Consider the following 71,058-nt stretch of genomic DNA (forward strand, 5'->3'; position numbering starts at 1 on the left):
GAGCAACTGTGGTCTCCGATTTTTAAAAAAATCGAAATTAAGTTAACGTACCTTCTTTATAAACTGTGCAGCAGCAATTTGTGATTCCTGCAAGGTGATAGCATGTATCAGTTTTAACATATCCGGCTGGTCATGAGATTTTCATAATCCTCTAGTACAGGTTAAGTACATCGCTCCAATCCATATTTTTTTTTTGGAAGTGAGAATTTTAAACACAAATCAGATAGTTACAGGAAATCTAGAAGCAACTCAAAATTTTCTGCCTTTATTTTAAGTATGACTTTAACTGATTTCAAGGTAAATACATTCTTGTCACTGAAATTCAAATGAGACACTCATGCTCTTGAGAACAATGCAGTGCTTGAACTGAAGGGAATATAAGGAACAGCATTCACCAGGATTCAAAGTAATATTGATTTTTCTTGCCTTGTTGAAATGAGGTTGGTTCCCCATCATTAAGATTTCCACTGATTTTTTTTTTAAATCCAGTCTGGGTTGCTGCTACTAAACTCAGCTCCTGCTGTACTTATTTTTCAGAAGGTAGCTCATTGTGGGACCAATCTTGCACCACTGAAGTCAATGCAAGTTTTGCCATTGACTTTAGCAGCAGCAAGCTCAAGCCCGGTGTCGATGAAGGCTCTGATTCTTCAATCTGATCTGCAAGGACAACCCCTTGTACAGCCCCACTGGCTTTGACTGGACCTTAAATGGAAAAGACCCTTTTAATAGCATCAGCAGAGATCAGTGACAGCAGCAGCTGCACCAGTGATTGGATTTAATAATCAGGCACAAGATTTAAAGATGAGTAAGTAAAATGGAAGATGAGAGCAAGAGTGTAAAAATAAAGGAGGAGAGGGGCCGGAAAATGGGGAACAGACAGTGAGAGGAAGAAAGGGGAAGAAGAGGTTGAAAAGGGAAGGAATTTAAATTTAAAAAAGGAAAAAATAGAGAAGGAAATAGGAGAGCTAGGGACAGGATATAAAGCAAGGGGATTTTCCTTTGTTAGGTGTTCAAGGTTCGAACATTAAGACAATGATTTATAAAACAACTGAAATTAACATTTAGTGCCATAAAATACTATGGAAGAAAAAAGTGCATACGGGATCAAGGAATCTTTTCATTCTTCTCTCAGAGAGCTTTGAAGCAAGGCGCATTAAAGGATGCACAGGGGAAGACTACAACAAAGAGAGATTGTGAACACTAGTTTTATATTAAGATGATCAATGAGACACAAAACATTCAAACATAGTCACTGACTAAAAGTTTTTGATAGCCTGCAGCTTCAAAAATCAGACTTATTTATAATACAAGTTAATTAATTTTTAGTGCAGAATCACTGCAAAACATGAGCTTCTTGACAGAGCTTTGTAATAATCATATGTTGAATTTTTCAAAGGAATCTAGTCGAGAGAGGGACCTAAATTCAATGAGATGTGCGTGCTCCCTTGGGCTCATTTGAAAACCCCAGCTGTAAAGTTTACACAAAAATTGGAGGGAGAAACTAAACTCTCTACCCAGCTCTTTCAGGTGACTTTAAGAAACGCTACATGTTTTGGGTGAAATTTTGGGCATTTTGCCGTTGACTTCAGTGGGCAAAGAAGTCTTGTGTTAAGATATAATCTTAATGCCTTAATCAAACTCTAATCCACATGATACCCCACAAATTCATAGGACCATGTAAAAGGAGGATCTATTCAATAAGAAATGGCATTTTATGTTAAGGCTGAATTTAGCCCATAGTTCCCAGAGTGTTGGGGAAAGTTCAGGTGGGCCAGAGACAGGGAGATTCATATCATAACAGATCTGTGAAGCTGGACAAAAGTTTAGAGTTTGCAAGAATCTCTCCTTCACACCTCAGAGCTGGACCTAATCCTGGTGCTGAGCCATTCTTATAGATTCTGATAAGGCCCCAAATAGACCACATTTTGGAAACCTGGCCACAAACTGCTATGTGGCAAAGGTCAGTTACATCGCTTGGAAAGCTGCAATATGGGTCATCTTCCAGGCCTCAAGAATGATCAGATAGGGTGAAATCTTGGATCCACTGAAGTCAACTGCAAAACTACCATTGACTTCAATGGGATCAGGATTCCACCCATAATTTCTAGCTGACTTTGGAAAACCCCTAATCAGCATTTTGGGGGGTTGTGGTTTAGCTAACATTGTATTAAAAGTATTTACTACACAGTCAAGGTCTAAAAGGTGTTTGTTTGGATTTTATTTTGTTTTGCTTTTGTTTGGGGGGAGGGCTCTACAATTAGAATACAATGTAAATATTGTACTGCTTTTTTATTCAAATGTTTCAAACAAATGTGCTCAGAATTAGAAGCTAAAGAAACTGACAAGTATAGAAAAGATAGAGAAGCACCTTTTTAAAACACTTCCTGTAATTATTTTAAAGTCATTGCACGTGATCTGAGTAAACTGATTGTCTGAAACTCAAGAATCATGGTGCATTTTATCCTTTTCTGACTAACACAATTCAGATATAAACAGAGTTCAAAGAGCTCTGTAATTTTTGTGAGTAAAGCTCTTGAATAGCTAGCATTAACCAAAAAAGTGCACTAGGAAAAAATGGCTTTGGAGCTGATCCTTACGTTGGCTGTAATCAACATGAGTTGAGGGCCTCAGTATCTCACAGGCCTGAACTTTTATAGATAATTGAGTAAGGTACTTAAGCATGTGAGACACCTCCACTGAAATGAATGAGTCTACTCACATGCTTAAAGTTAGGCATCTGCGTAAGTACATTGCTGAATCATAGACTTAGTAAGCATCTTGTTCACATATTTACGCTATGCAAAAGTGATGATTATGTTAAAATACTGACCCCAGTTTTAAGTGGATATGTTGGTTCTTGAACTCTGGAGTAGTGAAATAAAAACTGCATAAAAAGAGCAATTTTAGTATATAGTCTTATCAAATCTAAGAGTTGAAGTTATGCATATATTACTAAGATGGAGAAATACTTACTCTTTTATATATGTCCTCGTTGTTTTCCTAGTAAAGATAATGATGATAGTCAAACTCTATTTGGTTAGACAAAATGTTGGGAAAGTTTTCTTCAAGGAAAGAAAATCTTTAGACCTTACCTCATCTATCTGCATGCTATTAAAAATAGCGTTACAAAGATCCATTGCTTTACTGGAGATCTAAAAGAAAAATAGTTTTTTAAACATACATTCATTTATGGTATGTTTTGTACATGACTTTTGAGGTAAGAAGCCTGATTTTCATCTCACAACAGCTTAAATCAGGAGTAATTCTACTGAAGCCAATGGCATTATTCCCGAGTAAATCTTACTGCAGCTACCAGATATAAAAAATTACATTATATTTTCTATCAGGAAAAAGTTGATAGTATATTAATTATGTCAGCATAATCCTGTGCTGCATACAAAACAAATACTTAGTATCATTTAGTGAAATTCGATTGCATGAGAAAATAGAACATAAGCCAGCAGAACCACCTACCTCATTACAGCTGAGTATTCAACTCCTTGGAGGAGACGGAAGAGACATTTCTATTTCTCTTTTCAGATCATTTTAATTTGAACTAAGTTTAATTGTTATGGACTAGCCAATGTACCTGGAAGAGTAGAGTCACTTCAATAAATTGTTAAATCAGTTTACCTGGGGTTGATTAGACAGTTCTGTCCACTGACTGAAACACAGTGCCAGCTTAAAAATAAAGATTAGACATTAAGGTCAGTTATACACTTCAACCCGTGTTTTAGCCTGAGAAACTTTAGCTTTAGTAATATTCTATCAAGGCCTTTCCCGGCTCAGATATCTTACTCTTAATGTGTATATTTTGTTAAAATGGGCTGCGAAAGGTTGCTTTAGGGACATACACTAACCGGGAGGTGACCAAGTGGACTTTCCTGCATTTCATGTTACTGTTAATTCATTGGTTTATCAATTCAACCTCAACTGTAACCTAGACTTGATCATTGCATTGTCTTATATTTTCAATTAGTTTAGGGAAATTGTAAGTAAATTACTCAGCAGTATATTTGTTTAGTGTCCTATTTGCTCCTTTATTCTCTTAGTAAAACCCATGTAAGTGCTACCAAACTTGTTTCTCTCTGAGAATTGCAGCATAGCCAATGACATACAAAGGGCACAGGTGAGCCCCTAGACCCACTCCTGAATTGACCCCCATTACTCTTCCACTCTGCATGTTTACCTGTGTGTTTTGTTAGAATGGGAGCAGAGGGTTTTTAATAATGCATCCTTAGCCACTGACTAACCGGAAAAGGATGGAGCGCCTTCGGGGTTTCTCAGCCCCTGATGGTAATTCAGCCGCGTTTCAGTGCGCCCCGCACTGTTATGAACACGCTCCCAGTTTATGACTGCCATGTGAGGAAAGCGTTTCCTACCTCGCTTTTAGGAACCTCGGGCGCATCCAGAGAACGGGAGACAGGCTGAGGAACCCCTATTGAGATAAAGCATTCGCAGATATAATCCCCACTAGAAGGGGGTGACTGTGCCCTGCATTTGAAAGCTACCTCAGTACAAATTCAGGGAGCGGGTTCTCCAAGACCACGAGGCAGCTATAACGGGCCAACAGCTCGGGTACAAATGAAACCTGACCAGGGTTAAAACACTGGGCCAGAGGGTTTAGCAGAGATGCTTAGCTTCCTTCTCTTTACAAATATTTTTCAACAAAGCAAAAAAAAAAAAAAAAAAGTATCCTTCCAATGTGAAACCCTAGAGCACAAAAATAACCCAACCCCCCTCCCCCCCGCACCCGCCTGGCCTGGCCTCTGACATTGCCGATCTAGATGTCGGGATGGGCAGCCCCCACGCCTATCGGCAGTGTACACACACACTCGGGCGCCCCGACCTGCTCCCGGGATGCGCCGTGCTGCCGAGTCCCCCGGTCCTCTGGGCCGGGCACACCGCCGGGGTCCCGGAGGCGAGAGCAGGTCCCCCCCCTTCAGCACCCTGGACAGAGGCGCGGGCGGAAGAGGCAGTCCCCAGCCTTCTCTTCCCCAAACTTTCCCTGCTCGCTTTAGCCTCTTGCCCAGCCCTGGCACGGACAGCTGGTGTCAATGGGGGCAGCTCCGCTGAACTGGGGCGTACTCCAGCTGAGGCTCTGGTCCCAGAGCTATATTCGTTCCCTCTTTGCCCACCGTTCCCTCGGGGCTTAGTGAAAATGTCCATTTCTCATGTTCAAGTCGCTTTTATAAGAACCTATTGTGCACCTACTAACAGTGCCCCCCCCGTTCATCAAGCATCTCCTGTCTCTCCCTGGTAAGGGGCATGCCACCCAGCCCCCTCCTGTCCTGCCCACTTCAAACGAGAACTTAAAAACCCGCTCCGGTCTTTTGCTGCTGCTGGTTTTGGAGGAAGGAGGCCGATAGCCATGTCCTTTGTTTAAACTATCTGCCGCCTTCAGCCCTGCACGTTCTGCTCCTTACAAGCGCTTGATGTTAGAGACCAGGTTCAGGGCAGTCTGGAACAACTGCTCTCCCAGTCTGAAGCGAGCCTAGCTTCTCCCAACTGCAAAGCAGAGCCGGGAGGGGGAGGGAGGGAGAGAGGAATGAGTTACGCTTTCTGTATTAGTCCCTGATCGAGTGACTATTCTTTATCCACATCGATCAGGTACGTAGGAGGCAGTTATGGGGAGAGATCGGGTCTTACCTGGGGTGAACTGTAGAGCACAGAAGCAGTAGAGAGCGAAGATCCAAGGGAAGGGAGAAGGGTGCTGTTTCATTTTCAGCCACCTGTTCCTTCGAGCTGGGGACAGACTTTGGTTGTTTTCCCAGGACCTGAGCATTTCACATCGGACTTCAGATGGCAGGGAGGATGCTGAGCCTGTGGGCTACTGGCCCAAACTGGAGAGGTGTATTTGTAACAAGTTGTATCCCATTGCAAGGGGAGCCAATCAGCACTTTGCATGGGCCTTGTTTTCTCAGTCATACGTGTCACGCTGTGCTTTTATTTATGCAGCAATATCTCTCAAATCAAAGCTCTCTGCAACGCGACCTCAGCCAGTAGTCAAGGCTCCAAGAACACAGAATGGAGAAGTTTGGAATCCGCATTGCCCCCCTCTGTATAAAAGAGGCTTTATAGGAAAACTGCTCTCATGCAAACAGGCTGTACTGCATACATTACTGCTGCATCACAAACATCTTCTCATCATTACTTGCAAACTGGTCGGTCTACTGCAGAATCAGAGTTCAGTGAAAGTTTGCTAGGAAAAGTAAACTACAGTCATTTTGCAGTTCTTTGATTAATTTTTTAATAAGACTTTAAAAATTTCATAAAACCTAGGCATGAAATAGCTATGGATGCAAGTGATGGCCTCCTTAATAAAACTGACAAGACAATAATTGTCTTATATAAAATTTCCCATTCTTTTAAATGAAAAAGCAGACTTTATTTTCCAGGGTGTCACAAGTAGAAATATTTTCCAGGGATTATTAAATCAGAGTGTACAACAGTCTCTTCTATTTTAAGGGAGGGTAGTCCTTTACAAGTGGGTATAAAATGCTACCATTCTGATGTAGTAGTGGTTTACACCCATCCGGCACTCCATGTGCAAGGTAACTACATGAGGCACAAGGTGGTGGGGAACCAAGTCCATTGAGTCCTACAGGCATCTTGCAAGTGCTGACCGGTGATGTGATGTTAAATGTGACTGTCCCTGTTTAAACTGTGTGCTAGGTTATAACTGATGTTGTGTTAGTTAACAATGTTCATGTTCTAACACAATGGATTTTTCCATTGCAGACCAGCCCAATAGATCAGACAAGCCCCTCCTCTATTCAGGGACCTAAAAATGAAGGTTATTACCTCATTTTGTTTTTACATGGGCAGTGCTCCACACAGGAGGCAAAGCTAATGTGTGAATAGGATGGAATGGGAATGGAGAGACGGAGAACCTAGTGTGGGGGGCATGATGTAAGAGAGATACATAGCAATCCAAATTAATCCCTGGTGTAATTCCATTGACTTGACTACACCAGGAGTGAACCTGGCCCAGTCTGAGGGGGAGAAACACCATGAGGGGAGGTAGACAGATAAACGTAGCCAGAGAATAAGGGAGGAATTGAGCCCAACTATGTGTAGAGGACAGAAAGCAGGGCTGAACTAGGAAAATAGAGGAGAGGAAATAGGATTAATTGGGGGTCAGTGAGTGAGGACAATTCATGGAGGGAGGGACAGAGAGAAACAGAGTGAAGTTGTAATAATTGGGGCTACAAATTTGTCCTAATTGTGTGCTTGATTGCAAAAAGTGAGTGAAAGTTCATAGGTATGTCTACACTGCAAAAAAGGACCCGCAGCAGCAAGTCTCAGAGTCTGGGTCAACTAACTTGGGTTTGTGCTAATGGGGTAAAAATAGCAGTGTAGAAGTTCAGGATAGAGCATGGACTCTGACCTGTAACAATAAATGCTGATGGGAGAAGGTGCAAAAGGAGACAGAAAAGACTAAATTAATCCAAACAAAAAAGCCTGTTGATATTGTATCTCAAGATCGTGGGCTCCACTTAAGGGCAGACTGTTCAGTAAGAGTGAAGTTAATCCAGTGCCAGCTGTGGGTCAAGCTCCTTAGACATGGCAGCTAACCACATTGCTTATTAACCCCCTTGGCTTTTGCCAGCCTCAATATAGAGTTTCAACAGTCCCCTTGGGATCTCCACTCTCTCTTGACACCAAGTAAGTGGAGCCTGTGATATTAGGACCTTTTACCATGACATCCCAGAAAATCCAACTTCCTCTGTTCCAAAAGGACCGGATTCATACCACAGGTCAGTTCCTCCTTAGATCTCCCTCCTTTACCCACCCAGGCAGTGCTCAGTCTGATCCTATAATAAACTTTTGTAGGCTTTATTAATGAAATGATAATGAAGGAAGAGAGATTTGCTCAATGCTAAGAATACAGATAAAGACATAAACTTAGTTTATTATCTCATAAAACTTCAAAGCCACAAAATCTTATAGGTTCAGCTTCTGAGGCTTATCCCAGCTGTGACAGCTCTGGGTCCTTTACCTGGCAAAGTCCTCGCCTCTTAGGATCCAGTCTGGTAACAAGAACCTTATTTCCTTTCAGTAGGCAGCTTTTATCCGAAAACCTGGCCATGTGACTGTTCTGACCCTAGGGCTCATGGATGCAAATGTAAGGGGGAGGAGGGTCCATGATGTAATCCTTTGTAACTCATCCTTGGGTGGGAGTGGCCCCTTCTCCATTGTCCCGTAAACTGGTTCCTACCTGCTGTATTGAGAAACAAGGAGTTTCCTCTGGACATGTTGCTTTTTACTGGGTATTAGCTGATCACTCTCTCCCTTAAGGGGTGTAACCATCTCTATCAGCGAAACTCAGCAATGATTAATGGCTCTTGTTGTCATGGGGTCTGTCCCAGCCACATGAAAGTTATGTAGCAAAATGTACAGATATGAAAAACAATACAGTTTTTACTGCAATTTTTGCAACTTAATTGTAATAATGTTCAACCGGCATTAAGCCTGACAGACTCTTACTCGATATATAGGCCTAGAGTTTGCCTAAGCCCCCAGCATCATGAATAGAACTCAAGGACTGTTTTATATGATCATGTCAAGTGAACAAGAGACGTGTGGGATGAGAAATCAATGTACCAAAATTGGCGTGTCAGAAATTGGAGGACTAAATAACAAGAGGATGTGCTAGTAAACTGATCATTCCTTTTGTGGTGCCTTAAAAGAAAAGACTTTGGGGGTGTGGAGGGGGGGAGAATGGCACCAACCTGTCTGACAACAACTGCCAGCTGAAAACCGAGAGGACCGAACGTGCGAGTTTTACCATCATGTCTGCCACCAGGTCACCAGACAGAATAAATTATGCCACAAAGCACTTTTATGCCAGTATAACTGAGTTTACACCAGGGCTTTTGCCAGCATAACTATATCAATTTAGGGGTGTGATTTTTTTTTCACAGCTCTAACCAACATAACTATGCTGGTAACATTTTCTAATGTAGGCCAGGACTTAAGCATGGACTTAAATCCCTCCCTTGGAGAAAGGACCTAGGATGCTGTTAGGAAGGATATATGGGGAGTTCCTTCTAAAGGTGTGATCCTGATAGATCACCACATCCCTTCCATATCCATCCACACAGATTTATAACTATTACTAACATTCATTAAATTGAAACTACAATTTTTCAGATAAGCACCGGAGTACAGACTTATTTATGGAGAGACTGAATAGTCACTTTTCTATTTGTTTCAGTCTTTCCTATTCTAACTTATAGCTTTTTTTAAAGGGTTGGAAGTAGAGTCAGTCAAAATTTTGCTTAAGTTTTTTAGATGAAAAATGACATTTTGACTAAAGCAAAAAATTTTGCAGGAAAACTTGAATTTTGGTGAAACGTTCATGTTTTGACAAAATTCCTAAACAAAAATTATAAGGGGGGGTGGGAAAATTCCACTTTCTCTCACATATTATCTATCTATCTATCTATCTATCTATCTATTTGTGTGCATACACACACACACACACACACACACACACTCTTTCTACTGGGGAAAAAGTGTGTGTGTGTGTAAATAAAGAAAGTGAGTAGGTTTTCCCCCACCAAAACATATTTTTAAAAAAAACAGAAAAAGTGTCAAAAAATGAAAAATATCATGAAACATGTTGAAGAAACAAACAAAATGTTTCTTTCAACAATTTTCAAGAAACATGCTTCCCTGGTTTTGACCAGCTCTAATTGGTCACAATGTCAGTGTAGGAAGTGGTCCTTTTGAAAAGCTATATGTTTGGGGTTGCTTTTTACAGGACAATTATTAATATTTATTATTTGTATCACACTTGCACAATGGGGCTAGGCACTACTGTAATATGTATGAAATAACACAGTGTGTGCAAACATAAGATATACTCTGTCCAAAAGAGTTTGCAGTCTAAATAGAGAAGACAGATAAAGAGTGAGAGGATAAACAAGGGCAAAGTGACATACCTACAGTCATACACAAGATCTGTGGCTGAGCTGGGAATAGAGCCATGTCTCTTTTCACCCAGTCTAATAGCCTTACCACTTCACCATGCTGTCTTCTTGTCAAGGCACTCATTTAAAATATAGTCATATCTTGTGCCTTATTCTCATACATTCATAACTGTTCAGTGGTTTGAGCATTGGCCTGCTAAACCCAGGGTTGTAAGTTCAATCCTTGAGGGGGCCATTTAGGGATCTGGGGAAAAATTGGGGATTGGTCCTGCTTTGAGCAGGGGGTTGGACTAGATGACCTCCTGAGGTCCCTTCCAACCCTGATATTCTATGTAACAAATATTCTATGTTCATATGCTGAATGCATCTGAGCAATATATGATGAATACAAAACAACACTTCCTCCCAGGCTGTATCTTGTGTATGCCAAGTTTCAATCCCAAATGAACTTTTATAATCAAACTACACCCCCTGATGAGTATGTATAGAGATTAGATGTTTTACAAATAATTTTAAGAACTGAAAAAAAACCCCAAAAACCTGGGATAAAAGCAAGTCCCGCACTAGGAAGTTCTGCCTTAATTCACTCAGATGCCAATGTAAATAGGAATGTTTGTCTTACAAACGTTTACACAACATATCTGGTACCTATCCAGCGCCTAACAGATCAGTGCAACATACAATATATTAATACGGAGCATAAAAAATGCAGGAGTCCATCATATGAGTGTAAATAGCAAATAGTGCGAAGAGCACTTGTAGCCAGACAGGGAGTTTGGGTTTTCTGTGTGTGCCTTCCCTTGGGTAAAGACCTTTTTTTTCTCTTCTGTTCAACTAGAGGCAGAAAAATGATAATCCCAGTGGAATGCAGCCATTTACACCTCCTAGGTTAATTGCTGCATTCCAAGGAAATTAGCACAGTGGAAATAGATTACAATGGACTAAAAATTCTCTCTAATGGGAGTGAAAGTCTCCTGAAATCCACTGGAGCAATTTGCAACAGCAACTTCACTTAATTTTATGTGACATTTGCCCAGCGGTGTAGGGGCTGTGGAAGGCTCCCATTACAGTGGGACTGCGGTTCTGCTTGGGCTGCAGAAAGGGTAGCTCCAGAGCAGTCACCAAGAATGCCGCATCCCCTGAACATAGCACATCCCATCTCCAACTAGGCTAGGAGTTTGTGATCAAATGGGGATGGGGTGTGCTCTGTATTTGCATAGACCCAGTTCTTCACACCTCTGCATATGGTGCTCAGAGTTCAAGGGCCACTGCTTCAGCCCTGAGGCTGGCACAGCACTACTGGAGGGGCCCTGCAGCTGTTCTGCTCACTGCTGGAGGGGTAGCTCATGTTCATGGTGGTCATGAATTTCACCCTTCAGGCGGACAGAAGGTAAGACAAGGTGAGTGAGGTAAGATCTTTTATTGGATCAACTTCGGCTGGTGAAGGAGACATGCTTTGAGCTACACAAAGCGCTTTTTCAGGGCTGCAAAAAGTAACTAGAGTATCACAGCTAAATACAAGATGGAACAAATTGTTTAGCATACATAGTTAACATATATTCTAAGAGACCATTCAAGGTGAAATGGCCCATTAATACCCCTGCAGTCATAGGACAAAAAAGGGGGGTTAGTGGGTTCCAGATTGTTGTAATAAGCCATAAATCCAGGGTCTTTATTAAGGCCATTATTTTTTGTGTTTAGCAAAGTTATGAATTTAAGCTCCCAGGCTCATCTTTTGAAGGTGGTATGCAAGTTTCCTTTGAGAATGAGGACTGAGAGGTCAGATATAGCGGGATCACATTGCGAAAAATGTTCACCCACAAGTCGTATGGTGTTTTTATCTTTTATCATTTTTGTGTGTGAGTTCATCTGAGACCATAGTGATTGTCTGGTTTCACCCACATGGGAGTTACTGGAGCATTTAGTGCACTGGATGAGGTACACCACATGTTGTGATAGGCATATGTAAGACCCAGTGATCTTGTAAGGTATATCGGGGGGGTGGGTATTGATCATTGTAGCAGTGGGGATATGTCTGCAGGTTTTGCATCCTGTTATGACAGGGTCCAACGCTGCTTTGAGTTGGTGTGTTCTGGTCTGTGGGGAGCTTGCTTCTGATGAGCTTAGAGAGGTTGTGGGGATTGTTTGAAGGCCAGAAGAGGGGGGTTGGGATTTCTTTCAGGGCGTTATCCCCATCAAGTATGGGTTGTAATTGTTTAATGATACCCCATATGGATTCCAGTGTGGGTTGGGAGATTACAAGAAGGGGTATGCAGTAGGAGATTTTTTTTTTTCTGTATTGAAGCAAGTTCTCATGGGGTATTTGCGTGGCCCATTCCCTGATGCGCTCTACTTCTCTGGTGGAGTGTCCTTGTTTAGTGAAGGCAGTTTTAAGTGTGTTAAAATGTGTATTCCAGACTGTCTCCTCAAAGCATATTCTGTGGAATCTGAGTGCCTGGCTGTAGATAACAGATTTCTTGGTGTGTTTGGGATGCTTACTGAATCTGTAAAGGTAAGTGTGGTGGTATGTGGGTTTCTTATATACAGTTGTCTGTAGGGCTCCATTGCTGAAGCTGATCAGGGTGTCCAGGAAGTTGATGCTGGTGTAGGAATGTTCTAGAGAGAGTTTGATGGATGGGTAGTAATTGTTAAAGTTACAATGGAAATCTTTGAGGGAGATTAGGTCACACGTCTAGAGGATGAAAATATAATAGATGTATCTCAGGTATCTGATGGTTTCATGGTGCATCTGTCCTGAAATTCTTCTTCAAGGTGGCCCATGAAAAGGCTGGTATATTGGGGAGCCATCCTATTACCCATGGCAGTTCCCATGATTTGGACAATCCCGTGATGGTTGTTGAATGTAAAATTGTTATGGGTGAGGACGAAATGGATAAGTTTGGCAAAGTGTTTGGGGTAGATATCTGAGTGTTGTACATTGTCTTGTAGATAGCTGAGACAGGCAGCAATGCTGTCATTGTGAGGTATGTTGGTGTAAAGAGAGGTGACATTCATGGTGGCAAGGGTGGTGTTCTGAGGGAGATTATTAATGTTGGACAGTTTCTGGAGGAAGTTGGTTGTGTCCTGGAGGAAGCTGCCACTTTGTGTGGTGAGTGGTTTGATGATGGTCTCTATGAGTCCTGAAATTTCTCCAGTAAGAATGCCATGGACAGATATAATGGAGTCTACCTGGGTTCCCTTCTTTGTGTATCTTGGGAAACATATATAAGGTCCCTGAGGTGGGCTCATGGGAAGTGAGGTTGTAGAGTTTCTCCTGGAGTTATGTGGGGAAGGATTTGATGATTAAGGCCAAGTTTTTGTCATGGATATTTTTAGTAAAAGTCATTGACAGGTCACTGGAAATAAACAAAAATTCTCGGCAGCCTGTGACCTGTCCCCGACTTCCACTAAAAATATCCCTGACAAAAGGGATAGATGGGTTCAGTGCCCACTGCTGCTGGGGCTCCCAGGTCCCCCACCAATTGGGTGCTTGGGAGCTCCGGGGTCCCTCTGCCCCTGGGGCTGGGCTGCTGTGGGGTCCCCTTGCCCAGGCAGCTGGTAGCTGCAGATCCCCCAACCACTGGCCCTGGCTGCAGCTTCAGTTGGGGAGCTCTGGGGAGTCCCCGCTGCCCGCTGCTGCTGCTGGGCAGCTGTGCGGGATCCCCCAGCTGGCCACTGTGGCTGGGCAACTGCATGGGGTCTCCCCACCTGCCCTCCTGCTGCAGCTGAGCAGCTGTGTAGGGTCCGCTGGCCACCCGCCATGGCTGGGCAGATGCGCTAGGTCCCCCAGCTGCCCGCCACCGCTGGGCAGTTGCAGGGTCTGCCAGCTGCCTGCCAAGGCTGGGCAGTCCCCCCACCAGGTTGGGGGCTGGGAGCTGCGAGAGCAGGGCTGGCTGGGAACTCCAGTCCCAGGGCAGAAAATGTCACGGAGGTCAACAGAAGTCACTGATTCTGTGACTTCTGTGACCTCAGTGAGATAATTGTAGTCTTATTGATGATATCCTCAAATTCATGGGTGAATTGTGGTGTGGGATCGTCTTTGAGTTCTTTGTTGTAGGTGGTGCTGGAGAGTTGTTAGTTGGCTTCATTGATGTAGTCATCATGGTTGATGAACTACGATGGCACCCTCTGCTGACAAAGGGGTCAAACAATAAAAAGGAGGGTTTTAAAGTATATTAGGAACAAAAGAAATCCCAGCAATGGTATAAGCCCATTACTAGCTGGAGATGATAAAACTGTTGATAAGGATACAGAATTGGCAGAACTGTTCAATAGATATGACTGTTCTGTATTGGGAAAGAAGCAGAATGATGTACTTGCATCACATGAGGATGATGAAGTACTTTCCAGTCTACTAGTAACTAAGGAGGATGTTGAATAACGTATACTTGGGATAAACATTTTTAAATGAGCAAGCTTGGTAACTTGCATCTAAAAGTCCTAAAAGAGTTGGCTGAGGAGATCTCTAGCCTGGTTAATTATAATAAACCTTGGAATATCAAAGAAATTCCAGAAGACTAAAAGACTACTTATGTTGTGTCAATATTCCAAAAGGGAAAGAGGAATGACTCAGGTAACTGTAAGCCAGTTAGCCTGATACCAATCTAGGGGAAAATAATAGGAAAACTGACATGGGTTTCAACTGATTCAAAATTAGAGGTTAGGTATAGTGCAATGGTGTTAACTCAGAGAACCACGCTTTAGGCAGTAACTAGAGAATTCCTTGATTAGGAAGTTCCTATGTTTATTAAGCTCCCCCTGCAACACACTCTGGTCCTTTCTGGTAACTTGGGAGGACCAGAAACTATAATTAAGTTTGGCAGAATTTGATTTTTATTTTTTGATCATTTTGACAGACTATCAATGTTTATTTTTAAGCATTTTTTGGATGTTTATCAACTTATATTTTCACGGTAGTGAAAAATTATGGATTTGAAGTGTTTATTTTTATTTTTATCTATTTGAATGTTCACAGTTGCAGGAAATTATCGTGGGGCCAGACAATGAGAGAAGTCAGATAATAATAAAATGACAGGCGCTGAGATTCAAAAAGATAAATCTTTATAACTTTCAAAACACAAATTGTCAATATCACATGCCAAAATATACAAAATATCCTTAAATCAAACTCTAACAATCTTTCAAGGAGCATTTTTCTTACTTTGCCTATCTATCAATGTTGATAACTATCAATAGAAATATTTTTTCATAGCTTGTTCTGTGTACTATAAAATCAACATTTATGGAATAAAATCTAATCCTTCCAACCGTCTATAACCACTCCTTGACTCCCTTTCTTTATAATAAAAGATTAAAACTTAAATTATGAACCAATGTATATACACACAATGATTCAAAATAAATTCAAATTCCTTAAAAAGATTTACTTGTTTCCTGACAGAGTACCTGAAGAGCCCAGATTCTCTCTTTGTTGTGGCAGGAAATATTGAAGATGAACCCAATTCCAATGAAGAAGTCCTTTTAGAGTCTCCACTAGGTAGGATCTTCAAATCTTAGATGAAGGTCATCCATTAGTTTTGCACACTAAGGCTTGTGGTCTGTTTCCTTGTTAAAATCTAAGCCAAACAGATATGCCCTGAACCATTGGCAGGCCCAAGTGACTGATAGAGCTTCCTTTTCCATTTGAGTGTACTGCTGCTCAGTTTCTGTGATGCTTCTTGATAAGAATGCAACAGAGCTCTGGTCTCCTCTTTCTTTTGTGTGAGCGCCACTCCTACACCAGTTGAAAATGCATCTATTGCTACTGTTTTCTGAGTGTCATACCAAACCAGATGGAGATATCAGTAGTTTTTTTACTTTATTAAATGTGTTTTATTGTAGACTTGTCCAGATCCACATATTGTGACCATTTAAGTAGATCTCTTAAAGGTTTTGTTTGATGAGCTAAATGTGGTAAGAATTTCCCAAAGTGATTTGTCATGCCCAGCAATCTTCTCACAGCATAAACATCTTTGGGTTCGGGTAAGGCAAGTAATGCCTTCAGTTTGTCTGAATCCAGATGAATTCCCTGTTTTCTCAATTATGTGTCCTATACATTTCATCTGCTCCTGTCCAAATTCACATTTCTCTTTAAGAGTGAGACTGGCTTGTTGGAAGCATCTCAAAACTGCATGGAGGTGCTCATCCTGCTCATTTCTATCTCTGCCATATATCATCTGCATGGCAAAGGACAACAGGTAAACCTGTTATGATCTGAGAAATTCTTTTCTGGAAATGTTTAGTGCTGAAGATATGAGGAATGGAAGCTGATTGAAACAGTACCTTCAAAATGGGGTGATGAATGTAGTTAATAATATAGATGTTGCAGCAAGGGGGATTTTGGTATATTCTTTCTTTTCCCCATCAGTGAGGTGTAGGGCACATAGAATATGAGCAGCAGCATTATCCAAGGCAAATATCAGGGCATTTACCTGCGATTCTTGTGCTTTGTATGTTAAACCAGAAGCTGCCTGGGTTGCCAAAATCAAACTTCTCTAGCAGAGCCATTTGCACTATGGGCTTCATTGCTGTACTGAGAGAGGGTTCTGACTCCTTCTTGCTGGAGCTTTCACTGGTCTATTAGAATTCTTTGAGGCGGCCACCAAACATGTGGACAAAGGTGATCCAATGGATATAGTGTACTTGGAGTTTCAGAAAGCCTTTAACAAGGTTCCTCACCAAAGGCTCTTAAGCAAACTAAGCAGTCATGGGATAAGAGGGAAGGTCCTCTCAGGGTTTAGTAACTGGCTAAAAGACAGAAAACAAAGGATAGGAATAAATGGTCAGTTTTCAGAATGGAGAGTGGTAAATAGTGGTGTCCCCCAGGGATACGTACTGGAACCATACTGTTCAACATGTTTATACATTATCTGGAAAAGGGGGTAAACGGTGATATGGCAACATTTGCAGACAATACAAAATTATTGAAGCTGTTCAGTCCAAAGCAGACTGTGAAGAGTTACAGAGGGATCTCACAAAACTGGGTGACTGGGCAACAAAATGGCAGATGAAATTCAATGTTGATAAATGCAAAATAATGCACGTTGAAAAACATAATCCCAACTATACGTGCAAATGAGGGGGTCTAATTTAGCTTTTACCACTCAAGAAAGAGATCTTGGAGTCACTGTGGATCATTCTCTGAAAACATCTGCTCAATGTGCAGCAGCAGTCAAAAAAGCAAACAGAATGTTGGAAATCAATAGGAAAGGGATAGCTAATAAGACAGAAAATATCATAATGCCACTATATAAATCCATGGCACACTCACACTTTGAATACTGAATGCAATTCTGGTCACCCCATCTCAAAAAATATGTATTAGAATTGGAAAAGGTACAGAGAAGGACCACAAAAATGATTAAGTGTATGGAACAGGAGAGATTAAAAAGACTGGGATTCTTCAGGTTAGCAAACGGGGGAATATGATAGAGTTCTATAAAACTGTGACTACTGTGGAGAAAGTGAATAAGGAAGTGTTATTTACTCCTTCACATAAAATAAGAACCAGGGGTCACCCAATGAACTTAATAGGCAGCAGGTTTAAAATTAAAAAAAAAGGAAAAACTTCTTCATACAATGCACAGTCCACCTGTGGAACTCCGTGCGAGGGGATGTTGTGAAGCCCAAAACTAGATGTTGCTAGGGGATGTTGTAAAGATCAAGAAAGAACCAAATAAGTTCATGTAAGACCAGGTCCATCAATAGCTATTAGCCAAGAAGGTCAGGGATGCAACCCCATGCTCTGCGTGTCCCTAATTTCTGATTGCCAGAAGCTGGGAGTGGATGACGGGATGGATCACTCGATAATTGTGTCTGTTCTGTTCATTCCCTCTGAATCATCTGGCATTGGCGACTGTCGAAAGACAGAATACTGAGCTAGATGGACCACTGACCCAGTATGGCCGTTTCTATGTTCTCATGAGAGTCATTCAAAGCTGATAGCCACAGATTGTAGTCTTGATAGTTTCTCCATGATAAGCTTTCAATGAGGTGTCAAGCAGGGCAGCTATCTGGAATGCATTTCAATAGGCTTGCCTTGGGCTAAGTTAGATATATGTTCTGCACACAATACAAAATGGCATTCACAGTTTGATACAGACATATCGCCCTCTGTGATACCAGCCATAAATGTTCTCCTTAAAATGTGAAGAATGAATACTTTAGAGAGTTAATAAAAAATTAGTTCCAATAAGGATATTTCTAGAATTCTTTGTGTGGTTTAAGACTAAAGGTCTTTCTTTTGCAGAGAGGAGGCTTAAAGAGGCCCACTTTTATGACAGGTGATGTGTACACTACAAATTTTGGTCGATACAAGTTAGGCCGGTGTACAGCTGCCAAACTGTGTATATCATTTATGCTCTTGCATATTTGACTGCTTGCATTGGTGCTCCTTGTACTCAGCAGAAGTGCTTGTGTTGATGCAAAGTGAGGTGCACCCCAGGTAGGTATCCCAGTGTGCCACACGCCATCATCTGGTACGATGTCTTTTGCAAACTTTCCACAATATGTTGGGTAGAAATGACTCACTCAGGGATCTCTGGGAGCTAAGAGTCAAATTCTCAGCATGCAATTTTCTCCATCCCATAATGGCACCCCATAATTTTTTCACTTTAAAAAAAAAATCCCACAAACCTGTGTGGCACTTTTCAGTGTTTGCCATCTCTGGCAGAAGCATGGAGTCTGCAGACCTCTGCACTATTTTTATGAACATTGCAAATACAGGACACACAATTCTTCTGTATTTGCAAACCCAGAGGGAGTACTGCAACAATAGGGGACATGAAGATTTCTTTGAGGATGGCTTGCTGAGGGACACTGCAAAAAACAATTCAAGTTGGTGGTGTTTGAAGACCAGCTGCAGATGGTGGAGCACAACTTCTGGCCCAAGAAATGAGCACTAACAGGTGGGATTGCATTGTAAAGCAGATTTGGGATGACGAGCAGTGGCTGCAGAACTTTTGGATGCAAAGGCGACATTCCTGGAGTTATGTGCTGAGTTCCCCCCCCTCCTCCAGCACAGGGACACTAGAATGAGAGCTGCATTGCAGTGAAAAACTGAATGGTGCATCACCAGATTGCCACCAATCAGTAGGAAATCATTTTGGAGTTGTAAATCCAGTGTGTAGAGCCATTAATAATCTCCTACTATGCAGAGCTGTGACTTTAGGCAACATGTGAGGCATAGTGGATGGATTTGCAGCAATCAGGTTCCCAAACTGTTGTGGGGTGATAGACAGCGTGCACATCCCTATTTTGGCACCCGCCCACCTTGCCACAGAGTGCATCAGTAGAAAGGGCTACTTTTCTATGGTTATGCAAGCGCTGGTGCATGACCGTGGATGCTTCACCAATATCAATGTGGTCTGATCAGGGACAGGGCAAGACACTGGCAGGTTTAAGAACACAAGACAGTTCAGAAAGCCGCAAGCAGGGACATTCTTTCCCAACCAGTGGATTACTACTGGCAACATTGAAATGCCAACAGTCATTCTGGGGAACCCAGCCTACCTCTTCCCCATGAAGCTCTAGAGCTCTAGATCCCAAGGGAAGATTCAACTACCTGCTCAGCAGGTGCACACAATTGTTGAATGTACTCTTGGTAGATTGAAGGGACGCTGGTGTTGTTTACTCACTAGACTGGATCTCAGTGAGAAAAATATTCCAATGGTTGTAGCTGCCTGTTGGGCCTGCATAATATCTGTGAGGGCAAAAGGGGAAAAATTGCTGCTCGGGTGAAGGGTAGAGGTAGATCAGGCTGTCTGCTGAGTTTGAACTGACAGACCCAAGGACTATTAGAAGATCCCAATATGGAGTCATGAGGTTGAGGGAGGCTTTGAAAGAGCACTATGGCCAGCAACAGAGTAGCATTCTGTGCGGCACTGTTCTCTGGCCCTGGAGCTTTGGGTGCTGCTGGGAATTGGGTAGTACTTGCTGTACACTTATAAATATGACTGCATGTTTTCCTGAAGCTATGGTGTTTGTTGTACATTTACAAGGACTGTGTGTTTTCAGTACCACTATGCATTCTGAAATGTGTTTTGAACTAATAAAGATAACTTTACTCTCCAACAATAGAAATATATTGAGTGGCAACACCAGTGCAGAAAAACGATGTGCACAAAACAACAGGCAATGCAATACAACCTTTTAACATAAATTAATGGAATGGGACTTTAAAATTGGAAAGGCAGCAAACATTTTTGTCCATTTCAGTGCACAAATGTAATCCCTGGTGTCTACATATACAGCAGCCTTAGTTCTCATAGTTCAGTGAATGTGAAGCTGTGTTTTGTTACAGCACTTGTACAGAACAATACAGACTCTCTTGTTACGTTTGTCTGACGGCAAGAATAAACAATTATCTTAATGCGCCATCACTCAGCAAGTCCTGTAATAGTATGAAAATAATGGAATTTCGAACATCAGACAAGATTTTTGTTGACCTCAAATACATTCTGCCATGTAGAAAAAGATTTTTCAAAATCCTTCCTTATTTCCATTAAAAGTGCCCAAACTAAAAAAACAAAAACAACCCTATGGCTTTATCCCTTGGAACCACAAGAATTTTAGTTAAAAAAATGTATGTATAGTAGAAAAACATTTTGCTTAGACTGGTGCAAACCTGGGAGGATTGTTTGGTGGGGGTATGCAAATTGAACTTTCCTGAGGTAGTCATCAGAGGTGGTAATGAACCAATCTCTGGAGGGCTACCTGGAGACTTGGAATAAAGAATCATAGAAGATTAGGGTTGGAAGAGACCTCAGGAGGTCATCTAGTCCAACCCCCTACTCAAAGACCTAACTCAGAGCTCCAGGAAGAACCCAAGCACACATGTAGTGGTCTGTTCTATGCTAGAAAAATGATCTGTTGTTGACAAGTATCAGGACAAGGTGCAGCTGAACTGGTGCTGAACATGGCTTATCTGCAAGTGTTTGGCAGACAAACAGCTTCCAGCACCATTTCAGAAATGGAGGCATGACAGCTGAACCTATGGCTGGCAACCATAATCAGAAATGTCTTTTTTTTCTAGTGTTGGCTGGGCCCCATAAACAAACCATGATGGGAAGGAGAACACCAGGAAAGATGAGCATTCCATTCTGGAAATGAAGAGGACTGGGGAGCCCATTTCTAGAACTGAAGAAGGAAGAGGAGAGTCTTGTCCGAGAAGTTCAACCTCTGGGCAGACAATATAGGAGGAGACACCAGCCTGGAGAACACAGCCCCGGGGAGGGAGAAGGAAAATCCTGTCTATATTTGGTGCGGTTTCCCAAAGGTTGGAGGAAATTCCACCTAATGGCATAAGGCTGAAGAGGTGGGCACCTCTGCTGGAAGGTTCAACTTTCCCCCGATCAGTGGATTGGGCTCACCAAGTAGGGATATCCTCTCTCCCTTGCTCAAGTGCTGGGCTCTCCAGTGCAGAGTGTTCTCTTACCCAAGCACAACCCTTCGGCTTCTCAGGCAGAAATGTTTCTCTCTCACCACCACCATAGGCTAGAATCCCAGAGCTGGGATCCTGTGGGAGGGAAGGAGCCTGGGGCTAAATGGTCACTGCAGAGTTAGCAGGGAAGTGAGGCCAGTGGGTCACAAACCTGAATCTTAACTCAGGTTCAAGAACATTTTGCAAACCTGGGCTAAGGTTTGCAAAACAAGGTCTGTTCAGGATTCTTTATGGAATGTTTTCTGCAGCTCTAATTTTGTTTGTGCTGGTTGAGAAGGCTGTGAAATTAATGTCCGGTTCATTTATTATGGTACCATCTAGAACCCTATAGCTGTTACTCCACTGGATGGGGCTGGAGCAGCTTCCTCAGAATTGTCTCCTGTTTATCCCACCCTTTCAATTCTTTGAAACCATGTTGCTTATAGTTGCGATGGACAGATGGTGTAAAAGCTGCAGGTTTAATGGGGTCTTTAAACTTTTGTGGACTTCAGTAGTATGATCAAGCCCCATAGTAACTACTTCCTGGGTCTTACTATCATACCTCTCCAATGTCCTTCGTTACATTCATTTTAGACTAACATTTAACTACAGGTCACTCCCTGTCTCTCATGTTTATTGTTGTAACTAATATAAGAAATACAGAATTATTACATTAATTACAGAGGAATGATTATTATTCATGCTACAAAACTGAATCCCACATCATTTTTAGCTTCCTTCATGAATAACTTTTTTATATCCCTCATTCTGATTCTTTATCCAACGTTATGTTCCATATTATAAACTTAATAAATTGAGAAGCTCATGTTCCATTTTTATTCAACCAGTGCGTCATATGTGTCTTTTTCCAGTTTTTAGCTATTACAAGCTTCTTTTTCAGCCCTTAAGAGTCCAAAGCTTCTTTCCCAAGCTCCAAATGAAAATAGAGGCCACTTTCTACTGTAGAAAGAGTCTAGTAATGACAAAAATGTTGCAGGTCAATGGGGAATCAGTTAAATGCCAAAGGTTAGCGGCATAAGATGGGGTTGCTAAAAAGCAAGCCAGCTGTCTAGCACTACTCTCCTTCCGTGGTCAGTCACTTTTCAGAAAAGCAGCCCATAAATCAGTGATCTTCCAAACAATTAAACTCCTTGCCTCCCTCAGGAGAAATTGCACTTGGACAAGTATGAATTCTTGCTGATATAAATAATATTTATATCACTGCGTGGTGGGTACTTGGCACTGAACAGATATAGAATTATAGAAATTTAGGAGGGAACCTCAATAGGTCATCTTGTCCAGTCCCCTGCACAGAGGCAGGATTAAGTATCACCTAGACTATCCCTGACAGGTATTTGTCTAACCTGTTCTTAAAAACCTCCAATACTGGAGATTCCACAACCTCCCTAGGTAATTTGTGTGACGTTGCACTCCATATGTTTTATGAAAATATGCTTATGAGTGTGAATATGATGTAACTGGAATATGCTTTATGCAAAAGGTCTCTTGTAAGGTATCAAAGGTTATAACCTACTGAATATAGTCCTCCTATTTGTATGTATGTATCATTCTTGTATCTGAAGCTAGAAATATGAAGTATAACTCTAAGGTACTATTGTAATTATGCAAAGTGTGGGCCATTACTGGTGGTTTACAAGCTTGATGGCTCCCATTGACTAGGAGAATGGTTGTCAATGGTTTATTTACCTGCAAGTCTTCCTGTGTAGGTGTGGGCCAGCCTGTGGGTAATGAAGAATGAGGTCTTACAGTGACATATGACCATATCACATGATACTGGAAGAATCCTATTTTCGACGTCTCCGACTCAAGGAATATTTCCAAAATACCTCTGAACAACATACTAATCCACAGAGGCCTCCCTACCAACATTACAAAAAGAAGGATTCTAGGTGGACTCCTCCTGAAGGTCGAAACAGCAGACTGGACTTCTACATAGAGTGCTTCCGCTGACGTGCAAGGGCTGAAATTGTGGAAAAGCAGCATCACTTGCCCTATAACCTCAGCCGTGCGGAACACAATGCCATCCACAGCCTCAGAAACAACTCTGACATCATAATCGAAAAGGCTGACAAAGGAGGTGCTGTTGTCATCATGAATAGGTCGGAATATGAACAAGAGGCTGCTCGGCAGCTCTCCAACACCACTTTCTACAAGCCATTACCCTATGATCCCACTGAGAGTTACCAAAAGCAACTACAGCATTTGCTCAAGAAACTTCCTGAAAAAGCACAAGATCAAATCCGCACAGACACACCCCTGGAACCCCGACCTGTGATATTCTATCTACTACCCAAGATCCATAAACCTGGAAATCCTGGGCACCCCATCATCTCAGGCATTGGCACCCTGACAGCAGGATTGTCTGGCTATGTAGACTCCCTCCTCAGGCCCTACGCTACCAGCACTCCCAGCTACCTTCGAGACACCACTGACTTCCTGAGGAAACTACAGTCCATCGGTGATCTTCCTGATAACACCATCCTGGCCACTATGGATGCAGAAGCCCTCTACACCAACATTCCACACAAAGATGGACTACAAGCCGTCAAGAACATTATCCCCGATAATGTCACGGCTAACCTGGTGGCTGAACTTTGTGACTTTGTCCTTACCCATAACTATTTTACATTTGGGGACAATGTATACCTTCAGATCAGCGGCACTGACATGGGTACCCGCATTGCCCCACAGTATGCCAACATTTTTATGGCTGATTTAGAACAACGCTTCCTCAGCTCTCGTCCCCTAATGCCCCTACTCTACTTGCGCTATATTGATGACATCTTCATCATCTGGACCCATGGAAAAGAAGCCCTTGAGGAATTCCACCATGATTTCAACAATTTCCATCCCACCATCAACCTCAGCCTGGTCCAGTCCACACAAGAGATCCACTTCCTGGACATTACAGTTCTAATAAACAATGGTCACATAAACACCACCCTATACCAGAAACCTACTGACAGCTATTCCTACCTACATGCCTCCAGCTTTCACCCTGACCACACCACACGATCCATCGTCTACAGCCAAGCTCTGCGATACAACCGCATTTGCTCCAACCCCTCAGACAGAGACAAACACCTACAAGATCTCTATCAAGCATTCTTACAACTACAATACCCACCTGCGGAAGTGAAGAAACAGATTGATAGAGCCAGAAGAGTTCCCAGAAGTCACCTACTACAGGACAGGCCTAACAAAGAAAATAACAGAACGCCACTAGCCGTCACCTTCAGCCCCCAACTAAAACCCCTCCAACGCATTATTAAGGATCTACAACCTATCCTGAAGGACGACCCAACACTCTCATAAATCTTGGGAGACAGGCCAGTCCTTGCCTACAGACAGCCCCCCAACCTGAAGCAAATACTCACCAACAACCACATACCACACAACAGAACCACTAGCCCAGGAACCTATCCTTGCAACAAAGCCCGTTGCCAACTGTGCCCACATATCTATTCAGGGGACACCATCACAGGGCCTAATAACATCAGCCACACTATCAGAGGCTCATTCACCTGCACATCCACCAATGTGATATATGCCATCATGTGCCAGCAATGCCCCTCTGCCATGTACATTGGTCAAACTGGACAGTCTCTACGTAAAAGAATAAATGGACACAAATCAGATGTCAAGAATTATAACATTCATAAACCAGTCGGAGAACACTTCAATCTCTCTGGTCACGCAATCACAGACATGAAGGTCGCTATCTTAAAGCAAAAAAACTTCAAATCCAGACTCCAGTGAGAAACTGCTGAATTGGAATTCATTTGCAAATTGGATACTATTAATTTAGGCTTAAATAGAGACTGGGAGTGGCTAAGTCATTATGCAAGTTAGCCTATTTCCCCTTGTTTTTTCCTACTCCCCCCTCCCCCCAGACGTTCTGGTTGAACTTGGATTTATGCTGGAAATGGCCCACCTTGATTGTCATGCACATTGTGGGGAGAGTGGTCAGTTTGGATGAGCTATTGCCAGCAGGAGAGTGAGTTTGTGTGTGTATGGGGGTGGGGGGGGGTGAGAAAACCTGGATTTGTGCTGGAAATGGCCCACCTTGATTATCATGCACATTGTAGGGAGAGTGGTCACTTTGGATGAGCTATTACCAGCAGGAGAGTGAGTTTGTGTGTGTATGGGGGTGGGGGGGGTGAGAAAACCTGGATTTGTGCTGGAAATGGCCCACCTTGATTATCATGCACATTGTAGGGAGAGTGGTCACTTTGGATAAGCTATTACCAGCAGGAGAGTGAGTTTGTGTGTGTGTGTGTGTTTTGGGAAGGGGGGGGTGAGAAAACCTGTATTTGTGCTGGAAATGGCCCACCTTGATTTTCATGCACATTGTAAGGAGAGTGGTCACTTTGGATAGGCTATTACCAGCAGGAGAGTGAGTTTGTGTGTGTGGTTTTTGGAGGGGGGTGAGGGGATGAGAGAACCTGGATTTGTGCAGGAAATGGCCCACCTTGATTATCATACACATTGTGAAGAGAGTGGTCACTTTGGATGGGCTATTACCAGCAGGAGAGTGAGTTTGTGTGGGGGGGGGCGGAGGGTGAGAAAACCTGGATTTGTGCTGGAAATGGCCCAACTTGATGATCACTTTAGATAAGCTATTACCAGCAGGAGAGTGGGTTGGGAGGAGGTATTGTTTCATGGTCTCTGTGTATATAATGTCTTCTGCAGTTTCCACAGTATGCATCCGATGAAGTGAGCTGTAGCTCACGAAAGCTCATGCTCAAATAAATTGGTTAGTCTCTAAGGTGTCACAAGTACTCCTTTTCATCTTAAATCTGGTACTTTTCCATTTAGAAGGAGGGGTGGGGACCCAGACAGACAAAAGATTCCCGTCTTGTGCCAAAGCCATAAAAGGGGGTGGAACAGAACAAAGGGGGCTGCCAATCATGAGAACACCCCTACTTTCTACCTAAGATGTCTGTTGGAATTATCAAAGACTGTACCAGGGGAAAGAATTGGCCCTAGACTACAAAAGAGTCTAGTCTGTGAAAAAAGCTTATTGGAACATCTCTGAGGGTGAGATTTTACCTGTAAACAGTTTCTTAATGTATTAGGCTTAGACTTGCATGTTTTTGCTTTATGACTTTATGACTTATTTGCTCTGTCTATTATTACTTGGAACCACTTAAATCCTTTTTATACTTAATAAAATCACTTTTATTAGTAGACCCAGAGTAAGTGATTAATACCTGGGGGAGCAAACAGCTGTGCATATATCTCTATCAGTGTTATAGAGGGCGGACAATTTATAAGTTTACCCTGTATAAGCTTTATATCAAGTAAAACGGATTTATCTGGGGATTTGGATCCCATTGGGAACTGGGTGTCTGGGTGCTGGAAATAGGTGACCTGCTGAGCAGTATTTGGTTAAAGTCTGCAGCTTTGGGGGCGTGGACCAGACCTGGGTCTGTGTTGCAGCAGGCTAGCATGTCTGGCTCAACAAGGCAGGGTTCTGGAGTCCCAAGCTGGCAGGGAAAACGGGCAGAACACCACACCCAGAAGGCGTGTGGGTTACATACTTCTCCTAGCTGACGAAGTGCATCCTGAGCTTCAGAGTCCTCCCAGTTGAAATCCCGGATGAGCCCCCACTTGTAACACCAACAGACCCTTAGTGCATGAGCCTCTACCACATGAGCTAAAAGCCAACTGCCTCTTAGCTAAGGCTGTAGAGCAGACTCATTTAACTCTTTCTCTTTATGTGGTCTCGGTGCCACTAGAAGGGACAGAACACCATACCCAGAAGGTGTGTGGGTTATACATGCACTAAGAAGAGGGTAGCCGAGGTTTGTGTTGTTTAATTGCAATTAACAGCAATTGTTTAATCTAAATTTGAATCTGCCTACAACCATTTCTTCAACTTCCTCAAACCCTTTCATGACCACATAGAGAATACATAGCCTCTCACCTGCTCAGTTTGAATATGTTGGTTCTGTATTGGATTCAGTTATTATACCTATGCCTATAGCAGTATATTCAGAAGCTCAAAGTACTTGGGTCCAGCCTGGTAACCAAGGAAACAACTCTTTCTCAGTAAAGTTGCCTGTGGCCCATGACTGTTAACTTTAGTGCCTGTGTAGTTGCAGTTGCCATTCTCATTGCCTGAAGAGAGAAGTAACTTCCAAGGTAGTTGAGTCCTGGTCCATTCAAGCCTTTGTAGATAATAAAAAAATAGTAATACTGAGATATAGTGCTTTCCATCAGTAGATCTCAAAGCATTTTGCAAAGGAGTATCATCATCTCCATTTTCTAGAAGTGGAAATGGAGACACAAAGAGATAAAGTGACTTGCCTAAAGTCATCACCCCACTTCACTACTCTAGCCACTAGGTCACACTGATGAGAGCCAGCTCCTTTCAATGAATTTTTCACTGTATAGTGAACTATAATCAAGGTAGCATGTGAGGCAGTGGTGTGATGTACTTTCATTGGCCTGATCTGCTTAGTAAGCTGGGTACAGCATCTGCACCAGCTACAGTTTCCATGTAGCCTTTTTGGTCAGCCTCCGATATAGCGCATTACAGTACAATAGTCAAGCCTGAAAAGACATGGATTATAGTGACTAAATCCTCATCTAACAGACAGGGGTGTTGCCTTCTGGCTAGCTAGTGAGGGAAGAAGCCATTTAATTTAGTACACTAAGTACTACTTCCTGGGGCTTCGAATAAGAGATGATACACATTACAAGTTAGTGACTGTGAGTGAATCCGAGTTCAGAGTGCTGTCCAGAGCGGTCACAATGATACACTGTGGAATAGCTCCTGGAGGCCAATACCTTCGAATTGCATCCACACTAACCCTAATTCGAAACGGCGATGTCGATTTCAGTGCTAATCCCCTTGTTGGAGAGGAGTACAGAAATCGGTTTTAAGAGCCCTTTATGTTGAAAAAAATGGCTTTGTTGTGTGGACGGGTGCAGGGTCAATTTGATTTAATGCTGCTAAATCCAACATAAACTCATAGTGTAGACCAGGCCTTGGACGCAAACTCCCTAAACTGGTTTAATCCATATGATGAGAGGCTGGAAAGGTTGTAGCAGGAATAACAGAAGTCGGTAATAGGTTCAAGTTAAAATAGGCTTGCCCTGCTCTAATTTATACTTTCTTTTGCTCCATCACAGTAGAAATTACACCAAACTGAACTCACCTACTAACACGTAATTTACAGCTGACTTTTTCAAAGCCTTCTATAGGATTTAGAGACTTAGCTCTAATTGATTTTATTGGGAATTGGACATCCAAATCCTATAGATAGTTTTGAAAATCTCTTTTTACAGCTCTATTCTCTCTGAATCTGAATCTTTGTCTGGAACAATCACTCTAGCCCTGATCCCGTAAGGTGATCCCTGTCGGCAGAGACCTGCACTCTCACTCCCATTGATGTCAGTGGAATAGGATTCTGCCCATGTGGATCAGTTTAAAGGGTCATGTGCATTTTGTAAAGGGATTAGATTTTGCAGCCCAACACAATTACATTTATATAATTAAATGCTGTGGTTCTATTCTCTACTAGGTAACAATGTGTGCATTCTTAATACCCATGTTCCTTGAATGGATACTTGCAATACTTATTATGCCTCAGTATTGGGCACTATACAACCATGGTCCCTTCCTCCACTATCCCTGTATCCAGAGCTTCAGGATGTGGGGTCCAGGGCAGCCTGGGGGGTTAGCGGGGGGCCTGGCGCCGGCAGCAGTGAGCAACCCGCCCCGCCGGCTCCAGGTGTCGCTTGGGGGAGGGGGCGGAAGCCGGAAAGAGGCGGGTCGGGGGCTTGGGGGAAGGGGTGGAATGGGGCGGGGCCTGAGCCGGAGGTAAGGGGGGTTGTCCCGGGCTCCGCAGCCCCCTAGGGACGGGCCTTCCTGTATCCCATTAAAATGTGAGTCCTGCAGTGAACTTTGTGGAGGAGGACTCCTGTCCCTGAGCAGAGTCCCAATGACTTCACTAGGGTTCTCTGGAGGCACAGTGTCTGGCCTCATTGCAGACACTCATTGCATAACTGAGACTTTAAACTGTTTTTGTCTTTCTAGATTGTAATTTTTTTCTTTATATTTCTTATAAGATTGTGGCTGAGATTTTCAATGTATACTAGTGGATTTAGCCACAGAAGTACCCCTGAAATTAATGGGAATTGTCTGGCTAAATCCTTTCAGATGTCTTTGAAAATCTCCATTTATGTCTTCAAACATTAATAATTATCATCTCTATTTTCGTACCACACATGACCATGCACTCTAATCATTTGTATTGCAGAGGTTTTCCAAAAATTTTAAATTCTGTTTGGCCACTTCATAAGAAAGAACTTGTCTCACATACACACCTCCTTTTCCAGCATCGCAGTGCCGCTATGCTTAGCTCTCCGAGTCATTCTCCAGGAACCCCTAGCAAGGGCACTGTGGACAGTGTGGAGTGCAGTTTGGGAACCATGTCTTACTAGATTTATTGCCAATCCCAAGTGTAAAAAATGTTAGTCTCTAAGGTGCCACAAGTACTCCTGTTCTTTTTTGCGGATACAGACTAACACAGCTGCTACTCTGAAACCTGTCATTTAAAATCATGAGATTTTAAAAGGTAATATATTTAGGGCTGTTTTACATGACTTTTGGGTGTTTCAGCCTCTGGGGCACAAGATCACAGTTTCAAGCTTTTCCCTGCAACTAGGAGGGCTAGAAACTTTAAGAAAGAAAGCTGAGACTCTCATGTAAGCAGGAAGATGACTCCAGCAGCTGGGCTCTAACAAACATTCTCAGACTCACAATAAACTGGTGAGAATTAGCAGCCCTGCACTCAGGCCTGGATTCTTCAATGTGATCCATGGGCAGATTCCTGAACTGGTCCATAATCCTATGGAAGTGGGTGTCCAGGGGCGCAGGACTGGGGCTTGGTTATGATGTTATTATTAGATAAATGCTAACCAGGTTGGAGAGCCTGAACGTGGGGATTTAAACGAAAAGGGCTGCAATTAGAAGGTCTCACTGAAACAAGATCCCCGGCCACATCCTCAGCTACCCTCAAACCCCAGCGGGTCGCGAAGCCCGGCCTTAGGATGCCTCCCCCCGAGTGCCCGAGGAGTGCGCTCCCCAGGGAGGGAGGGAGGCAGGCGGCGGCTCTGGGGTGGGGGCTGTGCTGGTGTCGCCCGCCCCCTTGGGGACAGAGTCGGGCCCCGGAAGGGAGCTGGCCGGAGAGGCTGCCACGGGAGGCGCTGCTGCGCCCTGGAGGTGGGGTCTCGCCTGAGCCCCGCTGCCTCCTCCCGCGCCCCGGCAGGGAGAGGGGCTGCTCCAGCGCGGCGGGGGCCGCCTGCGGGGCCGGGCCGGCCTCCCCACCCCGAGGCGGCGGGAAGCGAGCTCCGCGGGGCCCGGCGGTATGTGGAGGAGGCAGCCGGGCCGGACAGGGCAGCCGCTGAGCCGGGGCGGGGAGGAGCCGGGGCGGGGCGCGATGCAGCCGCTAGAGCCGCTTCCCCGGGCCGCCTGCGCCGCCGAGTGAGGGAGGCCGCGGAGCTGCCACCCCGCCCGGGGAGACCGAGGCTGCGGTGAGCGGCGCTGCAGGGCCCGGTAGGTGGAGGCGGGGCTGGCGCGGGCGCGGCGGGGCTCCGTGCGCAGCGCCCACCCCGCGGAGGCGGTGCCGCCGCTGCCGAGCCCGCCCGGGGCGGGGGGAGGCCCGGCTGCGGGGCCGGCGAGCCGGGCGGGATGCTGCGCCGCCGGAGACTCGTCCCTGCAGCCCGGATGCCGCAGGCAGGGCAGACGGTCCATCTCCCGCGAGGGCCGGAGCTGTGGCTGCGCTTCCCGCTTGGCCCCTCCAGCCTCCTGGGGCGTTGGATGATGAGGGATTGCGAAAAAGCCCCCCGCCCCTGGATTAATGCAAACCTCCTAGGTACTAAAGACCAATAACCCACTGGCACTTCTCAGCCCAGCGGCCAGGGCCATGCATGGGGCTTCCAAAACCCAGAAAAGTCCAGGGAGCAAGGGTAGGTTTACACTAAAGACACTACAGCCTGCGGGCTGCTGTAGTGCTATGTCCACAGGAGCACTTTTGCTGGTAAAACTTTTGTCTGTCAGGATTGTGAACCTCCCTTTCCTGACAGACATAAGTTTCACCGACAAAAGTGCCAGTATGGACAGCACTATGTCAGTGGGAGAGCGTCTCCCTGACAGCGCAGACATAGGCTAACTCAGGCCAGGTCTGCACTACAGAGCTATGTCGGTATAACTGTCTGGCTCAGGGGTGTGAAAAATCCACACCCCTCAGTGACGTAGTTATACCAACCCACCCCCCACGTAGACAGCGTTATGTTGGCGGGAGAGCTTCTCCCATTGACAAAGCTTTCGCCTCATAGGAAGATGGATTAACTATGCCGATGGGAAAGCTCTCTCCTGTGGGTGTAGGAGCATTTTCATTTAAGTGCTCCAGCGGCCTGTGACGATGTAGCGTTTTTAGGCTATGTCTACTCTGTACCGCGATAAGTCGATCTAAGTTACGCTACTCCAGCTACGTAAATAACATAGCTGGAGTCGACGTAGCTTAGGTAGACTTAGTGCAGTGTCTACACCGTGCTGGGCTGACGACTTACCTTACTCTTCCTGTTCGGGGTGGAGTACCCGGGTCCACTGGAGAGCAATCTGTGGTCAATTTGGTGGGTCTTCACTAGACCTGTTAAATCGACCCCCGGTGCATCGATCACCGGAGCGTCAATCTGGCTGTAGTGTAGATGTAGCCTTAGTGTAGGCCTACCCTTAGACACATGCAATGCAAAGGACAGTCGGGGAGAGTGAGGAGTCCCTAAAAAGGGGTAGAACCCAGGAGATCACTTATACTCACTTATTTGAGAAACAAGGTGAGTGATGTAATATCTTCTATTGGACCAACTTCTGTTGGTGAGAGAGACAAGCTTTCAAACCACAGAGAGCTCTTCTTCAAGTTCCTTATTTGAAATTCATGTATCCTTTTTTGCTGAGGGTTGGTTCCCTTATAAGATTTTGGTGAGCGAGAGAGTGAGCCCATCTCCAAAGAAGGGATCCAAAGCAAAAATATCCTGAATATCTGTAACTTCTTATGAGTGAGTAATCAAGATTAAAATGCATGGTGGGAGAGTTTTTCCATGCCTACTAGTTCTATTAAGAATGCTGGGAGGTTAAAAGTAATGTCAGTACATTCAGTTCTCTTGTTGACAGTCAAGGGTCACTGTCAGAAATGAGAGGTATACTCCGTAGAGACTTGTCTAGCAAGCAAAATGAAGGAAATCTGCTGAGCTTTGTGAGGTTTTCTTCCCTTTATAAGAATAGGTGAGAGAGCTCTAAAAGGGTGGGTAGACATACATCTGGGAATTAATGTGTGATGCTGGTAAACCAAGTGCCAGGCCATAGAGATTAACTAAGAACCGACAAATTCATAGCTGGAACCAAACCAGCTCACTGTATGTTAGTTTTGTTCAAAATAGATATTAGTCTTATAAGAGTGTATTTAGCATTTAGTCTCTATGAAATGCTTTTAAGTTGCTGCATGCACTTGTAATGCTGTAATCCACGCTATAAGGAAATATGTAAGTTTTGCTTTATAACTTGGAAAATGTTTGCCTATCAAGATTAAACAAGCCATTAATGAACATTGTGACACAAAGGATTGGTGATTGTCCCTATCACACCTTGGAAATGCTATGTTCATCTCACAGACCTGAAGACTAAATGTAAAAGATAAAACGGAGAGTCACAAGAGAATTTTTCATCTCTTTGCTGCTTGAACTCTCACAGGGCCAGAGACTCTAAACTGAGGCAGGAGTTCCAGGAGGTTTATCCCTCGGTTTGCCCTGAAAGAGACATCTTGAATTGACAGATCATTACCACTTGTCTCCCTTAGGATTTAGATTGCAACTCATTTGTGTGTGTATATGTTGGCTTGCTTTAACCTATAAATAACTCTTATTTCTTTTTCCTAGTTAATAAATCTTTAGTTAGTTTATTACAGAATTGGCTACATGCGTTGTCTTTGTGTAAGATCTAGGATACCAATTGATCTGGGGTAAGTGACTGATCTTTTGGGACTGGAAGCAACCTGAATATTTTTTGATTTTTGGTGTAAGTGACCATTTCCCAACTTGCCTGGGTGGTAAGATAGACTGCAGAGCCTAGTGGGACTATGTTATACTCCATGGTAAGGCTGTTATAGTGATCCAGGAGTTCACATTTGTTACTGGGTTGGTGAAGTCTAAGTATAGAACACACCACCAGTTTGAGATGTCTGCCCAGTTTTTTACAGTCTGTCCTGAAGTTGACGCTTGCGGTCGTGAGTCACTCCAGACAGCGTGACAATTGGTGTAGTCTTGGCAGGATTCACATTCCACCGGTCAATTGGGTTTATAGCTCATAACCCCACTGCTATTAAAAGTTTAAATTTTATATTGAGTATTTAAGTATTTAAAGATTAGTCACAATGAGTGAATCACACTCAGATGAGGATCTTGAAACAAACAACATTGAAAAATTATGCAAAAAATAGGGGAATATCCCCAAAAGAAAGCCTCAGATCAAGAACTGAGAGCTGCACTCATAGACTTTGACTAAGGAGCAGGGTCTGAGCACCCGCCTATTCCAGATGCCACAGAGACTGCTGCAGTGGAACTGGTTCAACTGAAGCACCAGGCAGCCCAGGAAGAATGTGAGCACCAGGTACTGATGGTGGAACTCCAGATCAAGGAGAAGGAAGAAACTGGGGAGGTGGAGGAGAGAGCCTATGAAAGATGCAAAACCAATGCTGAAATTGGGGAGGAAGCTCACCGCAGATGCATGGAACAACTACAAGCTAAGGAGAGAGCACATCAGAAGCAGATGGAAGCCCACACCTTGCAGCTCAAAGTACTGGAGCAACAAAAGCAGCAGCCTCAGCCAGTGAGTACCCCACCCAAAGCATTACTCAAGGGGAGAAAGCCCACTCAAGAGACTGACTATTGAGGAATTCCTGTCCACCTTTGACAGATTGGGATCCACAAGATTCCAGAGGATAAGTGGATGCCAGTCCTTCTGACCAGATTACCTGGGAAGGCAAGACAAGTTTTTAATGATATGGAGCAAGATGGTGCTAAAGGTGTATAAGAAATTTAAAGAGAATATTTTGAAAAGGTTTAAGATTACCCCTGAGTCCTATTGATTGAAGTGTAGAAATCTTAAAATGTCTGACAATATCACGCATGTTGAATATGAGCCTAAAGGTAACTATGAAAAACAGTTTGTTCTGATGGTGCAAGAACTATTGTGAATGGTGACTGATGAAACAAAAGCAGCCATCTGTGGGGGGGGGAAAAAGCTTCCACTATTTTGGAGACAGCAGAAATTGCTGATGAATATATTGAGTCAAGGGTTCAAACCTCAGGGGAAGGGTAATCTCTCTGTTCCCCAGTTTAAGAGAAAAAAGGGGTCTAGGAATAAACCTAATCTCAACTTTGATTAAAAAAAACACCTCAAGGGATCCTAGGTTCTAAAAGCCCTTGCCCTCAGGGAGGGCAGGTAGTCTGCCATCGCTGCGGATCTCCTGGCCATATAAAGCCAAATTGTCCCAAACTTAAGGTCATCCCACGACCTGCATCCCCAATGCTACTACAGTGGCCCCAGAGGCAACAGCAGAGGAAGTGCATAGCACAGTGAATAATGTTAGGGCTCTGTCTTGGGAATCATAGAATCATAGAATATCAGGGTTGGAAGGGACCTCAGGAGGTCATCTAGTCCAACCCCCTGCTCAAAGCAGGACTGATCCCCGACTAAATCATTCCAGCCAGGGCTTTGTCAAGCCTGACCTTAAAAACTTCCAAGGAAGGAGATTCCACAACCTCCCTAGGTAACGCATTCCAGTGTTTCGCCACCCTCCTAGTGAAAAAGTTTTTCCTAATATCCAACCTAAATCTCCCCCACTGCAACTTGAGACCATTACTCCTTGTTCTGTCATCTGCTACCACTGAGAACAGTCTAGAGCCATCCTCTTTGGAACCCCCTTTCAGGTAGTTGAAAGCAGCTATCAAATCCCCCCTCATTCTTCTCTTCTGAAGACTAAACATCCCCAGTTCCCTCAGCCTCTCCTCATAAGTCATGTGTTCCAGTCCCCTAATCATTTTTGTTGCCCTCCGCTGGACTCTCTCCAATTTTTCCACATCCTTCTTGTAGCGTGGGGCCCAAAACTGGACACAGTACTCCAGATGAGGCCTCACCAATGTCGAATAGAGGGGAATGACCATGTCCCTCGATCTGCTGGCAATGCCCCTACTTATACATCCCAAAATGCCATTGGCCTTCTTGGCACGAAGGGCACACTGTGGACTCATATCCAGCTTCTCGTCCACTGTAACCCCTAGGTCCTTTTCTGCAGAACTGCTGCCGAGCCATTCGGTCCCTAGTCTGTAGCGGTGCATTGGATTCTTCCATTCTAAGTGCAGGACTCTGCACGTGTCCTTGTTGAACCTCATCAGATTTCTTTTGGCCCAATCCTCCAATTTGTCTAGGTCCCTCTGTATCCTATCCCTACCCTCCAGCGTATCTACCACTCCTCCCAGTTTAGGGAAGGTAGTGAAGAGCTTACTAAGAATGATAGAGTGAATGGCATAGATTGTAGGCTGGAGAGATACGGTGTCCCAAGGCACTTTGGGGAAGGAGAGTTTGGTAAAAGAAGCCAAACTCCCTGGTAAGAGTTTAAATACCTTAGCTTTGGCTGAGTTCTCTGTGACTGTGGCTCTGGTTAATATCTCCCTTGAGTGAGAGGATTTTAACAGTCAGAAATTTGCTGCCTGCTGATATTTTAATATGTAAGAACATTTTAGCCATGTCTAAGCAGGTTCATGTTCTAACATGCAGCCAGAGAGAGTGTGGCTCTGACTCACCTGCTTTGTCTGCGGATAGCAGGGAATACTGTGAGGGAGAGGGGAGAATATCCTCAATTCTTTGTCTATTGAGAGTAGCGGCTTGGCTTCAGAGGAAGAATGTGAGAATTCTTCTGCTGTGTCAGAGTCTGCTATAAATTTAAGTGAGGCTCAAAAGGAATTGGTGAAGGCTCAACAAGATGACCGTTCTCTGGGCCCTGGAGAGTTGCAGCTCAGAATAATACCCTGGTTGAGGAAGGAGAAGGTAGATTTTTTTTATCAGAGGTTTGTTGTATAGGCAGGCTCCCACAGGGAGAAAGAGATGGTCCTGCTGAGATTTGCAAGCAGGTAGAGTTTGTGCTTGAGAAGTACAGGAGAGAATTGCTCCAATTAGCTCATGATTGTCCATTTGCAGGATGCTTAAGAGTGGAGAGAATCTGTGGCAGGCTTAAAAAGAATTTCTATTGGCCTCAGCTGTTTGAGACAGTAATAGATACTGTGCGAGTTGTGCCTTATGTCAGAAGCATAAGAGGTCAAAGGGACCCTGCAAACCACTTTTGCAACCTCTGCCCATTATTAAATAGGTGTTTGCCCAAGTGTCGGTGGATATTGTGGGCCCCCTCAATAAACGTTCCAGGAATGGAAAAAATATAGGCCTAATTTACGCTACATGGTTAGGTCGACACAAGGCAGCTTATATTGACCTAACTGTGGACACATCTTCAGTTAAATTTGGCTCCTGCTAGTGTAAGTACCCCGCTACACTGATTTAATAACACCACCTCCCCGAGCAGTGTAGAGTCACAGTTGATGTAGTTAGATCAATGCAGTCAGAGTGTAGACACTGTGCTACTTGAGTAAGGTGACCAGATGTCCTGATTTTATAGGGACAGTCCTGATATTTGGGGCTTTATCTTATCTAAGCACCTATTACCCTCCGCCCCATCCCAGTTTTTCACACTTGCTGTCTGGTCACCCTATGCTTACGTAAACTGTTACTGGACTCCAGCACTTGTCCCACAATGCCCCACACTGATGGCTCTGGTCACTGTTGTGAATTTCTCTGGTCAGGTGGATAGAAAGCTGCCCCTCCCCTTTAAAGTTCCACATATTTTTGAAATTCCTTTTCCTTGTTGCCTGGCTTGGCGAGCACACCTAGCAACTCTCCATTGTTAAGTGTAACTGCTCAGCTGATCATGTCGGCTACATGCAGCAGACACACTTTTGCCTGCTGTGATATACAAGATTCCACCACCTCCCTAGGTAACCCATTCCAGTGCTTCTCCACCCTCCTAGTGAAATAGTTTTTCCTAATAGCCAACCTAGACCTAGTGCAACTTGAGACCATTGCTCCTTGTTCTGTCATCTGCCACCACTGAGAACAGCGTACCTCCATCTTCTTTGGAACCCCCCTTCAGGTAGTTGAAGGCTGCTATCAAATCCCCCCTCACTCTTCTCTTCTGCAGACTAAATAAGACCAGTTCACTCAGCCTCTCCTCATAAGTCATGTGCCCCAGCCCCCTAATAATTTTCAGCTTTCAGAGTAGCAGCCGTGTTAGTCTGTATTCGCAAAAAGAAAAGGAGTACTTGTGGCACCTTAGAGACTAACAAATTTATTTGAACATAAGCTTTCGTGAGCTACAGCTCACTTCACTGGATGCATTCGGTGGAAAATACAGTGGGGAGATTTATATACATAGAGAACATGAAACAATGGATGTTACCATACACACTGTAACGAGAGTGATCACTTAAGGTGAGCTATTACCAGCAGGAGAGCGGGATGGGCGGGGGGAACCTTTTGTAGTGATAATCAAGGTGGGCCATTTCCAGCAGTTGACAAGAATGTCTGAGGAATGGTGGGGGGTGGGGAATAAACATGGGGAAATAGTTTTACTTTGTGTAATGACCCATTCACTCCCAGTCTTTATTCAAGCCTAAGTTAATTGTATCCAGTTTGCAAATTAATTCCAATTCAGCAGGACTCTCTCTGAAGGAACAATAATCCACACCGCGTAGAGTCAAGCACAGGAGTTTATTACGCACAGCGCTGGTGGAGTGTCACTTTGCTTATCAGGCTCAGAGACGCTGCAAAACAATTAGTTACAATAGATTATATATTGTGCTCATTGGACGGAGAGAAGCGACGGGGATGGGTTTTCCCAAACCCCTGGATAGGTTCCAGCAGCAAGACAAGATAAGCACAATAAGCCAATGGTCTAAAAGATTACATAATGGTTCTGCCCAAGGACCAAATTAACATATTACTGACACACAGGTAATTACCCCCAAACTATGTCTATTAAAGTATATAGGTTAAATCCTAATTTTGGGGTCCAGGGGAATGAGGTAGCAGCTCTCCCAGTTGACCAACAGGTACATTACTGGAGATTTAAAGCAAAAAAGCAGTAACTTAGTACTTAAGAATAACAATCATTTATAAATTTACCCTTGCATTTCTGTGGGCTAGGATTGGCATACATCTGTGAGGGGAGGGTGTCATAACTCATGTTGATCATATTAGGCCTCTACCCGAACTCTGTCTGGGATCTGAGGGGTATTGTAACACTATTTCCCTCCTGCGTTACGGAGTAACCGTGAGGCCTTTCTCAGTGCTTCATGTGTCTATAACTCGCGATAAGGATGCTCAGTTACATTCGGAGTTATGCTGACTCTGCTCACTGACTAGAAACACACAAAGTTATGTGTTTACCTCAGCTTTCTCTTAGCCATGTATTGTTCTTTGTTAGCTAGTCCTCATCCGGGCCTATATGAAAAGTTCTTAGCAGAAACTATAGTTAAGATCTTACAAATGGATTTTGGCCCTTCACTCTCCAATTTGTCCACATCCCTTCTGTAGTGCGGGGACCAAAACTGGACACAATACTCCAGATTTGGCCTCACCAGTGCCGAATAGAGGGGAATAATCACTTCCCTCGATCTGCTGGCAATGCTCCTCCTAATGCAGCCCAATATGCCGTTAGCCTTCTTGGCAACAAGGGCACACCGTTGACTTATATCCAGCTTCTCGTCCACTGTATTTCCAGGTCCTTTTCTGCAGAACTGCCGCTTAGCCAGTCGGTCCCCGGCCTGTAGCGGTGCATGCATACAGCAAGCTCTCCTGGACTCCTTTCCCGTTAGTTCCCTGAGGGAGTCAAAGTCTGCTTTTCTGAAGTCCAGGGTCTGTATTCTGCTGCTCTCCTTTCTTCCTTTTGTCAGGATCCTGAACTCGACCATCTCATGGTCACTGCTGTCCAGGTTGCCACCCACTTCTACTTCTCCTACCAATTCTTCCTTGTTTGTGACCAACCCCTAGTTGGTTCCTCCAGCACTTGCACCAGGAAGTTGTCCCCAACACTCTCCAAAAACTTCCTGGATTGTCTGTGTACTTCTGTATTGCTCTCCCAGCAGATGTCAGGGCGATTGAAGTCCCCCATAAGAACCAGGGACTGCGATCTGGAAACTTCTGTTATCCAAAGAAAGCCTCATCTACCTCATCCTCCTGGTCTGGTGGTCTATAGCAGACGCTCACCTCGACATAACCTTTGTTGTTCTCACCTCTAAACTTAACGCAAAGACTCTCAACAGGCTTTTCTCTAGTTTCATACTAGAGCTCTGAGCAATCATACTGCTCTCTTACATACAGTGCAACTCCTCCATCTTTTCTCCCACTCCTGTCCTTCCTGAACAGTTTATGCCCATCCATGACAGTGCTCCAGTCATGTGAGTTACCCCACCAAGTCTCTGTTATTCCAGTTACATCATAGTTCCTTGACTGTGCCAGGACTTCCAATTCTTCCTGTTTGTTTCCCAGGCTTCTTGTACAGGCATCTAAGATAACGAGCCAATTGTCCTACTTTCTCAGTATGAATCGGGAGGCCTCCCCTGTTGCACCCTCTTTAATAAATGTATTAAAGAGCAAAAATGTGATAGTACTTTTAGAACTGGTGACAGAATATTATAGCTGGCTGGCTTTAGGGTTCCTTGGAAGTTAGGGCAGATAGTTGAGCACAGGGAGCGGGAGGCAACCAAAGAGATGGTGAGGAAGCTTTTCTGATCTCACCACCCTACAGAACAAATTGGTGGTATTGAAGTGAGAGACAGGGAAGAGGCTGAAAAGTCCCTATGTGCTCCAGAAAGAGAAGACTCAGAAGAAACTTAAAACTACAGATAAGAAAAAAATAACGGGATTAAAACTAAATGCAGAAGGAAGCAGAAGAGCTTAAAAAGGAAAAATATCTCTAAATAAAAGAAGCACTTCAGAAACAAACAAAATTAAAGGGACAGAGGAAGCAGGTAAATATATGAATGAACTAGCAGAATGATGGAAAACAAAGATAAAGAGGAGAGATTGGAAATATCTTGATATTCAGGAACCCTGGTTTGGAGTGTGATAGAGCATCCCCCTAGAAAGATTTAGAGAGAAGGAAAATGTAAGGTTTTGCTTTTTGTAAGTTCTTAAGGGGCATTGTTTTAAATGAGCATAATCTCTAAACAGGGTTTACTTTTGAAATCAGTTACCTTTATTTAGAATCCTGAGTAGTCTTGGTTCCTCAGATAGTTAAAGAGCTGGTTAATATTGAGGGAGCTTGGTTAGCTGCCTGGGAGCAAACTCCAGGGCCCACTGTTTATATATAAGTTATGGTGAATCCTGTGTGAAAGCTATATGATCAATATACATCTGTGGTTGGAGAAAGTAGATAATGTGTCTACCAAAAGATTAGATGAAAATCGCGTAACTTCTCTGCCACAGCTTCTCCATGTGTAAAATGAGAATGATAATAGTCATGGCTACGGGGCTGGCTGTACCTCTGTCCCCTTTCTAGTCTCTGAGTGCACCCCCTCAGGTGATAGGCCTCTTGTGTTTTCCTATCTTGGGGTGGAATCATTCTTCCACCCTTAGACCAGGATCTGGCTGTGGTTTCCTATATATACCAACTGCTACTACCCTGCAGATCTGAGTACAGTACATTGAACCTGTCTGCTCCTCTCTGATAGTCTAACACACCATCTTAGAAATCGAATACATAAATCACATTTGGGGATACAGGTTAATAATCCTTACTGAGCACCCACATATTCATCACAATAACAAAACTTGTCTTCCTAGCAGATATGTTATGAATATTAAAGGATGAATTCTGCCTCCCTTATTTGTGTTTAGTAGACCTTACTCTGAGTAATCCTGTTATTTTCTGAAGAGCTACTCAAGGAATGAGGTACCATTAAACATGAGTAAGAATTCCAAAAAATGGTGCTAAATTGGTGAAGGGCCTCCTGGCTCATATTTTGTATCTGCTTCTGATCACTAAGAGTCTAATAAATTTTTCAAGTGCTGGTGGAAGTACTAGGAAGTCTGTAAACAAGAGTAAAAGTTTTGGCTCAATTGCTAGAAGATGTTGCTGTCGTGGGTGTTGTGATAAACTGGAAAAGGTCACCTCTGAGACTTGAGACTCTAGCATGAATCTTAGGGAAAGGGCTGTAACACGTTGTGCTAGAATGAAACCTATTTTTGAACTATTGCTGATTTGAGTCTGGAAAGAAATCAGTGGGAACTTGCTCTAGAATTCCAGTCATAGTACTTGCCCTTTCTGGCCTCCAGTTTTCGATAATGGAGTAAAGCCTGATTCAGAAACGTTGTGCTTAGAAGATGGGAATTGACCTAGAAATGGAAGACAAGGTATTTGTCCTCCTGTGAGGGTAGGGGAGATGAATCTTCTACAGTGTCTATAAAAATCCAAAGGATAGTTGACTGGAATGCGACTGAGCATGGTTTTTAAGAAGAAAACTCTTAAAGTATGATAATGAAGGAAACTATCTTTCAACAGCCAAATTAAAAATGATACATTGAAGGGGTGGGGGAGCTAATAATTTAGCTAAGCCTCACCACGTTATTGTGAGGTAATATTAATATTTGACATTTGTATGTTAGATCCTCGTTTTGTTAAGAGCTATCAAAGTTTCATTATCATATTTATCTTCACGGAGAAGAGTTCTCTTAGAGGTGAAGTGCAAATACCCAAGTTCAGGCCCTTGGGTATCTTGTGTTTATCCAGCACCAGTTGAGGCAGTACTGATATTGAAAGCAGGGTTAGGAATACAGCTTCTGCTTCATTCTTGCAATGAAACAACAACACCTGAGGGATCTCAGGTCTTAGCAGGTAAATGGAGATTGAACTAGAATTTTAAAAAGTTGTATAGACTTAACCTTTACGGATGGGATTTGCAAAAGCACTCAACATTGGTCTAGCTGCTCCCATGGAAGTCAATTGCTAAGATGTCAGCTGCTGATCAAAACTAAACAAAACCGACATGCAGCCTTCTTACCCCAGTATATCTGCAAACTACATGCATAAATAGCCTACCACTGTTACTCCATCCTCTCTCCCATTCCTCTTTGGTTCACCACCTGTTGTACTTTGCCTTTAAACCAATAACTTGATCCTGCAATCTTTCCAAGTGAAACTTTTAACCTTCCTGAAGCCCTGTTGACTTTGATGGGGCTCTGTAAGAGAAAAAGGGCTTGCCATGTGGATCCGATTGCAGGATGGGGGCCCAGAATAGTCATGTCTTTGGGGCAGAAATATTCTTTTACTACCCTTTCATACAGCACCCGAGCATGATGGCAGCCTTGACCAGGCTAGAGTCTCTAGCAGCTACTAGAACACTAGTAATAAAATTATATCATAACTGTAAAAGTATTATATATATTAAAGGTGATATTGTTATAAAGTTTACTCCTCTAGGTGTATTTGACTTCAGGCAAAAATATAATATGTGTGTTTTAATGTCAGCTATACAAAGTACTGGTTTTATAAAATAGAAAAAAATATATTTCGTATGTTGTAATTTTTACTTTTTTTTAAGCAGGAAGATACAAAAGTTTTATATGGCTCACATCTGACAACATGCACCATCAGTGGCTGCTGTTAGCTGCATGCTTTTGGGTGATATTCATGTTCATGGTTGCTAGCAAGTTCATCACACTGACTTTTAAAGACCCAGATGGTAAGTTCACCTTTAATTAAATTTGATATAATACAGAGTATTGAACAATGTTCTGTCCAAAAGTGACAGTGTAATCATTGTGCCCAAAGCAGATCCCAACACATTGTTATCTCTTTGTGTATTTTAGAGGATTAGAGATTGGAGCAGTGCATTTTATAAATTGCTAGCAAGTGACAATGCTAATACGTCTACAGTTTACATTCTTGTTTATAACGATCTGAAGAAATGACATTGCTACCAGATTCATACATTTGGGAACAGAGGGGGTTACATTTTGAAAGTCTGCCTTTTAATAAACAAGTTCTTGAACCAATTCAAATTCAACATCTTAGTCAGTAAACAAATGGTGTGTGTTTGAAGCAGTGCAGAACAATCCCCTGAATTGTTTCGTTCCTTATTAGAGAGAAGGGAGATTTCACAGTAACTACATAGTCTTTATTTTCTGCACCATTTTAAATACTTGCCATCCAGTTACAGCATTCAAGAGACATTGTGTAAAGTTTGATTAGCAGTGCACGTACCCTAACCTCCCCTGTCTTGCTCCTTACTTTCAGTTTTATCCTCTGCTGTTTGATTGACAAATAGCTTATAGCTTTTGCTTAGCCTAAGTAGCCCAGATGGTATTAGACTGATAAGGAGTTTTAAAGCCACTTGATGACACTACACAGCATGGCACATTCTCTATATACTGATGTGTTGCTGTTAACAAGCAGACCTGCAGGGAGCGTATGATGAAAGCACTGACATGACATGCAGATAGTGTTTTTGAGAGAGAGTGTGAGTGTGAGATGTTAGAAGATACCTCTATTCTTGTTAAGACACTTAAAGAGTAAGGTCATCAGTTCAGTTCTTTTCAATGACTTGTCAATGGATAAATGGCACAGTTAAGTTCACTTAAATGGCATACTTGGTAGTGTCTGCAGTCTTATTCAGCAAGGCTTACAGATGTGAACTCTTTGTAGCTGTTGTCGCTGCAGGCTATTTCTGTGCTCTGTTATGGCTGCAGATGAGCTGATCTGACTTTAGTTAGATAACTTTTATTACTTTGTACTATGCTTATTCTTGAAGCAGTAAATGAAATAAAGGTGACCAATGATTTCCACAATAACAATGAATTGCTATAAGCATCTTATACATGAGGCTGCCTGCCACAGCTTTCCATCAGGAAATGTCAAGAGAATTCAGATGTAATTATTTATTTTTAACCTTTTAGTTGGAATACCCACTCACCCCTTTTCTTTTTTGTACCTGCCAATTTTTTGGGTCGAAGCTGATTCCTTTCCCCCCAGAATTGCTATTGGAACAGAAGACAATGTAATTCCTTAGGCTCCAATCCTGCAAAGCCATAAGCGCATAGTTAACTTTACACACTGCGAGTAGCCCTATTGATTTTATTGGGAGTATTCACATAGATTATGTACATACCTCTGCAGAATCAGAGCCTTATTTGTTGTGCTAAGTAACTGCCATCCAGTGATATTGTGTAGAATGTAGACAGCTGTAAGAACAGTGTTTGTTAGCTAAAGATTTCTGGAAAGGGATCATAAACATTAGTTTTGTGTATGACTTACCAAAATGATGGCTGAGGGGGAAGAGCGAGAGTAATTTTGGCCCCGAACTGTTTTGACCCAGAAATATTTAATAGTGATAGAAAAACTGTCTAATTACTGATTACTTATAAAAAAAATATTCTGACCCTCCTAAATGACATGCTGTCAACTCTTGTGAGACAATTTAAAGGTAGAAAATACTATTTGTTTGAGTTAACTCAACCAGTTTTCATAAGATGTATGTTTTGTCCAAATTGCTTTTGTGGATAGCTTTTTAGGTCTTTATTTGCTCCTGTGATTAAGTAGGCAATTCTCTGGCTTATTTTTACTCATGTTTTTGCAACATGGGCCCGGGTCCTGCAATGATTTGTGCTTGGGCAGACTGCTTCAGCTTTGCAGTTTGGCTCACCTTTGCAGTTTGGCTTCTGCTTACAGGAGCTCATTGCAGGATTGGGGCCTTAGAGATGAACTGATTCTTTGGGTTCTAATCTGGTCTCCAGTGAGACATGATTCGCTTTGCCTTCTCTTTGATTTTTCTGTCTTATCTGCCTGTATCCTCAAAAATAAATAACTGACTTCCTTCCCCTTGTCTTTATAGAAGTGGTAGTTTCCATTTTGTTTAATCTCCTCCTGCTATGATATACAAGCTTTTAGCAAGCATTGATTATCCTCCTGCACCTCAGTATGCTTAAGTTACGTAACTTTTTTTCACTACCACTACTTAATTTTCCTATTACTACTCCTGAACTAATTTGAAGAAGAATAAACCTACTTGGCAGGTAAGATGGCTTAGCTTGCAATTTGAGACACTTCTGTTCTAGTTTCAGCAATAATAAATACTCACCAAGATTCATGATTGTCCTGAAATTGCGGGTGGCTTGCTCTTTTAAGTATTTTTTATATATCTGTAAAAATGTGAGAGTAATGTAATGAAGTGCCATATACTGTCTTGATGAATTATTATTGTAGGAGACATCTTAAGCTGTAGGGCAGAGGGTTGGGAATCTTTGTTTGTTTGAAAGCTACAATAGAATTTTATTTTTGAGGGAAGGCTTTGCGTGTGTGGCGTGCATGTGTGTCCCAGAAGCATCTTTGCAACTGTCATTTATTTATCATTTGTACTGTGGATCGTGCCTAGTAGCTCCAGTTATGGATCAGGACACGATAGCACGACAAACATAAAACAAAAAGGCTGTAAGGTCTTTGGAGTAAGGGCTACTGCAGTATAAGACGGGAGACCAGGTGAAGACAGCCAGCAGATGGGGAACACAAGGGAACAGTCTTCCTTTTTTCCCCGTTTGTCTTCCTGCTCACTTCCCCTTCTCTCTCCCTCCTGTGCTACTTTGTTCTATGTATGAACAAAGTTGAATTGACAGGAAATTGAGGAGTTTCCCTAAATTTCATTTTGCTGTTGCCGTGAAGGGAAATGGCAAAATCTGATTACTTCCTCTTTACTCCAATTTCAGATTGCTACTTTGCACCCTGTGCAAACAGTAAAGTTAAAGTGAAAAGATCTTCTAAATTTCACTTTGCACTACAGGCACATGAATGAAGCAACAAGTGCTGGCTGGTGCTTCTCTTTGTACTAGGACAAATGGAGACAAGTAACTATCTTCACAGAAGAAAAAAAATATAGAGCGCTAAACTGCGGGGGGGGGGAACCAGTATGACCCAACCCTTTACAATTAATACTCATAGTGAGGATTATCCTCAAAAATATTGTACTCAGTTGACAAGGGGCTTGTTTATTTTACTTTATTTTGTTTAGCAATTGTTCTTTAAATCAATTATTTGTTTTCCATATTTTATGAGTATGGCATTTTTTCCCTTCTGCCCTGGACCAAATATTCCTCTGAGTACACAGGGTGTAGGGGAAGGTAAATGCAAATTCCCCACCCTTGGTTATGCAAAAGCTTTTTGAAGGTACACCCTAAGGAGTGGGCCATTGTGAGCTGATCACCTTTTACATAAGGCCAAGAGCAAAGTCTGAAGCTGTATAAAGGAAGGACTGAAATGCTTATGGTGGTTCTGAGTCTGAATGTGAGACTGTCACAAATTTGTTGCCACGGGGAAAAACCAGTTCTGAGTTCTGAAGGACTGACACCTTGTTGAAGTTAGGGTGACCTCTGAGAAGATTTTTAGCATGTGTGTAGGTTTTTTTTTTTAATTTTTAATATGTTTTCTATGTAATGCTTTCACCTTAAAAATAGTATGTGCTTGCTTAAAAAGAGTTGTGTTGCTAACTTATAACTACAGATAATACACTGATTCTAGCCTCTGGAGAGAAAGCAAAGTGCAAATACTGGCCTTTTGGGCAGTCTAGCTTGCTGGGAATATCACGGTGTAGGCAGGGAACTGTGCAGCCTGGAAAAACCCTGGTCAGGAAGAAGAGAGAAGTGGATGTCAGCCCAAGAGAGGTGATGGCTGAGGAGCTGGGAACCTGGAGTGGGTACCCTTATGAACCATAAGGAGGAATACAGGCACAGTTGCCCTGAACGGTGACATTTACAACAGGACAAACCTGCATACTAAGATGCGCAAACACTGATGTATTAATTTTCTTTTTGGCTATACTTAGCTGAGCTTACAGAAAGTAAAAATCTCCTGCTGTCAAACCCATATAGTTATGCTTATTTGTCTACTGAATATAATTTAAATATCATACATTAATGTCTCGAACAATATGTGAAATGACTAGATGAATCTTTTTTACAGGCTGGATTTATGAATTCTTATGTTTCTCTGCTCTTCCTTATGCAATGTTAATAAAAGCCTAATAAAGACATAGCACAATATTAATCCCTGGTGTAATCCTACTGAAATTATACCAGGGGTGAATTACACCTTTAGCAGCCAACATCCCAGAAGAGGACATCCTCTAAAATATTAGTGAGCCATATTGTGCCATGTTTGTTTCAGTAACCTCCCATTTTGAAGAAAGCCCTAAAATGTGTGTGTTGATTCAAGAATTGATACCAGTAGTTGGCTGTAATGCAGAAATAATTGTCCATTTTTCTATAATTTTCTCCTCTCTCATTCTTATCTAGTATATGGTGTCAAGCAAGAGCCATTAATGCTGACAGCTATGACAAAAGTTGAAAAGATACAAGTGCCAGAGGAGAAATGTTTGCCTGAAGAATTCCAGGTGCCTGCTTTTGAGATAACTGTTCAGTTTGCTGAAAAATGTGTGAAAATATGGAGTTAATGAAAGAAAGCTCTTGTTTTAGGGCATCAGGAATTGCTGGACAAGAAATATGTACTTGGCCCTTTTATTTAGAATAAGTTAGGTGGACGTCATACTGTTCTTCTTGGAGTTGTCATGGGGTTCACTCACTGCTGGGGTGCCTCCTTGCGGCTGCACCTGGGAATTAGTTCCGAACTGGTCTGACATACCCTTCTTAAGTTGCTTGCCCCTGGTTTCTCTCTTTCTCTCTCTCCACTCAAGTTACTTCCTCTCTGTGACTTGCCCGGTGGTCTCTTTCTGGAGTCAGGATGCTCCCTCTTCATGTCTCAGCCTTCCGGCCAGTCACTATTTAGATCTCACCTTCCGCGGTATCAAAGTCCCACTGGACAAGCTGTTTCAGGCCGTCTTCTGATCCACTGCCAAGTCTGTGCCACTTTCCCAGTAGCCGGTAGGGCAAATCAGGCCCAGCCACTACTCCAGGTTCCAGCCCACTATATTTATTTTTGTAATTAGACTGTGTCTCCCCCCGTACCCCCTTCCACTTTTGGTTCCTTTAGTCCTCTGTGCAGTCTCTCTGTTTTTGTCTTTTGCTCTGCCTGTTCCATTCCATATCCCCCCGCACTCCCCTTCTGCATGTGTCATGTACTCTCTGCTCCACATCTTAAGGTTTCACCTAAGCAGAACATGAACCCAATAGACTTCATTACAAGTTGAACTTTCTAGCATGCAATTTTGAGTGACTGGAAATTAGGCAAAACAAGTCTGCTACTCTCTAATTTACAGAGACAAGCCAATAACCCCATGTCATGGAATAAAGAATTGATGAGGGAGGCTGTTTTGGTGATGTTCTGAGGGAAGCTCTTTTTCCCATTGTCTCAAGTCATTTTATGGCTGATTTTTTGCATGTAGAGGTTGAAATTGAAGTTGTTACCAGAATGCTCAAACTGAGAAAGCCCCGGGTTTTGGACAGTACTTTGATGTAAGGCTGGCAATATTGTAAGTGTATAAAATCTGCCCTTGCATATCAGGGAAAGAATAATGAAGTGCCAGAATACAGTACTATCTCCCCCATGACTTTATGACAGCTTGAAGTGCTGAGGAGAGCTGTTAATCCAGAATACATGCAAAGGTGATGTTTATAGTCAGACAAGCAATCTGCTAGGTTTTTCAGATTTCATTATGGCCAAGAGAGATTGGAGAGGAATAGCAGTAGAAAGCAAGATACTGTTTTCCCATGGAGAATTGGGGTGGAAAACAAAAAGGCTTTTAATTAGCCTCCTTACGTATGTTTCACAGACACATGCTTGAAGCTTTTGACATTTTGAATGCATGGATGACGGTGCTTGGGTTTCCAGGCTCCCTTAATCAAATCCTTCTGAACTTTACCTTTGTAACAGTGAGCTGTAGAGAGGTCAAAGTGAATAACGGACTTTATTCAAGAAAATAAGAGAAGTAGGGTCTCTTCTTTCACAATATGTTTCTAACATTTGTGCTGAGATCGGCAGTGACAATAACAAATCTGTAAGGACAGAATGCAGCTGGAACCAATAACACGGGGGATCAGGGGCTGTCGATAGCCACACCATAGTTAAGGTTGTAACTGAATTTTCCTTATAAATCAGATTTTGGCCCATCCCTCTACTAAAATCCAAAAGCTGGTAGTCAGGCCTGGGGAAAAGGTAAATTTTTTCCCTCATTTGAAATAAATGGTGCCTGATGGCCTAGAAATGGAGGTGTTTAACAGAGTTGACAAAGCTTTCCAACTTTTTACTACTTTGCACCTAGAGACAATATGAAAAGGGAGGAAAAACGAGAGGAAAATTTGAGTGAAAATTAGTTTGTGAAAATGTGTGTTTTTCTTCATGATCTAACCACTCTATATAAAATTTAGTTCGCTGGACTCATCTAGTTGAGATCTAGTGCACAGGACCAAATATTACTTGATTGAACACTAACTTCAAAGGTTATTTTAAATAGTAGTATCAAGATAGCTCATTGGCTTAGACTCCCTTAAAATGACTGCTGGAGGTGTCAGCACACTTTTTCTTTTTTCTTTTAATCCCTCCTCCCCATTTTTAAATGAAAGCTTCTAGCCCTTTTCCTCGAAGAATCCGGCCTCACCGTGTAAACCAATTACTGGGGAAGCCTGTTAGTAGAAAAAATAGATTTTTTTCCCCCACCAGAATTGAAGTTAATCCAGCAAGCTATTTATACCTAAAGAGCTCCCTTTTTAAGATTGGTGGTCACCACAGTTCTGCCAGATCCTTGCTTAAGACCAGAAAGTGGGAGGCAATTAAAATGGAAGGATCCTAATTCATCTATTCAAGGGGAGGGGTGAATGTTGCCACCTTCTGCTGTTGATCCTCTTCCTCCTGCCCCTGCCAAGTCCCTGCTAACCCCAGTACTCCCTTCAGTAGACCTCCTAAGGTGCTCACTTCCTGTGGATTTAAGAGGCCCAGTGGAGATGGGTGGGGTAAGGAGAGCATGGAGCGTGGAGGTGCAGTGGGGAAGTGGGTCATGGAGAGGGGTAGCAGAGTGAGGAGGTTGTATCCCTCAGGGGAAAACTGAAGGTTGGGTAGCAGAACAGAATGCAGAAGGAAGAGCATAAGAAGCACTGAAGAAGGGGCCAGAATGTATTTCAAGCCTTACGTTTCTTCTTTCCCCTTCCCTGTAAGCTGTAGGTTGTTCACCAAGGCGTCACCCACTCTCTGAAAGATTTAAGGTGCTTGTGCAGATGCCCTCCTTCAGAGGATCAAATCACCTAAGTTTAGATCGTCTGTCACATGCCTGACTTTAAGTCTCTATATGGAGTAACCCTTGTTCTGAGGCTAATGCAGAAAGGCCATAAGCTTTATTACCCTGCAAGATCTTTAAGGCTGTAGCAGCTTTCAGCCTCATAAACCCAAGCTGCTTTACTTTAAACTGTTAATCTGTGGGTCTTTTTTCAGGGAATTTCCCTAAGCATTCCAATGTCTCACTTTAACAGAATCAGAATGCTTTATATGCTTTCTGGAAAGCCAGCACCTAACACTGAATGAAATAATTGTAGACATGACTGTGACAGGTTGGATCACAGAAAACCCCTTGGGAACTGCCAGCTGATGTGCTGAGACTACTTCTAAGTCTGTTGTCCCTGGCAGCTTGGGACTTCAGGTTTGAGCCTGCCTGGTTAGAGCCAGACATGCTAGCCGGCTGCAAACCCAGACCCATGTCTGAACCACGTTCCCCAACAGCTGCAGGCTTAACTGCAAGTGGCTTAAGAAGTGTTCCTGTCTCTAACACTCAGATGCCCAGCTCCCAATGGGGTCCAAACCCCAAATAAATCCGTTTTACCCTGTATAAAGCTTATGCAGGGTAAACTCATAAATCGTTCGCCATCTATAACATTGATAGAGAGATGCACAGCTGTTTGCCCCCCCAGATATTAATATATACTCTGGGTTAATTAATAAGTAAAAAGTGATTTTATTAAATACAAAAAGTACGATTTATGTGGTTCCAAGTAATAGCAGACAGAACAAAGTCAATTACCAAGCAAAATAAAATAAAACACGCAAGTCTAAACCTAATACAGTAAGAAGCTGAATACTGATAAAATCTCACCCTCAGAGATGTTCCAATAAGCCTCTTTTACAGACTAGCCTCCTTCTAGTCTGGGTCCAGCAATCACTCACACCCCCGTGGCTACTGTCCTTTGTTCCAGTTTTTTTCAGGTATCCTTTGGGGGTGGAGAGGCCATCTCTTGAGCCAGCTGAAGACAAAATGGAGGGGTCTCCCAGGGGTTTAAATAGACTTTCTCTTGTGGGTGGACACCCCTCCCTCCCTCCGTGTAGAATCCCAGCTACAAGATGGAGTTTTGGAGTCACATGGGCAAGTCACATGACCTTACAGGTAGTAGCCATTGTTCACATGCTACCTTGAACGTCCTCAGATAGACTTCTTATGTGGATTGGAGCTTTCCAAGATCCATTGTCTGTTAAGCGTTTCTTGATTGGGCACTTAAGTTGCACATTCCTTTCTAAAGAAGCTGACCAAATGCCTTACTAAGGCTACTTAAAATCAAACAAGTACACAGCCAATATTCATAACTTCGAATACAACAATGACACATGCATACAAATAGGATGAATATATTCAGTAGATCATAACCTTTACAAAGATTGTTACATGGCATATGTAGCGTAAAACATATTCCAGTTATGTCATATGAACATTCATAAGCATCTTCTCATAAAGCATTGTGGGGTGCAATGTCACAATGACCATTTCCATTAAACAGAGCTTGAGCTGTTTACCGTGATGTGTTCTTGAGATATTACTGCTCCTCTATCATCTTTGCTTCTCTCTCTGATTATTGGGTTGCTATTTGATTAAGTAGTTCCTCCTCCTCATCCAGAATTGTGCTAGGGCCTCCCTCTGTGCAAAACTTTCCCAAGCAACTGCAGAGTGAAAGGACCATTAATGTTTGCTTCATTGCTGCCCATTGGGTTCTGAAGAGCACTTGTGAAACTGAGCAGAATTTGGTCAACCTTACTTTGCTGCAGCTTGGAGAAACGGATGCATTAGGGCTGTCTGCATGTGCAGATACGGGAAGTCAGCCCAGCATCACTTTGCATCTGGAAGGTTATCTTCCTGTCCATAAGGGCTAAAAATCTTTTATGTTTCAAATGAAAACTTCATTTCTGCTGAAACTGATTGCTTAGCTCTGCCTTCCCACCACCTGGAAAAGTTCCTACTTGCCACTGCACTTAGATAAGGAATTTTAAGTTCTGGTAAAAGCATGGTTTGTTCCTTTCTATACAGACAAGGCCAAACTTGATAAAAATTGCTGAATAGAAAGGTTCTTACCCTCCTAGATAATGATTGAAAATCACCAGCCTCTGTAGTAGCAACACTGAGGAAGCCAACAGAAACCAACTGGGATGATGTAAATTTAACAGTATTTTTTATACAGATGAGGGCGGAACATAATATATACTTTACTATGATACTGAATTTGACTGGTTGGTCTCTTACTCTCTAAAATTTGATCTAGAAGTTAAACTTTTGCTTGTTTTTGTTTTTTTTTTTAATAAGCCGACTGGAAAAGTTTTTTCTGAAGATCCGATGCACCAATCCCTGGTCCATGTGAAAAGGATTGAGCTTCTCAGGAATGTGTGCAGAGATGCAGCGTTGAGAAATCTCTCTCATACTACTGTTTCCAAGTTTGTCTTGGACCGAATATTTGTTTGTGACAAGCACAAGATCCTATTCTGTCAGACTCCAAAAGTGGGCAACACTCAATGGAAAAAAGTCTTGATTGTTTTAAATGGTACCTACTTACTCTAATGAGTGTAAGGTTTTTGTTTTGAGGGGGAAAGGGCTGAGTCACTAGAATGAGGGAAGCATTAAAACTAATTTCTTAACATTCTTCTTTACAAACAGATACTTAATTCCACTCATTCATTCCTTGCAGTTCCTTTTAGTCCTTTTTAAAGTCTCCTTCTGAAAAATTAAAAATTACCTTCTTTCTGCTGGAATACATATCTTTGTAACTTACCTCAAAAGTGATTTATCTGAGCCATTGAGGATTTATTTGGTGGATTTATTCTCACTGCAGGCCGGACACCCTGTGAGTAGAATTTTTAAGCAAGTGAATCATAAAGGATCACAATCCCCTAAACCAGGGTAATTTAAAACCTATGACTTGAACCAACAACAAAAGGAACAGTTGTGATTTCAAGTGTCTAGCCATAAGAAAAAGTTCAATTTTTCAGCAGTACTGTAAGATTTCCGTGGCATGAAGCTGGAATTTCTGTCTTGACAGCAGTTCTCAGTTTTCAGTTTGGCAGCTGCTGCAGGTCTGTAACACTGGGATTTTGTATATACATTATTAATGGGCCATGGCATGAGTTATGAAGAATCAGTCATATACTTAAGGGTGTAGAATTGTAGCCTGGTCAGTGAAAATAAATTGTAGAATGACTTAAAACAGGAGAAAAGGAACAATGTTGTGATTTGTGTTAAAATAAATTTCTGACAGGTGCATGTTCTCTCTCTCTCTCTCTCTCTGAAGTGTTATGGTATGTGAACAAAAATAATTAACCTCTTCAAGGCTATATCTCAAGGTGCAGTTTGCACAGTAAAAGTAAATGCAAACTTGGGTGAATGGTTTAATGTAATCACTGATGTGAAACAAGGATGCATTCTCTCATCTCTCCTATTTGGTATTGCCACTGAGTTCATTTTGAGAAAAAATATAGATGGATACAACACAGGCCTCACATGGCTCGACAGCAGTACAACAGAAGATCTAGATAGTGTTAACGACATAGCTCTTCTGAGTGACTGCTCAACCAACACGTAAGCAAAGACCGAAAGTCCTAGGCTGTCAAGTCTGGCTTTTGCCAGCATTCAATTCACACAAGAAAAGGGGAGGACAAAAAGCATTAATTATAAAACAGGAAAGACTGAGGACATTAAGATTCCAAGCTGTGTGAATTAGTCACTGCAGCCTTATCGACACTAGGCTTTTTTCTGAAACATGTTTCCTGGCACCAGTGCGACTCCAGCGGTGGGAGCACTTGTGTATAGATGGGCACTGGTGGCTTTCATGGAGACTTGCTAGTCTGATGACACTGCACTTGTCCTTCCGCTCACATGGAATCCCACTGAGTTCCATGGCGCTCTATATTGGCACGTCACTGCAGGACTGGGGTCTTAAACTAGCTGTTACTCTTTCCTGCACCCTCATGTGCCTACAGAAAGACTGATAAACTAACACCTGGACTCTCACCATTCTGAATGTGTTATGTATTTTATTTTCTTATGCAACACAGAAGGATCTGAAGTTTGGTAGTTTTCAGCATAGTTTTTCGTTTAATTAAAAAAGGACTCAAGCAAAGAAAGCTTGCCAGGAGCTTGACAGTGAAGTGTTTTTGAGTTAACATGGTTCAAGTGGACGCTTTACAGTGTTCCCTGTTTGTTGGAAACTAAACCAAAAAAGCCAATCCCTCCTGTAATGCTAAGCTTCAAAGTCTTTTCAGCTGGGTTATGTGGGAGGAAAGTTGTGGGAAGGGAGGGGAGGGGAGGGCTGACAGATAATGCTTGTTTAACATGTATTATTAAGAAACTTGAACGCTTGTTTGGTTTAGACAGGAGTTATGTTACAAATCTCCAAATCTGTATTCTTTTGAGTGTTGAACAGCCGTTAGTGTTGCAGTCTGAATCTTCCCTTATTTAACAGCTTTTATACCTAGTAACCATAGATATTAATGCCACAGAAGAGAGAAAAAATAAATAAAAACACCACTGAGACACAAATACCCTTCCCCACCTCTTTTAAAGGTAACCTTTTCTGTCTGTCTTCTTTATCTAGGAGCATTTTCTTCCATAGAAGAGATCCCAGAGAACATTGTACATGACCATGAGAAGAACGGACTTCCACGCTTATCCTCCTTCAGTGACTCTGAAATTCAAAAACGGTAAGATGTGATTTTCCAAGGAGATAGATAGGTTTCTGAACCAAAGAGGAAAATTAGGAGGTATTACCACTGGTGTAACTCTGCTGATTCCGTTGATGTTGGTGTTACCATCTCATGTTGACTTCAGAGGCGTAAAACCAACATTACTGGTGAAATGGAGTGGAGAATCAAACCCAGGCTGTGCTTAGATGTGCTTAGGATTTCTCTGGTTCATCTGTTACCTATATAACATGGTAAGTGCTCAGGGTGTTTTAAATAAAAGATAGACGAAGATTCCTTTCTTAGAAAAACTTACAATCTAAGGGTCAGATTGTGCCACCTTTATTCACATCAACAAGTGCCTTACTTTGTAAGTAATGCTACTGAAATCAATTGGGCCCTGAGAAGGGTTGAGGAAGTGGGAGGATAGGAACAAAATGATTGTGGTCACTTAGGAGACTTGTGCCCGGATGGTTATGAAAATACAGTTTTTTGTTGAGTATAAGACTAAAGGTTTTTATAAGCCACCTTGAAGAACTGGTTTTGAGAAGGGATAGTTCCGTAACAGAAAGGTGACATCTCATTTGAGGCCAGGTCCAAAGCTCATTTGAGCCAATGTCTGAGAGAGAGATGAAAAGTGGGCTCCTCCTTAAAAGTCATATTCTTGGTGTTTCAGAGGTCGTATTTTATCTCAGTTTTGTAGCTTTTCGGTATGTAGTTCACTTTTTCTGTCTGTTTAATCCCTTCCATTTCTGTTTGCCTTTAGACTGAATTTATACTTCAAGTTTTTTATTGTAAGAGATCCATTTGAAAGACTTATTTCTGCATTTAAGGACAAGTTTGTCCACAATCCTCGATTTGAACCTTGGTACAGGCATGAAATTGCTCCTGGCATTATTCGGAAATACAGGAAGAATCGCACAGAGACCAAGGGGCTGCAGTTTGAGGACTTTGTGCGCTATCTGGGGGACCCTAACCACCGATGGCTAGATGTTCAGTTCGGTGATCACATAATTCATTGGGTAACATACGTGGAACTTTGTGCCCCATGTGAAATAACTTATAGTGTGATTGGACACCATGAAACCCTGGAGGATGATGCTCCATATATCTTGAAAGAAGCAGGAATAGACCATCTGGTATCATATCCCACAATTCCACCAGGAATAACGGTATACAACAAAACAAAGGTAGAGCGTTATTTCTCAGGAATTAGCAAGAGAGATATAAGACGCCTATATGCTCGCTTTGAAGGAGACTTTAAACTCTTTGGATATCGGGAACCAGATTTTTTGCTAAACTGATGCCTAGAAACTGTGAAGACATGTCTATCAGATTAAACTAAAGCATATGAATACCAGCTGAAGCACTGACAGAACTGGGATTGACAGTAATGTACCACTGTTTTCTAGTTTTTTGATGTTGCTCCATTTTTCAGTGGAATAGTTGTCACACGAACAATTAGGGGTTCCTAACTGTTAGCCACTGACCATGTTTTCAACATATGACATTGCAATCTTCTATTGTGAATTAAATTTGTCTCATCCAACATGTATACTGTACTTATCCCCTCTTCCCAAGGAAAAAGAGGAAGAAACCAATAGACTATAAAAGAACATCAAATAGAATGCAATGTAAAATGTTGTAAAGCATTTCCTAAAGATACCAGTTTTGTGAAATGCAAGGGGACCTGATGCTTATAAAAAGAAATGTGGAGTTTCTCACGGGCTATGAAAACTAGAGGCGGACATAGGACCAAAAACCGATGATGCGCTAGACAAGCAAAAGACATCCAGAGTCTGCTCTGTGACTTCTATAATCGTTGTGCTGAGCTAATGCCGTTTTTTGTGATACACATAAAATGAGTCTAACTTGACAGAAGCTTCAGTCCTATCCAAAAAGGGCAGATTCCAGAGGCCATTTGTTTTTATTTTGTGTCATGGTGTTATCTGTACTTACTACTGGTCTATCAGGCCACATAATGGTTCATTTTTTAATTGTTAACTTCCAAGTTTGTATGTTGTCTGAAAACTTGAGGTGGAGCATAGATCCCAACAAGAAACTCGGAAGGACTGTTGGGGAGACTTTGAGGAAAACTAATTAAAAAGTAAAGATGAATTGTATTTGCAAGAGCAAATATAGAAGCCAAGACCCGCTTTCTAAATAGTGTGCATTTTAACGTTGTTTATTTTCTAATGTTTCAGGCTGTTACAAATATTAAATAAGCCATGAGAACAAGAAAGCATATGAACATAAAAGTTGCCATAATTATTTGGACCAATAGTCCAGCCACTCCAGTATCCTGCTTCCAGCAGTGATCAGTACCTGATGCTTCAGAGAAAAACAAATCCCCTCCCAAAATGTACCTCCCCAATTCTAAATGGGTAGATTCATTCTTGACTCTTCCCGGTGGTCAGTTGGCATAATGCCCTAAATCAAAGCTGCCCAAACTTTATGCCATCAGCTTTGGCAACTTGCCAGGAGTTCAAGAGCTACACTTGTGTATACATTTTTAAATCAAAATTAAATTAACACAACCATAGTATTTGCCTGTGCGTGCACTGTTCCTGTTTGATTACGAGAAGTCTTTTTTTGTTTTTTAGTTCACCAGCAATAAAAACCGGTGGTTGATCAGCTTTGCCCCCACCCTGCAGTAAGTGGCAGAGGGAAGACCACAGCTGCATTTTAGGATTCGCAGAGTCATTTTTGGCATCTCTCTCCTAAAGGATGAATTTTGAATATAATAGTGTCTCAGCTTCCATGGCTAGAATCATTAATGATGGCCATAAAGTCATGGAGTCTTTCGTTCTAAATCCAGCGACAGTATTTGTCTGGATAGCCTCCTGTGGCAGGGCAAAGGAAGTAGCTTACACCTGTGAACTTAAAAAAGGAAAACCAGTGCCAAATCGGACATGGGCTGCTGTCCTCAAAAAAGGAAGTCCTTTAGTAGCTGGATGTGATTCCAGAAGCATATTGACAGACTGGTCTAAGGGAGAATTGTTACTGGGCGTTGTTCACAAAAGAACAGTCTAAGGTGGCAAAGCTTGAAGTGCTCTCGTTTTTCTTGAAAAAGCAGCAGTTACAATGTCTTAGACTTGTTACTTCTTAACTGATAATTAAAGGATGTAACAGCTCAGTTATTTTTATATGAAGTCATAGAAAAGTATATTGTTAAATGCATTTCAGAGCTAATGAGCTGATTGATTACCTCTCTATTGAATTAAAATGTAACAATGTGAATAATGTATAGTGAATTAAGGCCTTAAAGTTTAGTCCTAATAAAGGTGAAGTCGAATTTTTCTCTCTCAAGCAAAAGATACTGATCACATAACTGTGTCTGGTTTTATTCTTCTAAGCACAGTGTTTGGTACTAGATGCAGTGACCTACTAAGTTCAATTAAATTTCTATTCTGTGCCCTTTTTCTAATGGTTCCATACTACTAGCTCTGTGCTCCTACACGTTACAGTCTGGAATTGGAATGCTCATTACCTTTTTCTCAATTTGTAAGTGAAATATACTAAAACAATATTCCTCTGAGCTACTTTTTCTTTGTGGAAATCTTCATTCTTTTGTGGTTAATAGCATTTCAGGAATAATTGTGGATGAATATTATAGAAACTACTTAACGCTCAGGTCATGTCTATGCTAGAAAGTTAGGTCAACACAACGTATGTTGGCGTAAAGTCACCTCAGAGAGTATAATGAAAGTTTCATTGACATCTCTTAGGAGAATTCATTGGTATAAGAGAGGAGGAGGACCAGGCTAAAATGAGAGGACCAGGCTTAAGAAGGAGGACTAGGCTAAAATGGTGAAAACCACGCAGGAGGAAGAGAGGAGAGGCGGACGAATGGAAGAGTGGAGCAAGAAAGCCCACAACATGGGGAGCAGTGGCCAACATAGGGTGCACACGGAACCCATGAGGCAAGGTGCGGGCCTTCCACCCCAGCTCTTTTGAGATTTGTCATAAGAACTGCCATACTGGGTCAGACCAATGGTTTATCCAGCCCAATATACGTCTAGCCCAGTATCCTGTCTTCCGACAGTGGCCTGTGCCAGGTGCTTCAGAGGGGATGAAGAGAACAGGTGATCCATCCCCTGTCATTCCAAGCTTCTGGCAAACAGAGGCTAGGGATACTTCAGAGCATGGTTTTGCATTCCTGCCCATCCTGGCTAATAGCCACTGATGGATCTGTCCTCCATGAATTTATCTAGTTCTTTTTTGAACCCTGTTATAGTCTTGGCCTTCACAGCATCCTCTGACAAAGAGTTCCACAGGTTGACTGTGCATTGTGTGAAGAAATACTTCCTTTCGTTTCTTTTAAACCTGCTGCCTATTAATTTTATTGGGTGACCTTTAGTTCTTGTGTTATGAGAAGGAGTAAGTAACATTTCCTTATTTACTTTCTCCACACCAGTCATGATTTTATAGACCTCTATCATAGCCCCCTTAGTCATCTCTTTTCCAATCTGAAAAGTTCCAGTCTTATTAATCTCTCCTCATATGGAAGCCGTTCCATACCTCTAATCGTTTTTTTGCCCTTTTCTGAACGTTTTCCAATTCCAATATATCTTTTTTTAGATGGGGCGACCACATCTGCACACAGTGCTTAAGATGTGGGCATACCATGGATTTAGAGGCATTATGATATTTTCTGTCTTATTATCTATCCCCTTCCTAATAATTCCCAACATTGTTAGCATTTTTGACTGCCACTGCACATTGAGGGGATGTTTTCAGAGAACTCTCCACAATGACTCCAAGATCTCTTGCTTGAGTGGTAACAGCTAATTTGGACCCCATCATTTTATATGTATAGCTGGAATTGTGTTTTCCAATGTGCATTACTTTGAATTTATCAACATTGAATTTCATCTGTCGTTTTGTTGCCCAGTCACGCAGTTTTGTGAGATCCCTTTGTAACTCTTCACAGTCTGCTTTGGTCTTAACTATCTTGAGTAGTTTTGTGCCATCTGCAAATTTTGCCACCTCACTGTTTACTCCTTTTTTCCAGATCATTTATGAATATGTTGAACAGTACTTGTCCCAGTACAGACCCCTGCGTGACACCACTATTTACCTTTCTCCGTTCTGAAAACTGACCATTTATACCTACCCTTTGTTTCCTATCTTTTAACCAGTTACTGGTCCCCGAAAGGGCCTTCCTTCTTGCCCCATGACAGTTTGTCATTGAAATAGTGTCTGTATTGGTGGCTGTAAAATACTGAGCTCCTCTTCTCTTGCACCAGAGAAAACTGCTGGTGGCGTGGCTCTCTCCTCTACCAAATTCCCTTTATATAAAATGAGTCAAGTACATTACGGGGGCTTGAAGAATCTTCTTGCTGACCCTCCTCAAAATAATAAGGCCAGGCCTGCGCTCATAATGAACATAGTTGACAGGAATCAGTTAACTGTAGGTGGACGGAGGAAATTGTATATCCGGTTAAGGACCAATTATCACGTAAGCTAATGCCCCTTTACACCGCCCTGTAAGTACAAAGTGGTCTTAAAATAGGCATAAAATTAATTTACATTCACTATAAGGCCCCTTTACATTGCCAGAGTGGTGTAAAGGGGCCTTAGGATAGATGAGAGTTGGGGCCTAAAGGCTTAATTTAGCTGAATGGCTAAGGCACCTAGATAACTGCTCCCTGCACGTCATCCCCATAGGTCACCAGATTTACAGATGGCATGCAACTGCGAGAGCAGGGGGACAGAGAAGTGTGCTGATTGATTTGCAGCAGAGTGTGTGTGTTCTGTGGCACTGCCATGGGGACAGTTGCAGAATTATATTCTTCTATTAGTAATCAAATCCACAGTGTGATTGTCCAGAATGTATTGCAGGCTGATGCCTCCCCTCTGGAAGAGAATTGAGTCTGTGTTCACCCTACTTTGGTGCTGCCTTGTACAGAACTTCATTGGGGTGTTTTTAATAGACTTGTGTTTAACTTTAGGATGCTCCATTGCTTTCCCTTTGTCATCTGTTGCAATTGCTTGAGGTGCCATAAGCCCATTGCCACCAGAGCAGCTGTACAGCTCTGAATGCACTGTAGTGTGGCTTGCCTTGTAATAAGAGAAGTGCCCCTGCAAGACAAGCAGCAGTACACTTCCAGTTGAACAGCTGATGGCAACAGGCTGACATTACCCAGAGGAAATACAACAGCTGACAAATGATGCTGGTTAGTGCTAAGTAACACTTAATCATAATTTCCCCTTATTAAGGAAGGCAGGGAGTGCAGGGGCAAAGGAATGTACTTTTGCCTGGAGTCATAACAAGCAATGACCTTGACAAAAATTCCAGACAGCACTGAAAACCGCTCCTGCTAGTCACTCTAACACCCCTTATGGAGTAACTAACATTCCTTTGAAACAACTGCAAGTTACACACCTACCGTGATTTAATAAATAGGGATATTCTTGTAGATCTTTCTGTTTCTTCAATCTGTAGCCTTTTTATGTTTCTGAATTCTCACTCTCCCTCCTTAGCAGCATAAGATAATATGCTGTGACATATACTCACCTCTCCTCCCTTGCAAAGATAGAAGAAGATTGTAGGTAGCCACTTCCCTGAATACGTATCTTTATAGTGTGATCACACCACAGTTCAGAGTTTAGCATATGGAGACAGAATTGCTATGGATTACAAATGACTTACTATGTGTGTGGGGATCTTGGTGATGTGACATTTACTGCTTTTAGATATTTCATCTGCCTTTAATGCTATAAATCTTGCTAACTGCATAATTATTGCATTTTTTTGTGTCTCTGTACTTCTGTTCTTACTACTTAGGTGGTTTCTGATAACATTTCTCAGCAAGTTACATTTGAAATCTGACATGCTGTAAAGTCTCTATCTGGATCCACTTGTTTTGCTCTCAATCTGTTCTCAAGGGGCTTTGCAGTATCCTTTGCACTGAATTTCCATCTTTATAGTGTTACTCAACCAATGAATGCCACTGTTCTTTTTTTAAAAGACATAGAATTACGTACAAAGTACAGTATAAAAAGGCAGCTACCACACAGTCTGCTGAGACAGCTCGGTGGGAAAGCCAGGGCCCCAAAAGGGTGCTCTTGCTCCTTTTTGTATACTTCTGTCTTCTTCACTAACATACTTCATTAGTATATTGTCAGTCTAACTTTCATTTGTAAAGCCCCTCCAGACAGGATTTTGGGATCAAATTCAGCAGTGAGATATGGTGGTAGAAATTCCATGTTGGTCATGAGCAGTAAGGGGGTTGAGGGCTGGGGTTATAAGATTAAATAATTCCACACCATCTCTTCCCTATGCATGTTATTTTATATTCTCCTGTTGGTTGCTCTCCTGCCACAACCCCACCCTTCTGTCCCCTTGGTAGTTAAGTTACACCCACATATGCTCCTGCCATCCAGGAAGTTGGGCCTTGTCTTTCTATTTGCCTCTAGCGTGTTGTGCACCTAACTCTTTTTCCAACTACAATTTGGTATGTTTAGCATGTGTCTCCAGCTTATTCATCCTGTCCTTTCCTTTGTTCTATCTCCCTTACCTGAAATAACCAAACAGAAAGTAACAAACTGTACCCCTTCTTCTTTACCTGTTTCCGACTTTCTCACTGTTGAATCGCTCAGTATTTATATTGGCTGGTATATGAGTGGCTGGAGTATGACCCTTGGCTAACCAGCAGATGGGGTCTACACCCTGCCGCCTATGCCACAGTGACACTTCCTGAGTGTTGTGAGGCACCTCACTACCTGCCCTTGTCTGTGTTAGCTCCCAAACTCCACCAGCCAGGGGCAACACCAGCACTCCTTGCTAGGCCTCACAGGCCCCACTGGCTCTCCCCGGGTAAGTGATAGGCATACTCCAGCCCTTGAGGCCTCCAAATGTCTCCCTGGAGTGTCCAGCCCCTGTTCCACTGGACACACAGTATTCACAGATTTGCTATTTCCAAAGAACAGTACACCCCAGCCCACCAGTTCCACCTCTGATCATCGCTCTCCTGAACACACACCACTCAGATATGTTTAGAGTGAAAGCAAGTATAAGTTTATTTAACAAAGTCCAGAGATTCACGTAATAGCAGGTAGAAGTATTGGAAACAAATGGTTACATATAGAATAAAAGCATAACATGCATTCTAGAACCTAGACTTAATTAACTAGATACACTCATGTCTTGTAGAGTATAGGTCACCCAAAGTCCTTGCAGCATGTTACAGCCAGGTTTGGCTGTGATCCTCTTTTCACGAGATAGATATGCTACCAGCTTGTCTCCTAAGAGAAGGACCCTCTGTGTTCCTTTGCCTCCCAAGATATGCAAGTCCCATCCTTTATCTTCATTCATAAATAGGACATCCACCTCCTGTTTTGTTCCTTCCTGTAGATTTTCTGTCTTCTAGATTTTGCAACCTTTTGATTGGTACCTGGTTCAGTACGCAAATAGGCCTCTATTGTGAGGCAGACAATATATAATGCACAAATGACTAGACAGGGAGATAAGCATCTATTACCACCTGCCTGGAAGGAACATGTCCGAGGATGTCACGGTGACCCGCCTTACCACCAAGACCTTAAGAACATAATTTTCAGTAATAGATATATAACTTCTTAAATATTATCCCCATATACATTGCACAATGTTTATAATGACTAGAGGGCTCCTGGCTCTCTGTAGAAACCTGACATACCACCCTTTGGTGAACTATTTTGCATATATCTGACCAAGGGGTTCCCTGTAAAACCCTATGGACCCATGTGCTACCTGGCATCACAAGGTCCCTGGGTCACAAATTTTGATTTAAGCAAGCCTGAATTTCATATATTGCTGAAATACATCTCTGTGTAGAGCAAGAATCTGCAGAAAGTTTTAATAATTTGTTATGGGCTTAAAGTTAGAGGGATAAAGGATTTGCCATTACCTCCATATAAAGAGCAGTCATCTAATTTCTTGCTAGCCAAAAGAAATTCTTTTAATGAGATATTGATTTTTATATTGTAATCCTCTTAGCGGTGTATCGCTAGCATAAAGTACAGTACGGAAGACTTGCACTCTACATGCCAATTGTTCCAAGATAAGTTTATTTATACAGTTTAATACTCTATTTTGGGGTATATTTTCTATAGCTTCTAGTTGGAAGTGACTTTGATGATTAACTGTTTTGTTTGAGTTCTTAAGTCATCAAAAGAAGAGGCTTTACACACTAAAGAGAGACCCAGAGCACAATGGAAGGACAATGGACCTCAATGGGTAGAGAATGTCATCTCTGAGTTCCTCTTTATTCCAAACTAATCCTATTTCAGCCGGATCCTCTCCGCACAATGAAAGAAAATCACATTTTCTACAAAGCCAACTGTGCAGGTATGTTTCTTCAATATTTCATTCCTTTATTTGATGACTTCTGATGCACTTTCAGGGAACTCAGGAGCCTGTAAGGCTAGTCTTGAACAGTTCGTTAACAAAAGAGGCAAAAGAAAAACAAGCATTAAGACAAGGGAACTTTGGTCCGGATGGGAGGGTATACACAGGTGGCTAGCTGAAGTGCCAAAAGATTGAATCTGCCAATCTTGTATCAAGCTTTCCAAAGCCACTGATTTTTTCTCCCATTAGCCTTTGCTTTGGTAACCTTTTTCCCCACCAAGCCTCAAACATCATAAGCAAATATGTGAGGCAGCAGCTTTCTTTGCTGTAATGTCACCCATTTCTGGCTGCATTCACACCTTCATAAGTCTGTGCCAACATGGAATCTTTCTTCTCAATAGCTCTCTCAAAGTTGGTTTTAATTGTTCTTTATTCCCTTTAATCGACAGGCTTTCAGCTTCCCTCAGATAAAAGCTTTATGAGTTAATTTCTTCTTTGGAAGGTGTTTCCTGGGTAGAAACACCCTTTACCACTCCCATCTCCCCCTCCTGTCCCTGGGAGTCCATTTTATTTTCCCTTCCTTACCAAAGGGGTATGAGGCAGTGATAGAGTCTTCTCCAAGATTCAGATCTAGATTCAATGCCAGCCTAGCACAGTGGATATGGTGTCACTGAAGCCCAATGAACATGGTGTCACTGAGGCCCAATAAAACTCCCCACAGAACCACTGTCAGAACAGAGCTTTGCAAGGAAGCTATACCCCCATGGAAAGCTGCCTTTTTCCCAATCCACCACACACATTCTTCTGAACATGAATTCCCACCCGGCTTCAACAAATCTTGTCTCTTATTTTAAGGGGAAAACAAATAGCTTCTTTCCAGCCCTGGGAATTGCCCCTATCAAATATATTAGTTACCTCCTTCAAAAAACCTGGTTGCTAGTGGGACCGCATGTCAAATTAGCTTTACCGAACACTACACCTTGTAAATGAGGCTTTCCGCATAAGCGCAGGATGTATTAAAGATATTTGTAATGTGTCAAGTGCAGAGTAAAGTTGTTATAAAGTCAGAGCAGACAAAATATTGATGACTGTGGTATCATAGTGAGAACTTTATTTCACTGGAGACTTTTGAAAACGTGGTAACTTCTGCAAACCACATTGGAACACCAATCGAAAAAGCATGCACACAGTTCAGGCAGCTAATGCTTACTGCTCTTCTTTGGTATGGTTACTCTGAATGCTGGCTTTGTTTTAATTTTGCAGCGCCATATAAATGACACTAGGGATATGTTGACTTCAGAGCCGCCATTTAACATTCAAAGCTATGAGTAATAGGTTCGTTAGCCACCTTAAAATTTAGTTAAGGGCTTTCTTTGTCACAAATAATCCTAACTTGCATTCTGGATGTAGAGCATGTGAAATCTTGCTGTGTGCATAAGTCGTGAAAAAAGTCTTCCCCTAATTCACTCTCAGCAGCTAGCCAGCCTTTAGAGTGCTCACCTCACACATGATAACCTCTGTGGAGGCAGGGCAGCTTAGAACTCTAGTGGGCCTGGATCCACCAAAACATTACCTGCCTAATACTAATAATAATCTTTTAAAAAAGTTTTTTGACCCCTTTCCCAGAGTATGACCAGCTGACAGTATTTGTAGCTGGGAGTGTATTGTGTGACGTAGTGATCACCGGCCCCACTTCCTTTGGTTCACCCTGACATAGCCTGGGTATGTGGCTGCATCTCGTCCTCCCTGTGTTCTCTGCCATGTGGACAGCTGGATGCCACAGAGCACCTACAGCAGGAGAAAGAGAGCATCTGCTCGGTGCACTCCCTGCTCCCATAGAGGTGGCCGCAGACAAGGCCCTGAGGATGGAGGAGGAGGTGGCACATTCTCCCATCTTCTTATAGAAACAGACCTAGTAGGGGCCACAGTCAATTTCAGGACATTGAGATCGAAACCTGGGTGCACAACAGGAAGGTCATCTCTGACAGAGAGTGCCCAGCTGGACAGCCTGAGGGCCTGAGTTGGTGATGATGTTTTGCCTGTGTTAAAAAATATCTTACAGACATGGACAGCGGGTAAAGCTGGAAGAGACTAGTTCCATGTCCTGCCTCTTCTGCCAGTGGCACTACCCACACTCCCCCCAACTTGCTCCAGGCTCCACCCCCGCTCCACCCCCTCCCTGCTCAGCTCCGTCCCTGCTTGGCCCCCTCGCTGCCGCTCACCGCATCCCTCCTCCTCTCCCATCACCCGTTGTGTCCCTCCTCTCCTCCATCCCCCTCCCCTGTGGGGGGGGATGAGGAGGGATGCAGGGGGCTGGGGGGGGTCTCACGGGGAGGGGAGTGGAGGAGAAGAGGGATGTGGATAGTGGCGGGGCCTCTGGAGCAGGGCGGTGGAGTGGAGGAGAGGAGCGAGGAGGGACTCACCAGGAAGTGGCGAGCAGTGGGGACCTTGGGGGGCAGGGGCAGATTAGGGAAGGGAAGAGGCGGAGCACAGGTGAAACCACCACGGCCCAGGTGTCCGGCGGCAGGTGGCGGTGGCTGCGCCTGGGGAAGCTTTGCCTCCCCCAGCCTATTATACCCACCGCCCATGCTTACAGACATTTCATTGAGAATCTCTAGTGCCCCATGCTTTAAAACAGGGACTTGAAATTTGGAGGGGGCAGCCACCCTGGTGTCAGAGATGTGCCTTTTGCTGTTCTGGGAGACGGGACACACCCCACATTTGGCCCAGTTATAAGCCATTGAAAAATTTCAATTTGCACATACTCAGCAGAGACAGAGTTTGGCAGCTAAATTTTACAAAGAGAACATAACTGGGCATGCTGTAGACTGGGGCTGCAGGAGCTGAGCAGGATGCCTCTTGCAATTGTTGCTCCTCACTGGTAGGGCCTATTGTGACACTGGACACTTGTCTTTCCTGTGCTCTGACTGCTCCCACCACTGGTGCCCAGGAGGAATCCGCCTGAGGAGGAATCCGCCTGACTGGAATGCAGGGAAGACAAGAGCCAGACCTGGGTGGGGAGGGGTGCATGTGGCAGTAGTGCTGGGAGGAGATTGGGACTGGGAACTGGGGGGTTGAGAGAAGCGAGTGAAGGTTGTGCATGCAGCCTTAGCTCAGCCCCCTTGTGCCTATGAATTGTGATAAGTCTTTAATTACATCACATACCAGTTTGTTTACATGATCCTAGCCCCAATCAGTACACAGGATGGATGGTGCACTCAGGGCAAATCAAAGTTGTTTAGCAAAGGAGGCTGTTGCCTGTAGGTTCCCTGCCTCAGTCAGTAGCAAAAGGCCAATGCCTGCCTTCAATAGGCCCATAATGACAGCCCCCATCACCCACTCATAAAATTTGCTAATGAGCATCTTTGTGCTTTCTCCTCTGGTGCCCTTTATGCCTGGGAGGTGCTCCATGTAAGCACCTGCAAAGCTACTTCACTCTTCAATTCCCTCCTTAAAACTCTCCTCTTCCTATATAAAACCTGACAAGAGTTAGGCTAGGGTTTGCTGATAGCATTGCCTACCATACTGATCAGTATTGTCTCATTGTTCAGTTGGACTCTCTTGACTGTCTCTAGCCATCTCTTGTCTCATATTTAGATTGTAGGATCCTTCGTGCAGGGAACTGTTGTGTTGTGTTAGTGCAGTGCCTAGCACAATGGGCTCCTAGTCTATGACTAGGGCTTCTAGGCACTATGATAATACAAATAATAAATAACAATTTGTTAAAGAAGTTGGAGGGTGTGTTGTGAATAAGGCAGGAATTTCAGGAAGTAAGGATAGTCTTATGTTAAGGCAGTTGAATGCTACCCTGGAGAATTAGAGCCTCTCTCTGCCTCTGTCAGAGTTCCTGCGTGATGGTAGGCAGGTAATTGAAACTAAACTTTTCACAGGTGGTCACTAATTGTGCGGCCTTCATTTTCTGAGTGTCAAATCTGAGGTCTGATTTGCAGAAGTGCTTAGCACTCACACCTGCAACTGAAGTCAATGGGAATTTTGCTTTGAACATATTAAGTGCTATATGATGCTAAGCACAGCATTATACAGGTCCTAGGTGTCTCAAAATGGGCACCTAAAATTAGTGGACACTTTTGACCTTAATCTATCTCTTCCCCAGCTGTAGAATAATAATACCCCCTCATCTCACAGGATTCTTATGAAGTAAATGTTTGCAAGGCACCCATATTGCAGCCATGAGCACTGTGGAAGAACCCATGATGAAATTAATACTTCTGTCTTCAGAGCAGGGTTTGAATAGTGTGAAGTAAATGAGATCTAGGGCCATATATTGAAAAGTGAGGATAAAATACAACATTGAATAGCTGGTCATTCAGTGAGCAGCATCCATCCTGTGCACTGAATGAGGCAGGAATCCTGTGGGAAAAAATAGTACATGACCCCGTAGGTAAAGATTATCTCAGGGCATAGACACAGGGGTTGCACAGCCACCCTTAATGCTGGTATTTCCTGACTTTGACTTTGCACCTGTAAAAAACTACACTAAAAGAATGTGTGAAATTTTGTATATACACTGAATAAGTTCCTTTGGAAAAGTCACATGGGTACCCTCTAGCGACCAAAATATGAATAGCATCAATATGTGACAATTACTGAGCATACAGATCCATTTACTTTTGTCAACACAGATTCACATGAATTCTAGAACTAACACACCATGTGTTTCCACTCCTGCCCAGACACACACACACACACACACACACAGAGTGTATATACAATGTACATGACATAAAATTGGCCTCTGTTCATTTTGCTTATTTGGTGCATGGGATTTGTGTCTCTACTGCACTTATAATATTTAGTCCTGCCAGAGTGCAGGGGACTGGACTAGATGACCTCTCGAGGTCCCTTCCAGTCCTATGATTCTATAATGGGAAATATCACAATAAATTTAACTGCAGCTGGATAACACTGGTTTTTATGGGAATCACTGTGTGTGTGTGCATAAGTCTAATGGTGGTGACAGTAGCAACTCCATAGGTAAGAGTGCATTGATATTTGCACTTAAAGCAGGACTTTAAGCCATCTGTTTCACAGTTTAATAATTGAATTTAGTCTTCAAACTCGGCCTTAGATGCAGGAAGGAGAGCTTTAAATTGTGGTTTCCATACTTCCTATTGCAAGCAAATGGACAGGGAGAGGATGGGGAGTAGGGTTAACCACAGCTCCCTGCCCTGGTGGTTGGACATGATCAGGGCAAAAATTCTGGTGGGTGGATGTGACACACTTGTGAGAGGAGTTCCAGAGGGGTGTCTGAGGCATGGTTCCTTTCCGGAGATGTTCCTGGCATGGTGCAGCTACACACTCACCTTAAAGGCGCAGTCTAGCTCAAACATAGCTATTCCCTTAATTAGTCATAAAGAAATGGAGATTTGCCAAGATTAGCCAATAGCAGTACTCAGCTCCATCAACTACTTTTGTTTTTTGATGTTGCCAGCCTGCTTCCCTGACTGCAGGCACAAAATGAACATTTAAAATTTATTTTTTATCTGAATTTTGTTTTCATCAAAGTTTTCCAATCGGCTCTATCCCTGACTTGAATAGGGATGTTGTAGCCATGTTGGTCCCAGGACATTAGAGAGACAAAGTGGGTGAGGTAATATCTTGTATTGCACCGACTTCTGTTGGTGAGAGAAACAAGCTTACACAGAGCTCTTCTTCCGGTCTGGGAACCCTGAAGAAGAGCTCTGTGTGAGCTCAACATTTGTCTCTCTCACCAATAGAAGCTGGTCCAATAAAAGATATTACCTCACTCACCTTGTCTCTCTAGTAGGGAGGCAGGTTGGGCTCTGGGGGACGGGATTGAGCTCAAGGGGTGGGTAGCATTAGGGCAACTGAGGTGGAATGGAGGTGTAGCTGTTATTAGTGGGAGGGTGTGAGAGATTGAGCAGGGCAGAGTTTTGTGGAAACAGGGAGCTTTAGCAAGGACAGGGCTAGGAGGGAGAGGGGTCAGTGTGGGGGTGAGGGTCAAGAGCATGATCTTCTTCCTGCACCTCTCCTCCCCTTTTTATTTTACCCTTCCTTCCTGTCTTCTCTACATGTAAATTGTAAACTCTTTTGGAGCAGGGAATGAGTCTTTTTATGTAGGTGAAGTGCCTGGCACACACACAGGCATTACAAAATAATAAATACGAAAGTTAAGGCTGAGTATGCTGACTCCACCCCCCTGTCTGTTTACATTACAAAATAGTCTGTACTTATGTGATCATATTTTTTTTCAAATATATCATACTTTTTCTCCACATAGTTAATGTCTGCTCTTTCCTTTAATTTATACCTTCTGCCAGCCCCATGGCA

At 42.8% G+C, this 71,058-nt stretch overlaps 2 protein-coding genes across 9 annotated transcripts in view; one reads left to right on the plus strand and one right to left on the minus strand.

Annotated features, from left to right (window-relative positions):
• Positions 1-5,766, minus strand: part of NMS (neuromedin S) — a 9,099-nt gene extending 3,333 nt beyond the window's left edge. Inside the window, exons 1-8 of the mRNA XM_043536992.1 lie at positions 5,650-5,766; positions 4,383-4,438; positions 3,634-3,681; positions 3,093-3,152; positions 2,974-3,000; positions 2,831-2,884; positions 1,101-1,175; positions 52-87 (exon numbers count right to left, since the gene is read on the minus strand). Of these exons, the coding sequence (XP_043392927.1) occupies positions 52-87; positions 1,101-1,175; positions 2,831-2,884; positions 2,974-3,000; positions 3,093-3,152; positions 3,634-3,681; positions 4,383-4,438; positions 5,650-5,722 (429 nt within the window). The 5' untranslated portion in view covers positions 5,723-5,766. The remainder of the gene's footprint in view (positions 1-51; positions 88-1,100; positions 1,176-2,830; positions 2,885-2,973; positions 3,001-3,092; positions 3,153-3,633; positions 3,682-4,382; positions 4,439-5,649) is intronic.
• A 24,821-nt stretch (positions 5,767-30,587) lies between these two features.
• Positions 30,588-59,395, plus strand: CHST10 (carbohydrate sulfotransferase 10). Of its 8 annotated transcripts, none has more exons than XM_037898252.2 (6): positions 30,588-30,756; positions 43,099-43,236; positions 47,834-47,931; positions 53,047-53,281; positions 55,328-55,433; positions 56,179-59,395. In XM_037898252.2, exons 2-6 carry the CDS (start codon positions 43,137-43,139, stop codon positions 56,714-56,716), a joined length of 1,077 nt encoding a protein of 358 aa, XP_037754180.1. In that variant the 5' UTR covers positions 30,588-30,756; positions 43,099-43,136; the 3' UTR covers positions 56,717-59,395. The 8 variants fall into 8 exon arrangements, with proteins under 8 accessions (XP_037754180.1, XP_037754169.1, XP_037754176.1 ...); XM_037898241.2 differs by lacking the exon at positions 30,588-30,756 and adding an exon at positions 30,769-30,946 and having other exon boundaries at positions 43,096-43,236; XM_037898248.2 differs by lacking the exon at positions 30,588-30,756 and adding an exon at positions 30,769-30,946.
• Positions 59,396-71,058: the final 11,663 nt, after the last annotated feature.

The sequence above is a fragment of the Chelonia mydas genome, chromosome 1 (genome assembly GCF_015237465.2).
Source record: "Chelonia mydas isolate rCheMyd1 chromosome 1, rCheMyd1.pri.v2, whole genome shotgun sequence".
NCBI classification, from domain to species: Eukaryota; Metazoa; Chordata; order Testudines; family Cheloniidae; genus Chelonia; species Chelonia mydas.

Bases quoted from the DNA above. Each gene is read 5' to 3' on its own strand.
- CHST10 (XM_043537000.1), top strand. From the start codon at position 31,082: ATGCTGCGCCGCCGGAGACTCGTCCCTGCAGCCCGGATGCCGCAGGCA. The intron at 31,266-43,095 runs GTACTAAAGACC...CTTTTTTTTAAG, and splicing joins GATTAATGCAAACCTCCTAG to CAGGAAGATACAAAAGTTTT. The intron at 55,434-56,178 runs GTAAGATGTGAT...GTTTGCCTTTAG, and splicing joins GACTCTGAAATTCAAAAACG to ACTGAATTTATACTTCAAGT.